Source organism: Lathyrus oleraceus, chromosome 3, assembly GCF_024323335.1.
Source record: "Lathyrus oleraceus cultivar Zhongwan6 chromosome 3, CAAS_Psat_ZW6_1.0, whole genome shotgun sequence".
Classification (NCBI taxonomy): domain Eukaryota; kingdom Viridiplantae; phylum Streptophyta; class Magnoliopsida; order Fabales; family Fabaceae; genus Lathyrus; species Lathyrus oleraceus.
In genome coordinates, this window is record NC_066581.1 from 155,355,510 (window position 1) to 155,427,598 (window position 72,089).

The following is a 72,089-nucleotide window of genomic DNA, read 5'->3' on the forward strand; positions in this document are numbered from 1 at the left end:
GACGCGATGTCTTAGCGAGCATGTCTCCCTTTCCCCGAACTACGTTGACTCTGATGTTTGTTTCTGACAAACTACCTAGGCCCAGGATGCGACATCCTGCCGAGTCCCCTTCCTCCGTTTTCTTTCTCTTCCCCACCTGTTTATTATTCCAGTTTGTGAGATTTCTTTGAGCAGTTTTATTAGCAATCTTTTTCTATTCTTTTCCTATTCTTTCGAGCGTGGATCCCGTCGAGTACGGCGGACGTGAGGGGTGCTAATACCTTCCCCTTGCGTAACCGACTCCCGTACCTTGTAATCTCTAGTCGTAAGACCGTTCCTTTCCCTCTCTTAGGTTAGTCCTGCGCTCCCTTTCCGTCATAGGATGAATAGCGTCGGTGGCGGCTCTGTATTTTTTCCGCCGGTTGTTTTTCATGTTGCGACAGCTGGCGACTCTGCTGGGGACTATAGTTGACCTCTTGCTGGTCCATCTTCCCTAAGCGAGTCAATCCTAGCGCTCCTTAGAGTAGTTTTGGTTGCTTTTACTGCTTTATTTATTGCATTTGTGATTATTATACTGTGATTATATTTGCATATATATTTGGATGCATCATATTATCACTGTGTTGGATTCTGGACAGGTGTGGTTCCTATGATTTGGGGTGGGTGTTCTGAGTGGGGCTAAAACCCAAAGCCCGGGTATACACCTAGGATTAGCGTGGTCTCATGTTGCCTCTCATGTTAGGTCAACATGTTTTTGGCGACGTGACATACCACAGCCGGACGGGGTTCTTTTGAGAGAGCCCCTCCTTGTGGAGTTTCCACTATGGTTGGGTTATCTCTTTTGAGCTGTTGACTTCGGGGACCGTTCTTTCCCGGATCTTTGGTTTAGATAATCTTATGAGAGCTGCACGGCACACCCGAAAGGGCAAACCCGTTGAGTATCTTATCCGATTGTCGAGACCATTATCCGCCTTAGGATGACCTTATTAGAATTCACCTGTGAGGGGAGGGTTTGATTCTTACAGATACAGGTTCTGTTGGTGACTCTTTGATGGTGACTTTGGTTCGGTTTGTGATCTGAGTTCTATTTATAAGTCGGATTTATGGATATTTATTTCTGACACGCCGGCGTTCTATCTGTGGTATTTATGGGCGGGTTCCGTTTATTTCGGATCCCCTGAGTTGAATTTGGGGTTGCTCGTCCAGAGGATCTTGTTGCTATTTGGTCAGTGATTTACCTGTGATGATGGTGATGTATCCTCCGGTTCCGTTTATTTTGGAAACTCCCAAGTTGAATTTGTGGTTACTCGGTCCCTCAGATGGTTGTGATCAGTTCTAAGACCGGAATCCATAATAGTTGATGTTCAGATGTCTTGGAGGATGGCACTGTGCATTGCATTCATGCATATGCATCATTCCCATTTTGCATTCATCTGCATCTAACTCATGTTTATCCATATGCGGGGTACATTCTGGTTAAGATCCTGGTTGAGAGGCATCTTCATAACTCTCTGTTCCATATGGTAAAACCAAATGATTGATGTCAGAATGTTACCGTCGGATTATTATCCGTCTCAATGAAACCCGGATCGAAAGACAGAGTGTTCCTCATATGGATAGACATTGCATTCATGCATGAATCATAATAACTTGTCTTCTATTTTGCAGGTGTCGGTTTCTAACGTGTTGATTATTTTAGGAATCATTGCTCGCGCACGCAGAATCATTCCTTTGCACGTAGCTCGTCCGCACAGATACCCTACCAGACGCAACAAACCCAAACTGATGGATCCATCCAACGCTGACATTCTCGAGCTGAAAGAGAAGATGAGTGAGTTTATCAACGTTATGCAAGGGTTCGCCTTGGGGCAGAAAGCAATCGCTGAGAAGGTGGAGAGGATTGAAAGTTGGCTGAGAATGAGGAAAATACAGGGAAATGCTCCGTCGTCTGGAGTAAAGAAGCCCTTTGGTAATAGTCAGCGCAAGAAGGAGGGTGAATCGAGTGATGTGTATGCCCAAAGGGGACACGGTAGGGATCGTTACCACCCGTATGCTGCTGAAGTAACAATTCCTGATGGTAATCAATCTGTACAACATCAACAACAACCACCTCAACAGAGGACACAGAGAGTTGGGTACCAAGTGAGAGGAAGGATGGAAGTTCGTCAGTTTGATAGGTCACCCGTGACGTATGCCTTTCTGTTTAAGAGGTTGAAGGATCTTGGGTTGGTTCAGCTGAGGACGTTGGCTCCGGTAGGACCAGATCAGAGGCATGCAAGTAATGATGAGAACGTCAAGTGTGAGTTCCATTCTGGTGCACCCGGGCATAACATTGAGGGTTGTAAAGCTTTTAAGCATGTCGTTCAAGATTTGGTGGATTCTAAAGCCATCAATTTTGCACCGACGCCGAATGTTAATGCTAATCCCATGCCGATGCATGGTCATATGGGGGTGAGTGTGATTTCAGAGGATAAGAGAAAAATAGAGATGACGGATGTGGATCAGTTGAGGACTCCAATGTCTGTGGTCAAGAGACATCTGATGAAGAGTGGAGTTTTCCCTGGTTGTGATAATTGTTGTGCTGCTTGCACTGTCACTACAAATGGATGTGTAATGTTGAAGGAGACGATTTAGAGAATGATGGATGAGGGAAGCCTCCGGTTTGAGAAAGTTGCTTCGAAGAAGGAGGATGTTTCAACAATAACCATTTATTTCGATCCTATCCACTTCTCAGTACCGGCAGATGCGGCTCCAGTTACCATCACGGTGCCTGGACCCATTCCATATGAAAATGATGATGTGGTGCCGTGGGACTATGGTGGGGAGGTGTATTGTAATGGGGAAAAGATAGAAGATCAAGCTGCAAGTGATACCACCATCTCAAAGGTGGATAATGCCGGACTTAGTGGTTTCACTCGCAGCGGGAGGTTGTTTGTGCCTGACACGTTAAGGAGTGGGGATGCAGAAAAAGAAAAGAGAGATAAAGCCGAGGCTTTAGCCAGGGCAAAAGGTAAACAAGTGGTGAATGAGGGTACTCCTAAAGCGGCATCGGCGCCTGTTGGGCCGGAGAATGAGCTTGATGCTGAAGCCGAGGAGTTTTTAAGGATTATCAAGAAGTCTGAGTACAAACTTGTTGATCATTTGCAGCAGACTCCGTCCAAGATTTCAATCTTATCTTTGCTGTTAAGCTCAGAAGGGCATAGAGATGCTTTGTTAAAAATCTTGAAGAGGGCCTATGTCCCGCAGGAGATTACGGTCAATCAATTGGAGACAAGGGTGTCACATGTCAATGCCAGCCATGGATTGGGTTTCACTGATCTCGATCTTACTGTGGATGGACGTAATCGCAATAAGGCATTACACATTTCGATGGAGTGTAAAGGAGCCGTGCTTTCGCATGGTCTGGTTGATACAGGCTCGTCACTCAATGTGTTGCCTAAGAAGGCCCTAGCTAAGTTGGATTGCAAAGGAGTGGTTTTGAGGCCTACTGATCTGGTGGTTAGAGCGTTTGATGGCTCTAAGAGGGCTGTGTTTGGGGAAGTTGAGCTCCCTGTGAAGATTGGTCCCGAGGTGTTCAAGTCTGTGTTTTATGTCATGGACATTCAGCCGGCATACAGTTGCTTGTTGGGTCGACCATGGATACACGTTGCTGGGGCAGTAACTTCGACTTTGCACCAGAAGTTAAAGTATATCTGGGACGAAAAGGTCGTAACAGTTTGTGGGGAGGAGGATATTTTTGTCAGCCAATTGTCATCGTTCAAATATGTGGAAATGGACGGTGAAATATTTGAAACATCTTGTCAGGCGTTTGAGACCGTTAAGGTGGAGAATGCCATTTTTGCTGAGAAAGAGAAGAAGCCGTCCATTGCTTCTTATAAACAGGTTGTAGAAGTGGTGAAGAGTGGAGAGGCCCCAGGTTGGGGAAGAATGATAGACATTACGGTGAAAGGAGATAGGTTTGGGGTCGGTTATCAGTCGGGCCAAGGCTCGTCTGGACAAAATAGAGGACGTCGTCAGCCGTTCACGTTCACCGGTGCTGGAATGCTAGATCCAGATCGCATCTGTGCGGTGGGTGAAGAGATTGACAATGACTGCGAGCTCGGCTCGTGGATAAAACCGTGTTCGCAATAAGGCATTACACATTTCGATGGAGTGTAAAGGAGCCGTGCTTTCGCATGGTCTGGTTGATACAGGCTCGTCACTCAATGTGTTGCCTAAGAAGGCCCTAGCTAAGTTGGATTGCAAAGGAGTGGTTTTGAGGCCTACTGATCTGGTGGTTAGAGCGTTTGATGGCTCTAAGAGGGCTGTGTTTGGGGAAGTTGAGCTCCCTGTGAAGATTGGTCCCGAGGTGTTCAAGTCTGTGTTTTATGTCATGGACATTCAGCCGGCATACAGTTGCTTGTTGGGTCGACCATGGATACACGTTGCTGGGGCAGTAACTTCGACTTTGCACCAGAAGTTAAAGTATATCTGGGACGAAAAGGTCGTAACAGTTTGTGGGGAGGAGGATATTTTTGTCAGCCAATTGTCATCGTTCAAATATGTGGAAATGGACGGTGAAATATTTGAAACATCTTGTCAGGCGTTTGAGACCGTTAAGGTGGAGAATGCCATTTTTGCTGAGAAAGAGAAGAAGCCGTCCATTGCTTCTTATAAACAGGTTGTAGAAGTGGTGAAGAGTGGAGAGGCCCCAGGTTGGGGAAGAATGATAGACATTACGGTGAAAGGAGATAGGTTTGGGGTCGGTTATCAGTCGGGCCAAGGCTCGTCTGGACAAAATAGAGGACGTCGTCAGCCGTTCACGTTCACCGGTGCTGGAATGCTAGATCCAGATCGCATCTGTGCGGTGGGTGAAGAGATTGACAATGACTGCGAGCTCGGCTCGTGGATAAAACCGTGTGTACCAGGGATGGAGATCCAGAACTGGAAGGCCGAAAAGATCATCACTGTCACTCTGCGTGAAGAGTAATATTTCTGTTTTTCAATTTTGTTTGCATGAAAGCCATACGTTTTGCCCAAAACGTAATGGTCCATTGTAAGGGCCACCTCATGTGTTTCATTTTGCAACATTTGCATCATTAATGAAAGGATGTTTTTCACATTAAAAGCGGTGTTCCCTGTTTTTCATTTATTTTTGCAGTTTAATAAAAAACAAAATAAAAGTGGCAATGGTTATTTTCATTTTTCTTCCTTTTAATGTGTCTCGTTCCGACTCTGAAGTAATGCATGAATCAACATTCATGCAGATGCGATTATTCTCCGGATCTCATTGATAACAATCCTGTTACACCCCTATATGACTTCGACAATCCGATCTATCATGCCGAAGAAGAAGGCGAAGAAGATTGTGAACTGCCGGAGGAGTTAGCCAGGTTGTTGAAACAAGAGGAGAAGGTGATTCAACCGCACGAAGAGCAAGTCGAGATTGTTAATTTTGGCTCCGAGGAAGTCAGAAAGGAAGTGAAAATTGGGGCCGCTTTGGAGGTGGATGTCAAGAGCAGAATGGTAGCATTGTTGAAAGAGTATGTTGATATCTTTGCCTGGTCTTATCAGGATATGCCAGGGTTGGATACCGATATCGTTGTACATAAGTTGCCATTGAGAGAAGATTGTCCTCCAGTGAAGCAGAAGTTGCACAAAACTCGACCCGAGATGGCCATGAAAATCAAAGAGGAGGTGCAGAAGCAGTTGGATGCTGGTTTCCTAGCTGTCACTAATTATCCGCCTAGGGTCGCGAACATTGTGTCGGTGCCAAAGAAGGATGGAAAGGTGAGGATGTATGTGGACTACCGGGATTTGAACAGATCTAGCCCGAAAGATGATTTCCCATTACCTCACATCGATGTGTTGGTAGATAATACAGCTCAATTCTCGGTGTTTTCCTTCATGGATGGCTTTTCTGGCTATAACCAAATTAAAATGTCGCCAGATGATATGGAGAAAACAACGTTCATCACACCATGGGGCACTTTTTGTTATAAGGTGATGCCATTTGGTCTCAAGAACGTCGGTGCCACGTATCAAAGAGCTATGGTGACTTTGTTTCATGATATGATTCATCATGAGATTGAATGCTATGTTGATGACATGATAGCGAAGTCCCAAACGAAAGAGGGGCATTTGGTAGACTTGGCCAAGTTGTTTGATCGATTGAGACAATTCAAATTGAGGTTGAATCCGAATAAGTGCACTTTTGGAGTGTGGTCCAGTAAGTTGTTGGGGTTTATTGTAAGTGAAAAGGGAATCGAGGTTGATCCTACTAAAGTAAAAGCGATACAAGAAATGCCTGAACCGAGAACAGAAAAGGAGGTTCGTGGTTTCTTAGGTAGATTGAACTACATTTCACGGTTCATATCTCATCTAACAGCCACGTGTGAACCCATTCTCAAGTTGTTGAGAAAAGATCAAACGGTCAGGTGGAATGATGATTGCCAAGCGGCATTTGAAAAGATAAAAGAATATTTGCAGGAGCCTCCGATTCTGATGCCTCCTGTGGAGGGACGACCGTTAATTCTATACTTGACAGTCCTCGAGGGGTCTATGGGGTGTGTACTGGGGCAGCATGACGAGTCTGGTCGAAAAGAGCATGCAATTTACTACCTTAGCAAAAATTTTACCGACTGTGAAACAAGATATTCACTACTCGAGAAAACTTGCTGCGTTTTGGCATGGGCTACTCGCCGACTGAGACAGTATATGTTGGTTCATACCACTTTATTGATTTCCAAGATGGATCCGATCAAGTATATATTTGAGAAGCCAGCATTGACCGGACGGGTTGCGAGATGGCAAATGATTTTGACTGAGTACGATATCCAGTACACTTCTCAGAAAGCAATAAAGGGGAGTGTATTGTCTGATTACCTCGCCCAACAACCCATTGAGGATTATCAACCGATGAAGTTTGAGTTCCCTGATGAGGACATCATGTTTCTCAAATCGAAAGATTGTGAGGAACCAATCCCGGAGGAGGGGCCTGACCCTGAGTCCGAATGGATTCTGATGTTTGATGGGGCCGTTAATGTGAATGGTCGTGACCTATAAGTATTGGCACGAGATGTTGCCATTCGCATTGCACGGGTATCGAACCTCAGTGCGTACATCTACTGGGGCAACGCCTTTCTCGCTTGTGTATGGGATGGAAGTTGTGCTACTGGTTGAGATCCAGATTCCGTTATTGAGAGTCCTGATGGATGTGAAATTGGAAGAGGCTGAGTGGATAAGGACTCGGTATGAAGAGTTGAGCCTGATTGAGGAAAAGAGGCTGGCGGCCATTTGTCATGGGCAGTTGTACCAGCAGCGAATGAAGCGTGCTTTTGACCGAAAGGTGCGACCTCGTGTGTTCCATATGGGAGATATGGTGTTGAAAAGGATCCTTCCTCCTCAGAACGATTGTCGGGGCAAGTGGACACCCAATTATGAGGGTCCATTCGTGGTCAAGAAGGTTTTCTCTGGCGGAGCCTTGTTGTTGACGACCATGAATGGTGAGGATTTTCCATCCCCTGTAAATGCGGACGCAGTTAAAAAATACTTCGTATAAGAGACCCGCTGGACGAAAAGAATAAAATAGTCCTGGCAAAAATGGGCATCCCGGCGAACCAAAAAAATGAAAATGAAAAGGTTCGGGCAAAAATTAGGGATAAAAAGAGAAAAACTGTACACCCGGCAAGTCGAAAACCCTACAAGGGCGGCTTGGGCAAAAAAGGGTATCCCGGTGGACTGAAAACCCGAAAGGGCGGTCCAGGCAAAAGAGGGAATGAAACGAACAACTGCGTCTAACATGATCGTCTGTACTTTAGTTGAGACACATGAATAATCCCCGGTAGAGATCGGTCGAAAGCGTCTTGTTTCGGAAGGCAGAAAGCGCGGAGAGTCTTGAGGACATATGGGTTGTAACCGGGTTGGAACTCGATGAGATCACGGGTTCACATTGCCATTAGGATAGATTTTCCTTTTGTGCGCAATTACCTCTTTTCAGGGATTGCTTCTTGTGTATTGCTCAGTTACGAGCCACCTTTTTCAATCAATAAAATGCATATTCAGTCAAATAATTTTGTTTTTGTTTTCATTACCGCTTTGATTGCAAAAACATTCGTTTATTTTGATAAAGAATCTTTGCATTTTGAGACAAAGGGGTCCCTTTCAATGCATGTTTATAGCATTGAAAACCTGAAATCTTATTCGGAAGGTTGGGTGACCTTGGTGTTGAAATTTTGGCATGCCTGGGGCACGTTTTATGTAACGATCTCTTTTGCAGGTCCTGTTGGTTTATTTTCACTCACTTGCAGGTTGTGACGTGAAGCGTTTTTGACAAAAGATTCCTTTGAAGTCCAATCAGGGACAAGGAGTTGAGGAATGGTGTAAAGACGGCGAAAGAATTGCGACGATCATGGAGGGTTAATCAAGAAGACTCTTCAAAGTCTGTAAAAATGGAAAGTTGACACTGTGGTTAGAGGGTGGATACCAGTATTCGACGAGTCGACAGGTGTTCCGTGTCAAATATCCCGTATCTCCCCAGCGGGTTCGAGATCGGTGTTTCCTCGGCAGCCAGGCCTGAAGTTGGTTGTTTCCCCTAGCAGGGTGGAGATTGTTGTTTCCCCTAGCAGGGTTGAGATTATTATTTCCCCAGAAGTTCGGAAGGTTGTTGTTCCCCCGGCAGGGGTGTGCGTTGGTGGTTTTTCCCCAGTGAAGTCCCCAAGCGGATCGAGTTCAGTGAAGGTCATCCCTATTAAGGATTGTCCTCTCCCCAGCAGCAGTGTTATCCCTAGCAGGGTTGGAGATTGGAGAGATATCGAATTCCTCAGCAGAGTTGCTCATGCCGTCCCCTTAGGGGGATACTTTTTATGCATTCATCATTTAGAGAAGCATAACATATTGCATAATTAATTGCGTAGCATTTCCATGGTTATGGAGCATTACGTTGTAAAACTCATGCATCAGCATTGCAAGCATAAGCTAGTCTCGAGCCGTGGTTACCGTTTGAGAATTGGTTTAGCTGGTTGGTGAAGATGTTACTCTGAGGAGTTTAGCATCGTGACGTTGGATCAGCAATATTCCCCAGTAGCGCGATATTGGAGGAAGAATTTCCGTCGGGCGGAGATGGAAATGAAAATCGGAGAATGTTATGCGATCATCGCGAAAATTGGGGTTCAAATGGAGAAAAGGAAGTGCTGGGCATTTTCTGGAGAACGGGGTCAACTGGAGATTGGAGTTGAAGATTGTATCCGGGATAAGGTCCTTAGGATTGTCTTCTGATCATGTGTCACCTTAGACTTTGGCAAGGCCAAGAGAAGTCGTTATGGGTGTCTTCAAGGGAAGAAATGCACATGATACCTTCCTGTTGTGAAGGTGTACCCTCTGATATGTCGCCATCAGAGTGGTGGTTGGTGTTATTTCCGGCGTTGCCAACGGAATTAGCACGGGAAAATGGAGAACGGGGTTCAAATGGAGAAAAGGAGACACGGGGTGTTTTCTGGAGAATGGGGTTCACAACGGCGATCGAGAGTTATCGTCAGGCGACTGGGATTCAAATGGAGAACGGGGTTCATTGTTTGGCAGCAAGAGTGACACGAAGTTGTCGGTGTTCAAATGCGGCGATTAGGGATCATCCGCGCGAAAGAAAAATATTTGTTTTGGGGTTCAAGAAAAGCAAAAAAATCAAAGAAGTTTTGGGGTTCAAGAAAAGCAAAAAAAAAAAAAAAAAAATTCCTAGCGGAGCGCAAATTGTTCGTCTGTTCTTGGTATTCAACCACTCTTCACCCTGATCATCTGAAACCCGAGGCTGTTCATATCGACAGGTTCACAGTGAATTGAATAGGGGCAGTTGTAACACCTCAAAATTTGCCCTCCTCTTCTTGAGACTAGTTTGACACATTGCATTTCATGCTTAGAGCATTAGGCATTGCATTTTGCATCTCATATGAAAATAAGAAGGTCATCCTCCAAAGTCTTTTCAAAAGATGGAGAAGTTAAGTGATTCAAGCCTAAGGGTCTCTATGAATTGATGATCAACCATCTGAGGGCATGGGCTTCAATCAGGGTTTCTTGATTCTTCAAAGGTCTTGAGAATCATCTTGTTTGCAAGGATATATTACCATCATCATGGTTCTATCATCATCAAGGGTTTCATTGTTTATCCTCAAGTTCCTCTGAATTAGGGTTGTGACCTCTGGTCAACCCTAATCAATGCCTTTCTTCCAACTAGGGTTTCTCAAAGATATGAGGTGTTTTATTGGGATGAGGATCACATGGTTATCATAAGGGGCTTACATGAGCTAGGGTTTCATTTTTGAGCAATTTCCTCAAGTGGTGGAGGCTTAAGCTGATCAGGGCATTTCAAGGTCATCTAAGGACCAAAAAGTCAACTGTGCAGTCAACTGAGGGCTATGAGGTGGGGAAATGAGTTGAGACACCTCAATCATGTTCAAAAGAGGTTCATTCATCATTTTAAACATTCATCTTGAAGAATCAAAGGTCATGGCAAAAGTTACTAAAAATGGAAAGTGACCTGTAATTCAAAGTTTCCAAATTTGGCAAGTTTTTAGTCAACTTTCAACTTGAATTATCAACATCAAAGAAGTTTCAAATGGATTTTTGGTGAACATGAAAGTTGTAGATCTTTGTCTCCCCTTTCCAAAAAGTCCTAATTCATTCCCATATGATGAGTGTTTGAGGAGTTATGGTCATTTGATCACAAGGTGGGCATGGAAGTTCAAAGTGACATAACTTTTGGTACAAAGCTCCAATTTGGTCCATTATTTTTTGCAAAATGCTCCTCATGACCAATACTTATCAAAACAAGCCTTGCCATGCATGAGAGAGGTTTGTATGCCCATTATTTCACATGTGTTCATTTTGGAGGGAATTTCCACAATTTAAAATTGGCTTATGATACAAGCAAAATACCAATTCCATCATGACCATTGGATAATTTGGAGTGAATTTCAGTCCTTGCATGGTACTGTACACGTGTAGCATGGCTTCATGAGCTTAATTTTCAATTTTGCAATTTACTTCACATCTCTTTAATCATGATTAGTACAAGCCTAATTTGGATTTCAGTGTGATTAATAGGCCATATAAAAGCCAAACCCTAATCCATAACCTCCATAACAGAATTTTCAGATCCAAGTTCAAGAGTTTCCCTCCAATTTTCTCTCACTTCGAATTTCTTTTTTCTCCACACAAACACCAAATCTCTTTGCATATTCCTGATCATGGAGCTTCACAGAGCAAGATCCATCATTCATTTGTGGCAATTCATCAAGAAATCGTGCAGATCAAAAGCTTCATCAAGTGGATCGAATTTTGCAATTGAGGAAGATTAAGGAGTTTTCAACGGTTGATCTTTGCATAAAGCTTCAAGGCAATAAAAGTAGAGTAGATCTGGAGCTTTTGGACACTTGAGAGCTGGATTTCAGAGAACTGCAATTCCAAGTAGGTTGAAATCGATCATCTCCTTTTGCTATTTTCTTGATATGAATGTGTAGATCATGTTGCATAGGTTATGATGATATGATTAGTTTTGAAAATGGTTAGGAATTGAGCTTGTATGATGAACTGGAACTTTAGATCTGAAAAATGTTTTCGCTCGATCTGGAAAATTCATGAGGAACTAGGTTGAATGAACATGATATTTGGATTCTATGTTGAATGTTGGTTCGAATGATATATAATTTGCTCATTTCTGGACAAATTTCCGTTGAACCCCGCCGGAGCTAGCCGGGGAAGACGACCGGAGCTACAGCTCCGGCGTCTGGTTCATTACCTAGGGTTTGTCCATTGTGGCTGCTGACTGTGCGCTTGCATGTCCATTCCATTGGCTGTGTTTTTTTTTACTCGCTTGCGTGTGTGTTGACTTGCTGAATGTGCTGATGATGTAGATAAATGAAATGCATCGTTTCATTTAGTCCTATGTGTATGCCATGTATGCTGCTAGCGTGTGTGTTCCATTGGTAGAAATTGCTTTGACTTGCCATGTGTGTGTGTTGACTGATGATGTGTGCTGCCAACGCATTAATGATGTTGTGCATTTTGGCTTTCAAATGTGGAGCGTTTGATCAGATTTTTGCGCTTCATCGTGTGGCTGTGATTAATTCTGAGTTTAATTCAAATATTATTTTCCCTCCATTTCTTTTAATATGTCAATTATTTTGCTCATCTTTAAAAATTCATTAAAAATTGAAAAATGCTCCAAATTAACTCCAATTTTTTTTCATAGATTGGTATTGATGTCTAGTTTTTTATGGTATTAATTTCATGATTTGTGGATGTCTGATTTTTTAATTGTGAATTTTTGTTTGAACCTTGTGTTAATTTGACATGTTGTGTTCATTGCTTTGTGAAATGCTATGTGTTGATCCATTTGATCTGAATTTTTATGTAATTAATGATCATACATGATGTGAATTTTTTAGCACTGGTTTGGATTTTTTCTCATATGCTATCATTGTCTTAGACACATGGAGATGAATGTGACAATTTGTGTCACATTTTTGACCTTGCATTGGTGCATTTTTGTTCATCTATCATTTGAACTCTTATGGATTTGATTTTTTGCACATTGTTTGTTCATGACATGAGTAACTTGCATAAAAAATCTCAAGGCGATTAGATGCATTTCTGTTTTGATTTAGATTTTCTAATTTGGATGTCCATTTTATGCTCATTTGTTGGCTTTTGCTTTACATTGACCATTTGAGCTACTTGCCTTGTGAATTGATGTTGGTCCTTTTGAGGACATTTTGTTGATTGTTTGAATGTGCAATATGTGAAAGATTGACTTCTGTTTTGATCATTTGGTTTGGTTTTGAACTTAGTCTTTGTACTAGTGTTTTGTACATGAACTAACCTTGACTTGTGTTTCAGGTTTGGACACTTAGCATTAATGGTTGAGTTGCTCACCTTTTGAGATGCAAATTGGATTGTATTCTGACTTCTTTGTGTTTTGTATGGATTTAAGTTGATGTGTTGAGCTCATTGCTTCATGAGTGCTTGAGCATTGTTCATTGAGTTGTGTGCAGTTGGATGGTTTCACTGTTTGTTTTCTGATTGGTTGTCTGAGATACTAACTGTTTAGCTTTTGTACAGGTACATTAGTTGCTTGCTTTTAGCTCTTGCTTGAGCTTTGGATTGTGGTTGATACACCACTTAGGTAGCTACCTTATTACTCCATGTAGTCTGGAAGTCCTGTCACCTTTTTGGCAGGCATTTTGCTGGCAAGTCCTCCTTAAGAGGCTCTGTTTATGTTTGTTTACATTTGTGCCAAAGACCTCCAAGATGAGGCATGTGATACTTGATAAGTCCTCCTAAGTGAAGAGGCAATTGACGGATAAAAGGGATTAGTAGCCAATCCCCCGTTATTCAGTGAGTCGTTCTTTATGCTCGCACTACGTGCTGATGCTTTTGAACATGTACCCAAGATCTTTGTCCAGTGTCTGTCAAGTGGAATAGGGTCCCTCTTTCTGGATCCCCACACTTTCTTTGTCATGAGCTCACCCAGGCCGGGGTTAAGAGCATGAGGTCTCATCCTCATTTCCATTTTAATCAGTTTCACCCTAACTCTCAATGTTTGTGGTTAAGAGCTACAGATTACCCCTTACAGTTTGGCTTGTTTGTCGAGGTTGACATGACCCCTCTTGACTAAAGTCTACCCATTGTTTGGGCCTCTTGTATGGATATAGTGTGTGATGTTTGTTCACTTATCTTGGTGTGTTTATCTGCTTTCCTCTTCTCATCTCCATTTCTGTAGGAGTTGTATGTTTGAATTCTGAGGAAGTAGGGTTTTTGTTAGAGATCTCAACTTAGGGATATTTGATAGCATGACAACTATTAGGCTCGAGTCAGTCTCCCTATTAGTTTATTGTTTCCCTGGTCTCTGGTTAGGAGAGTGTTGTACCCCTGTTAAGGGGAACTACGTCGCCCTGATTCTCATACCAGATGAGATACGTAGGCAGGAGGTTGCGAGCAATCTCTCCGGGCACCCTTTTTCTTTTTCACCCTTTTTCTTTTTTGCTGTGTTGTCTTGTGTGTGTTCACCCTCTTCTTTGTTTTGGTGTGAGTACCCGTTTGTCCAGCGTGGGCGTGTGTGGTATGTTTATACCTTATGGGGTTCATCTTTGATATTCATTGGGGTTCATCCTTGAGATTCTTTGGGGTTCATTTGTGATGATGGTTATCATCTTTGGGGTTCATTTGTGACGGTTGTCACTCATTTGGGGTTCATTTGTGATGATGGTTATCATCTTTGGGGTTCATTTGTGACGGTTGTCACTCACTTGGGGTTCATTTGTGAGGATGGTTATCATCTTTGGGGTTCATTTGTGATGATGGTTATCATCTTTGGGGTTCATTTGTGACGGTTGTCACTCACTTGGGGTTCATTTGTGATGATGGTTATCATCTTTGGGGTTCATTTGTGATGGTTGTCACTCACTTAAGGTTCATTTGTGATGATGGTTATCATCTTTGGGGTTCATTTGTGACGGTTGTCACTCACTTGGGGTTCATTTGTGATGATTGTTATTCATATTGGGGTTCATCTTTGGGGTTCATTTATGGTGACTGGCTGGATAGTTAGTTACTTTGGTGGGGTTCATTCTGATAACCTTTTTCTTTGGTGTTCTCTGATTAGCGTTTACTATTGTTTGGAGTCGGATGTAAGTCCATGTATTGGCATTCTGTTTCCTTGTTTGTTATTGTTTGGAGTCGGATGTAAGTCCATGTATTGGCATTCTGTTTCTTTTTGTTTGTTATTGTTTGGAGTCGGATGTAAGTCCATGTATTGGCATTTTGTTTCCTTTTTGGTTGATGTTAGGAGTCGGGTGTAAGTCCATGTATTGGCATTCTATTTCCTGTTGAGTGTTTCTGTTGACGTCTCAGCGTCTCTTTTTGGTGTTTTATTTCGGCGTGCGTTAGCCGAGCTACGAGTGCTCTGATTCTTGTCTGGATAGAGAAGATACGTAGGCGTAGGACGCGATGTCTTAGCTAGCATGTCTCCCTTTCCCCGAACTACGTTGACTCTGATGTTTGTTTCTGACAAACTACGTAGGCCCAGGATGCGACATCCTGCCGAGTCCCCTTCCTCCGTTTTCTTTCTCTTCCCCAACTGTTTATTATTCCAGTTTGTGCGATTTCTTTGAGCAGTTTTATTAGCAACCTTTTTCTATTCTTTTCCTATTCTTTCGAGCGTGGATCCCGTCGAGTACCGCAGACGTGAGGGGTGCTAATACCTTCCCCTTGCGTAACCGACTCACGTACCTTGTAATCTCTGGTGGTAAGACCGTTCCTTTCCCTTTCTTAGGTTAGTCCTGCGCTCCCTTTCCGTCATAGGATAAATAACGTCGGTGGCGGCTCTGTATTTTTTCCGCCGGTTGTTTTTCGTGTTACGACATGTGTCAGCTTATCTTTTACGAAGATGAAGGAAAACAAATGAGACTCTAACAAACACTTGCATAAAGCAACACCCAATGATGCTTGAAATGCAATGTGAAAATGATTGTTTTTAAGGAACTAAGGAATTAAAAATAGGTTGCAAACATCATAAGTAATAACACATTAAAAGAAAAGCTCGAACTTTCATTTCATTGAAATATTTGGAAGGATTACAATTTTAGTACATGATTTCAAAGATATCATAACCAAAAGACATAAACTAAAGCCTAGGATCCGAGGGAACCACAACTAAAGAAGATCCTCCTTCACGCTGCAACTTCCTCTTGAGCTTCTTGACTTGAGCTTCAAAATCAGTCTTCATGTCAGCTTTTTCTTTCAAGATTGTGTCAACAACACCTTTCTAGGCATCAGACCTAGCCTCTATATCCCTCTTCATTTTTTGTCCATGTTGTTCAATCAAGTCGTCCTTCTAGTGAAGCAGATCATCTTTCTCCTTCAATTTCCTTTGCAGTTCTAACCTCTCTGCATTTGAAACATGAAACTTGCTTTCCTAAGCATCACTTTCTTGCTTCATCTGAGCTAAAACAACTTGGAGTCCTTTCAGATCTTCAACTGGAATAGGAATAGGTCCCATGACTTTAAGGAACATAGGTTCTTCGGGAGGATAAGGCATCCTGATCTTAGCAGCTCTTGCTTGCACCCATTGAGTGTAAGGCTCCAAGGCAGCACAATCTTTGTTTCCTAATTCATCCTTTCCTTTTCGGTCAACGTTACGCCAAGCATGGATTATTTTCTCCTTTAATCCTTTTCTATCAACACATTCTTGAATGAAGAACCCTTTCAAAAGAATATTGCTTGGTTTATCCTTCATAACGTACCCAAGTTGATGTCGAGCCAAAATCAGATTGTAGTTGATACCTTCTTTTGCACCAAGAAGAGATACATTAGGGAATTCACCACAACTGTCAATGATCTTCACATCATCATAAAATCTAGGATACCAAGTCACATCTGCATTGGTGAGAGACATGATCCCCTGAGACCACCTCAAACACTTCTTGTTATCCTGAATAAGTTGGATTGCGGAAAGTGCGAAATAAACTACTTGTATAGTAAAGGTTCACAACACATAATAGTTCCTTCGTTCTTCTTCGTTATGTGATGGATTGAATAGTAGGTATCTACAAGCAAAGTAGGAACTGGATTCCGAATCAGAAAGATACAGATAGCATTGACGTTCATAAAGTTGTCAACATTGGGGAACAAGACTATGCCATAGATAAGCAAAGGGAGAACAGCTTCGAAAGCAGTCATGCTCCCAACACTAGAAAAAGTAGCAGCCGTCTCCATCAAGAACATATCAGGTAGACCAAGAATACCTCATTTAGTTACAAGATTAGCATCAATCTACCTTTTTCTCAAATGCACAGACTCTCCAATGACATGATACTTAGGAATCTCCTATAAACCACTGAATGGTATCTGATATGGTACATGCTAGCCTATGTAATAAGAATGCATGAATGCATGATTATGCCACAATAACAAACATGGGGGGTTTAAAAGGTTTAACATCATGAACATGGAGTCATGTGGACAGGGTGACAATTATCCCACAAGGTATGCTCTATAGCTTTGAATGTCTCGAATAGTAATCGGGTTCTAAAAAAAGTTCCTAAAGTCATAAATCCATCTTTCGGATATTACCGGTTTAACAACTTGCTCGTAGACCAATAATATTCTCAAGAAAACCTCTTCTAAGTGTAGTATCATGTATCAACCATACCAGGCCTACGCCGGAAAGGTCACCACACTACATCCTAAAAGACCAAGATGGGTTAAAGTGTTCTAAGGTCTCTCAGAATCTCAGACTCCCAGGTCGAAAACCTCTTCTAAGTGTAGTATCATGTATCAACCATACCAGGCCTACACCGGAAAGGTCACCACACTACATCCTAAAAGACCAAGATGGGTTAAAGTGTTCTAAGGTCTCTCAGAATCTCAGACTCCCAGGTCAAAAATAATAATACCATTACAACTACTCGTAACACATTAGTACCTTCAAAGGGGTCTCATCTGAGTGGGGTTCTCATGCCAACCTAACAAGGCTAATGATCGGTCACCATTTCCATTGAATTCCCAACGTTAATCCGACATATTTTCATCACTTTGGTAAGATTTATGTTTGTTTATAGTTGCTTCAGAGTCATTTATCATGTTTTGTTGGTTTGGTATCGCATTGCATTTGATTACAAGTTTATGTCAAAAAGATCTCTTTTACGCTTAGTTTGGTAGTGTTATTGTTACAGGCCATTGCACAGGTTTAAAAGCATTAATAGTGAAGTTATGGATACTCAGAAAGGCAAAAATATGAAAATACAGCAGTTCAACACGGGCACCCGTGTGCCACAAATCTGCCCGTGTTGTTGGTCAGGCAAAAAAACAGAGAGTTAACATGGGCACCCGTGCGTAGGAACACGGCCCGTGTTGATGCCCCTGTAACTTAATCTGAAAATAATCATGTTGGAAAGCACACACGGCCACCCGTGTGTACACACACGGCTCGTGTTGTTGGGCGCGGCTTGGAAACCTCAACTTTTGCTTTGTGAACCTATTCTGCTCATTAAGGGTAGTTTGGACCTTTTGCTTGGAAGAAATTCATCTGAAGCTATTAGAAGGCTTGGAAGAGAAAGGAGAAATCACTTTTTGACGTCGAAAGAAAACACGGCATTGGGAAGATAGCTACTACGGAGGATTCGAAGACGGCGAGATTCAAAAGTTCCGACCATTGAAGATCCAAATCTCCCTGTCCTTTGTAATGTCTAATTTTCATACTATGATTGTGTTTACTACTATGAGAGGCTAAACCCCCTATGCTAGAGGGGTGGTCCTGATTTGATCGTATGTTATGAATTTGAACAAATGATTTCCGTATTACTATGTTACTTATTTCAATTCAATTGTGTGATGTTATTATGCATTTGTATCGGACAAATACAAATTGATCTATGGCTATCAATAACAGGATTGTGATTGTTAAGGTTTTCACACAATTAGGTTTATGATTGCATCATCTAGGACTAGTAACTTTTGTAAACCACCGCAAACCTTGATATTGTTTATGATTAAAACCAATGATTACTTGAATGGACATTTGAGTAAGAATTGGTAGTTTAATGGTTTCTTCCTTACGGACTTAAGGAAGAACATTCTGAGGTTAGGTAATTGAATGTTTCATATGTATTAAGGAAATCTTGACTGAATTCATAACTGGTTAAATCAACCACTTCCCCTAGCATGCTTTAACTTGATAAATTACATTTTTACTGTCTTTTGTTTTTATTGCTGAAACTCCTAAAACAACCAAACCATTATATTTTTGTTCTGATAGAATCAAAGTTAAATAAGTATTTCCTACGCAATCCCTGAGATCGATACTTGGAAATAAAACTCCTTATTACTACATCGGTAAAAATAGTACAATTGCTATTTTTCCGATCAAGTTTTTGGCGCCATTGCCGGGGATTGCCAAAATACCTATTTTAATTTTTATTCTATTGAAATTTTGTTGCTCGTCAACCAAAAATTTTATCTGTGACAATCTTGTTATTCAAGTATAATATTTGTCTAACTAGTTTATGCGAGGTAAGGCCTCAGCGGATTTTTCTTTTGACGCAAATCCAGAAAGAACTCTTCGCGCTAGACTGAGACAAGCTAAGCGAGAAAAACTGGAATTAGCAGAGAAAGCAGAGGAGGAAATTGTTTCAGTGCACTCAGAGAATTCAGATTCAGACGCGGAAATAGTTCCTGAAATCATGGCTGCAAACCCACCACCACCACCACCACCAGAGAGACTTCTCGGTGACTATGGTGGAAACAACATTGCGGGTGGTCGTATGACAATTGTCAACCAACCGGTTAATGTGGAACAATTTTAGCTGCATCCCAGCACCATTAATCAACTCGAAAGGCGGTCCTTTTCTGGAAGAGTGAATGAAGATGCCAACAAGCATCTCCAAAGGTTTTTGACTATGAGCACAACGCTGAAAATGCCTGGACATAACGAAGAAGCAATGAGGCTTCGTATGTTCCCATTCAGGTTAGCAGATGAAGCCGAAGAGTGGTTCTATTCCTTACCTGCTGGCAGTATCACTACATGGGAGCAGATAGAAACAGCATTCTTGCAGGAGTATTTTCCCGCATCTGTGTCATTGCGAAAAAGATATGAGATCCTAAACTTCAAGCAGAAGAAGGGTGAGTCACTAGGAGATGCCTATAAAAGATTCAAGAGAATCCTAGTGGCTTGTCCTACTCACAACATGGATGAAACTGAGCAGATGTAAATGTTTGTTAATGGTCTTCGAATTCAAACGAGACAAATCCTTGATTCAGCAGCTGGTGGCTCAGCTAACTTTGCAACAGCCACCAGTATGAAGAAGATAATTGAAGCAATTACCTCAAATGAGCATCTGGAGTTGTATGATAGGGTGTCAAGCAAATCTGCAGTAATTGATTTAAAGCTTGAAACAAACAAACAGGTAAAAATTGAAGAAGCAGTTGCTGCAGAGGTGGAGAAAAGGTTGAAGGCACTAAACATAGGTGCTCAGAAAGTGGCTCAAGTACAACAAGAATAGACTAATATCCAATCTTTCAAAAAAGGCTTTTGAAAGTGAAAATGCACAAAGGCACCAAAAGAAGTTTGATGAGGTTTGTCTTTTTTAGAAGTTTGAAAACAAAGGAGTTTAAATATGCTTAAGTGTTTTAGCATGTATTGAGAAAAAGGTTTTCTGGATCACTTGAAAAAGTCAAGGTCTATTAAGAAAAAGAGTGAAGTTTGAAAACAAGAGGTTTTTTGAAATAGAGAGAGAGGTTTTGAAAATTTAAGAAGTGGGAGGGAGAATAAGAGACTACCCTAAAGCATAAAGTAAATAACTTGAAATAAAAGGTCTCATTGTAAGATAGCTCAAGAGAAAGCCTTTGTGTGTGCAAGTGTACTAACCACAAGATGGAGCAAGCATTTGACATTGGTCAAAATAAGCATTCATTTCCCTTGGATTGAGCCATAATATGAAAAAAAGCACATAAGCATATGAATATCAAAAGATCCAGATGAACAACATAGCCACAAAGCCACAAAGAAATATCCAAGTCTTTAATTGAAGATCAAAAGGACTACAGGGATCACAAGGTCTTAGATGAATCATAGTGTCAGATAAACTCCAAGCAAGGGGAAATCACTAAGTCCTAAGGTCCAAAGTCCAAGATACTACCCAAACAAGGGATAGTAACAAAAATTCCATAATATCAGATTAAAGTTTTTAGGGTTTCAACCATTTCATAATGTTTTTGTTCTTTTGAGATAAGAAAGCAACAAAAACATAAAGTAAAAGGAAGGAATATAAATGACATGAATGAAAAATGACATAAATGTAAGGAGCATAACTTTAAATGTTAGGAGGTTATATGTAACAAGTTAGTGATCATGAGGCAAGCAATGTATGTGAAAATCATGTTAGAATGTTGATACAAAGTCAAACTCTCAAGGCATGAAGCACAACTGTTCAAAACTCAAAGAGGAAAGAGGAAAACAAGAGGCAAGGTGAAAGAACACTCAAGTATTTGACTTAGGATCCACTATCAAACAAGTCAAGGGACCCAAACATATGGCACAACCTAGGGATGATCTATCACTAACTCAAAGTGTCAAAAATATGATCAAATGATCATTTATCAACATATTGAATTAGAGAAGATTGAATCAACCTAAGAGTCCATCTATGAATGACTTGAAATGTAGAAGCATTGATCAACCAAGTCAATAAGTCAAGCTCAAACATTAAGTTGTACAAAAATTAATCAAAAAAGATTTTTAAATTAATTAAAAAGGGAAATTAAAGAGAAAATTCAAATTAAGCGCCAAAACATAAAAGAAATGGTTGAAATAAATAGAGAAAGTCAAGAAAAATACAAGTAAATAAGTCTCAAAAGTTGGATCTCAAAATGTTTGAAAATGATCAAAAATAAAATTAAAAATGAAAATTAAAAAGCATAAGGTTAGAAAAGTTAGAATGCAAGCAAGCAAAAAGGTATAAAGAAAACACAAAGGGTGCTTGATGATCTCCCATAAAGGCAAACTCAAAGAGACGAAGGTTAGGAGGATACCATACTTGTGATCTTAGTTGAAATATAAATGATATGATAGATGGAAGCTTAGGGGTTAAAATTAGAGTATACCACTTTTTAATATTATTTAAATGTGAATTGTACCTAACAATGACACTTTTTATTGATTTATTAAAACAAAATTAAAACGCGCACATAGGCTTTTCAGTAATTTCATGTTTGTAACATTGCTGAAACTTTCTAACAAATTTTTTTTTTCTTTTTTTTCTTCTTTTTGATATGTTATTTTGCAAATTAATTTTTAAAAAGTATTGTTGAAGAAATACAATTTATACACAATATTGTTAATCAATTACTTAAACTTAACTTTTTTACATCAATTAAATAATATATATATATAATATATATATATATATATATATATATATATATATATATATATATATATATATATAATATATATATATATATATATATATATATATTTTGTGCGCACGCGCGGGGTTGTGTGTTTGTGTCGCTGAAATCCCAAAAGCCTTTTACAGAATCTGAAATCCCTAATTTCGATAATTGAACTTCATTAATATGCCAACGGCTCCATCGACTCTGATTCACTTCCATCATCCTTGTCTTCACTTCCATCGTGAATCGCTGACATAAGGGTTGAAAGTCGAGAATGTAACACCCCGATAAAATATGATAATTATTTAATTTAAATTTAATAGTATATTATGATGATAATATGAATGAGAGGGTATTATTTTTCAAAATAAAAGATAAACCATTCATATATATTATTATTAGTATATTTATTAATTTAATTAAATAATTGGAATATTATTGGATTATTATTATTGAAATATTAAAGTTGGAATTGGAACGATTTTTGGAATCAGTAAAGAGTCTCATTTAGTAAAAAGGTTTTTACACGTGAAAACAGAGAAGCGACTAAAAAGTGGAAAAAGGGAAAAAAGGAAGAGCAAGAGAAAAAGGGTTGAAGAAGGGAAAAGCTTGAAGTTAAAGGATTTGCCGGATTAACTCAGGTAAGGGGGGAAATCCTTATTATTATGGGTTAGTATGATTGGGTCAATGGGTAGGAACATGTTTTAGGTTGAAATCCTTAATTGGCTTGAATTGGAATTATTAGGTTTTGATAATACCCTTGAATTGTGATGAATAAATTACGTTAAAACTGTGAATGAATCTATATTTGGATGAGTCGTAATTTTCTGGACGTGTAGCTTTTTACGGAATCGAAATCGGAGGTCCGGAAGTCCTCCAACGGCGAAAAATGCGGGTAATTATGCATTCTGTTCGTTGTTAGCGCAGGAACAACTTTCTGTCTTGCGTTAACCGGTTAACCCAGGGCGTTAACCGGTTAACACTGTTATGATAATTAAAAAAATTAATTTCTGTCTTGCGTTAACAGGTTAACCCAGGGCGTTAACCGGTTAACACTGTTGAAATACTGTAAAATTTGTATTCTGTCTTGCGTTAACAGGTTAACCAATTGCGTTAACAGGTTAACACTGTTTGAAAAGTGAAAAATTGATATTTAAATATTGTGTACGTTTTGGAATGGAATTATGTATACATATTGTATGGGCTTGGCTAGGAAATGTGCCATACGCGTATGGGCATGAGGCATACGTGTATGGGCAGAAGTTTGATTTTCTGAGCTGTTGTTGTGCAGTTTTGGTCGTTTCAGCTGAGTGATGTAATTTAGCTGATGTATGATATAGTAGGGATCATTTCCCGTTGTTTTGAGCAGTATAGGTATTAGTAGAGTGTGCTAATACTGTGATTTATATTGGCATGACATGATATGATTCTGTGATAAATATGCTGATGATGTATGATGGTATGCATAATGCTGTGAATATATCTATTATGTATGCAATTGTGGATGGACTGTTTATGGCTTAGAGTGTGAGCATATGTCCATTGTGGATTGTTGTTGATGTTTGCATGCTAGGTGATTTAGCGTGCATAGCATAGCCTTTATGGTGGTAGCTAATTCCCATGGTGAGGAATTAGTGAGGGAGTCACTAGGTCTCAAATGAGTGAGACTAGTGAGCTTGGTAGCCGTATCTGGGTTTGATCGGTGAGGTTGAATTATGTGTTCACGAATAGTCGATACCGCATGCATGGAGTCTCATTTCATAATGTATGTATGGCGTATAATATGAATGGATGTATTCCAATATTATACGTGTGTTTTGTGTTTGTGTTGAGTATGATTATGAGTTGATGTTGCCGTTGCTGAATGTGTGATATGATTAGGGTGATGAATGTGTTAATTTACTTAGCATTACATGATATTTTATAATGCTTATTATATCGATTGAGGAACTCACCCTTACAACTATGTTTCAGGTAACGAGCAGTGATTGAGTAGAAGCTAGTGCTTGGAGTCTAGTGTAGTTCCTTAGTGGGTCATGCTCTGGTATATGTAACATCGGGACGGGATGTTTTACTTTGTTTTCATTTTTGGTTGTTGAACAATTTTACATGAAATGTGTTACATGGTTTGCATGTTGTTAGATTTCTATCCGCTGCGAATTGTGCAATGTTTTATTTTGATTAATAAATGAGCATGACAAGTTATTTTGGTGAATGGTGTGAAGTGTCAAGTGTGACACCCTGAAATTGCATATCTACTCTGATTCATATTTTGTTGTTTTAATTAATTATTGGGGTATTTTAGAAGGGTGTTACATTAGTGGTATCAGAGCATAGTCGGTCGAGTCGATTCGTAATTATTCTGTTTCCCTGTATGTGATAGGTGTTGTATAACCCTATCAGTACTTATTGTTTTAGCTTGTTGGGTTTTCAGAATAGAGATGGCTGGAAGAGGTAGAGACGATGTTGCGATTGCTGAGGCTCTGGGTATGCTAGCTGGAGTACTTGGAGGGAATCCGAATGTTGTGGGATTGGGAGCTGCTCGTCAACTGAGTGAGTTCCAGAAGAACGATCCTCCAATATTCAAGGGAGCATACGATCCAGATGGTGCTCTGAAGTGGTTGAAGGAGATCGAGAGGATCTTCCGAGTGACTGAGTGTGCCGATAACCAGAAGGTCATGTTCGGTACGCATATGCTGTCAGAGGAAGCAGATGATTGGTGGGTTGCTGCCCGCACTGAGTTGGAAGCTGCTGGGAGTGCTGAGATCACTTGGGCGGTGTTCAGAGAGAGATTCCTGAGGAAGTACTTTCCAGAGGATGTCAGAGGAAAGAAAGAGATAGAGTTCTTAGAATTGAAGCAGGGCAACCGGTCTGTTACTGAGTATGCTGCTAAGTTCACAGAGCTGTCGAAGTATTACACTCCCTATGATGAGGCTACTGGGGAATTTTCAAAATGTGTGAAGTTTGAGAACGGGTTACGTCCCGAGATCAAGCAGGCTATTGGGTATCAACGGATTAGAGTGTTTTCTGACTTGGTTGACTGTTGCAGGATTTTTGAACAGGATACCAAGGCCAGAGCGGAGAGCTATCAGCAGAGGGTTGATAGGAAAGGCAAGAATCAGAATGATCGTGGGAAGCCGTATGCAGCTGGCAAAGGTTTCCAGAGACAGAGTGGGATGAAGAGACCTAGTGGGGGAGACTCCAGTGCCCCTGCTAAGTGTTACAGATATGGTCAGGCTGGACATCGTATCCATGAGTGTACCAGTACTGAGAAGAAGTGTTTCAAGTGTGGCAAAGGTGGTCACTTGGCTGCAGAGTGCCGGTTGAAGACTATGACTTGTTTCAACTGTGGAGAGGTGGGTCATATCAGTCCACAGTATCCTAAGCTGAAGAAAGAGAACCAGTCGGGAGGCAAGGTCTTTGCTTTATCGGGTTCTGAGACTTCTGCAGATGATCGTTTGATCCGAGGTACGTGTTATATTAATGGCTTTCCTCTTGTAGCTATTATTGACACAGGTGCGACTCATTCCTTTATATCTTTGGATTGTGCTGTGAAACTTAAATTAGAGATATCTGAGATGCATGGGAGTATGGTGATTGATACTCCTGCGAAGGGTTCAGTGACTACTACTTCAGTTTGTTTAAATTGCCCTTTGAGTATTTTTGGTAGAGACTTTGGGATGGACCTCGTGTGTCTTCCACTAGTGCAGATTGATGTTATCCTGGGTATGAACTGGTTGGTGTTTAACCGAGTTTATATCAACTGTTTTGATAAGACTGTGATCTTTCCTGAGATTGAGGAAGGAAAGAGTTTTTTTCTATCAGCAAGGCAGGTGAATGAGGCAGTAGCAGATGGGGCAGAGTTGTTTATGCTGTTAGCGACTTTGGAGGCTAAAGATAAACTGGTGATTTGCGATCTAGCCGTGGTGTGTGATTTTCCTGATGTGTTTCCTGAAGAAGTGAATGAATTACCGCCAGAGCGTGAAGTTGAGTTCTCGATTGATTTGGTACCTGGTACTAGGCCGATATCGATGGCTCCGTACCGTATGTCTGCTGTTGAGTTAACTGAATTGAAGAGTCAGCTGGAAGATCTGTTGGATAAGAAATTTATTCGTCCGAGTGTGTCACCGTGGGGCGCACCAGTGTTATTGGTTAAGAAGAAAGAAGGTACTATGAGGTTGTGTGTGGACTACAGGCAACTGAATAAAGTGACGATCAAGAATCGGTATCCTTTGCCGAGGATTGATGATTTGATGGATCAGTTGGTTGGTGCGAGTGTGTTCAGCAAAATAGATTTGAGATCGGGGTATCATCAGATACGTGTGAAAATTGAGGATATTCAGAAGACTGCTTTCAGAACAAGGTATGGACATTATGAGTATTCTGTAATGCCTTTTGGTGTGACTAATGCGCCTGGGGTATTTATGGAGTATATGAATAGGATTTTCCATCCGTACCTAGACAAGTTTGTTGTGGTGTTTATTGACGATATTTTGGTGTATTCGAAATCTGAAGAAGAGCATGCTGAACATTTGAGAGTGGTTTTAGGAGTTCTACGAGAAAAAAAGTTATTTGCTAAACTGTCCAAGTGTGAATTTTGGTTAGAAGAGGTTAGTTTTCTTGGTCATGTGGTTTCAAGAGGTGGTGTTGCTGTTGATCCTTCTAAGATAGAAGCGGTATCTAAGTGGGAAGCTCCGAAGTCAGTTTCTGAGATAAGGAGTTTTCTTGGACTTGCAGGTTATTATAGGAAATTCATTGAGGGATTTTCTAAGTTGGCGTTACCGTTGACGATGTTGACTAGAAAGGGGCAAGCGTTTGTTTGGGACTCAAAATGTGAAGAAGGTTTCCAAGAGTTAAAGAGAAGGTTAACTACTGCTCCTATTCTGATATTACCAAGTCCGTCGGAACCATTTGAGGTTTACTGTGATGCTTCATTGTTGGGTTTGGGTGGTGTTTTGATGCAGAATAAGCAGGTTGTAGCTTATGCTTCGAGACAACTGAAGGTTCATGAGAGGAACTATCCGACACACGATTTAGAGTTGGCAGCTGTGGTATTTGTTCTGAAGTTATGGAGGCATTACTTGTACGGGTCAAAATTTGAGGTTTTTAGTGACCATAAAAGTTTAAAGTATTTGTTTGATCAGAAAGAGCTGAATATGAGACAGAGGAGATGGTTAGAGTTTCTGAAGGATTATGACTTTGGTTTGAATTACCATCCGGGTAAAGCAAACGTAGTGGCTGATGCATTGAGTCGGAAATCATTGCATATGTCTATGTTAATGGTTAAGGAATTGGATTTAATTGAGCAGTTTAGAGACTTGAGTTTGGTGTGTGAGAGTACTCACAATAGTGTTAAATTGGGAATGTTGAAGTTAACGAGTAGTATTATGGATGAGATTAGAGAGGGTCAGAAATCCGATGTGCTTTTGGTTGATAAGTTGACTCTAGTGAATCAAGGTCAAGGTGGTGAATTCAGAGTTGATGAGAATGGTGTTTTGAAATTTGGTAATCGGGTGTGTATTCCGGATGTTACCGAACTTAAGAAGAGTATTCTTGAGGAAGGACATCGTAGTGGCCTGAGTATTCATCTTGGGGCTACGAAGATGTATCATGATTTGAAAAAGTTATTTTGGTGGCCGGGAATGAAAAGAGAAATTGCGAGTTTTGTTTATTCTTGTTTGACTTGTCAGAAGTCAAAGATTGAGCATCAGAAGCCGTCTGGGCTAATGCAACCGTTGGCTATTCCAGAGTCGAAGTGGGATAGTATCAGTATGGATTTTGTTTCTGGTTTACCGAGGACAATTAAGAATTTTGAAGCTATTTGGGTGATTGTTGACAGATTGACAAAATCGGCTCATTTCATTCCGATCAGAATGGATTATCCGTTAGAGAGATTAGCTGAGTTGTATATTGAGAAAATTGTAAGTTTGCATGGTATTCCGTCGAGTATTGTTTCGGACAGAGATCCTAGATTTACATCGAAGTTCTGGGAAGGTTTGCAGAGGGCTTTGGGAACTAAGCTGAGATTGAGTTCTGCATATCATCCGCAGACTGATGGTCAGACTGAGAGGACGATTCAGTCACTGGAGGATCTTTTGAGGGCTTGTGTTTTGGAAAAGGGAGGTGCTTGGGATTGTTATTTACCTTTGATTGAGTTTACCTACAACAATAGTTTTCATTCGAGCATTGGTATGGCACCGTTTGAAGCTTTGTATGGTAGGAGATGTCGGACACCTTTATGTTGGTATGAGTCCGGTGAGAGTGTTGTGGTTGGACCGGAGATTGTTCAACAAACTACGGAAAAGATTAAGATGATTCAGGAGAAGATGAGGATTGCTCAGAGTCGTCAGAAGAGTTATCACGACAAGAGGAGGAAGTCACTTGAGTTTCAAGAGGGAGATCATGTGTTTCTTCGTGTTACTCCGATAACTGGGGTTGGTCGAGCTTTGAAGTCGAAGAAGTTGACACCTCGATTTATTGGTCCTTATCAGATTTTGGAGAGGATGGGGGAGGTAGCCTATCGTATCGCTTTACCGCCGTCACTTGCGAATTTGCATGAGGTTTTTCATGTGTCTCAGTTGAGGAGGTACATTCCTGATCCGTCGCATGTGGTCCAAGTAGATGATGTACAGGTGAGAGATAACCTGACTGTTGAAACATCACCTATGAGGATCGAGGATCGAGAGTTGAAGCAGTTGCGGGGTAAAGAGATTGCTTTGGTAAAGGTAGCTTGGGGAGGACCAGCAGGTGGCAATGTGACTTGGGAACTTGAGAGTCAGATGAAGGAGTCTTATCCAGAGTTATTCGCTTGAGGTATGTTTTCGAGGACGAAAACTCTTTTAGTGGGGGAGAGTTGTAACACCCCGATAAAATATGATAATTATTTAATTTAAGTTTAATAGTATATTATGATGATAATATGAATGAGAGGGTATTATTTTTCAAAATAAAAGATAAACCATTCATATATATTATTATTAGTATATTTATTAATTTAATTAAATAATGGAATATTATTGGATTATTATTATTGGAATAATAAAGTTGGAATTGGAACGATTTTTGGAATCAGTAAAGAGTCCCATTTAGTAAAAAGGTTTTTACACGTGAAAACAGAGAAGCGACTAAAAAGTGGAAAAAGGGCAAAAAGGAAGAGCAAGAGAAAAAGGGTTGAAGAAGGGAAAAGCTTGAAGTTAAAGGATTTGCCGGATTAACTCAGGTAAGGGGGGAAATCCTTATTATTATGGGTTAGTATGATTGGGTCAATGGGTAGGAACTTGTTTTAGGTTGAAATCCTTAATTGGCTTGAATTAGAATTATTAGGTTTTGATAAATACCCTTGAATTGTGATGAATAAATTACGTTAAAACTGTGAATGAATCTATATTTGGATGAGTCTTAATTTTCTGGACGTGTAGCTTTTTACGGAATCGAAATCGGAGGTCCGGAAGTCCTCCAATGGCGAAAAATGCGGGTAATTCTGCATTCTGTTCGTTGTTAGCGCAGGAACAGCTTTCTGTCTTGCGTTAACCGGTTAACCCAGGGCATTAACCGGTTAACACTGTTATGATAATTAAAAAAATTAATTTCTGTCTTGCGTTAACAGGTTAACCAATTGCGTTAACAGGTTAACACTGTTTGAAAAGTGAAAAATTGATATTTAAATATTGTGTACGTTTTGGAATGGAATTATGTGTACATATTGTATGGGCTTGGCTAGGAAATGTGTCATACGCGTATGGGCATGAGGCATACGTGTATGGGCAGAAGTTTGATTTTCTGAGCTGTTGTTGTGCAGTTTTGGTCGTTTCAACTGAGTGATGTAATTTAGCTGATGTATGATATAGTAGGGATCATTTCCCGTTGTTTTGAGCAGTATAGGTATTAGTAGAGTGTGCTAATACTGTGATTTATTATTTGGCACGACATGATATGATTCTGTGATAAATATGCTGATGATGTATGATGGTATGCATAATGCTGTGAATATATCTATTATGTATGCAATTGTGGATGGACTGTTTATGGCTTAGAGTGTGAGCATATGTCCATTGTGGATTGTTGTTGATGTTTGCATGCTAGGTGATTTAGCGTGCATAGCATAGCCTTTATGGTGGTAGCTAATTCCCATGGTGAGGAATTAGTGAGGGAGTCACTAGGTCTCAAATGAGTGGGACTAGTGAGCTTGGTAGCCGTATCTGGGTTTGATCGGTGAGGTTGAACTATGTGTTCACGAATAGTCGGTACCGCATGCATGGAGTCTCATTTCATAATGTATGTATGGCGTATAATATGAATGGATGTATTCCAATATTATACGTGTGTTTGTGTTTGTGTTGAGTATGATTATGAGTTGATGTTGCCGTTGCTGAATGTGTGATATGATTAGGGTGATGAATGTGTTAATTTACTTAGCATTACATGATATTTTATAATGCTTATTATATCGATTGAGGAACTCACCCTTACAACTATGTTTCAGGTAACGAGCAGTGATTGAGTAGAAGCTAGTGCTTGGAGTCTAGTGTAGTTCCTTAGTGGGTCATGCTCTGGTATATGTAACATCGGGACGGGATGTTTTACTTTGTTTTCATTTTTGGTTGTTGAACAATTTTACATGAAATGTGTTACATGGTTTGCATGTTGTTAGATTTCTATCCGCTGCGAATTGTGCAATGTTTTATTTTGATTAATAAATGAGCATGACAAGTTATTTTGGTGAATGGTGTGAAGTGTCAAGTGTGACACCCTGAAATTGCATATCTACTCTGATTCATATTTTGTTGTTTTAATTAATTATTGGGGTATTTTAGAAGGGTGTTACAGAGAACTTCGTAACAATGCATATCAGCCAATCAATAGGAAAAAGATGACAATAATGCAGAAAACAACCGAAAACACTCATTCTCCATAGGTGTTGATGTACGGATTGTTTGAGAAATAGTTGTAGTGGGTTTTTGGTGGGACAACCGGGGAGAAAAAGACATAAAGTATCTCTTGGAATTACTGAAGATGAAGAAAGAAATCCAGAACTGCAAAATGAAAATGAAAAATAGTAAAATATCTATTAATACTTTCAATTTTAATGAAAAAATAATTCTTCAGTTTTAATTTAAATGAAAAATTTACTCTTTCACTTTCAATTTCCCAAATATATATTACTTTCTAAATTAATTTCATTTAATTAGATAAAATATGAGTTTTGCCTTTTGTGATTTGCTTTATAAGTCATTTTTTCCCAAATCATTTTTTGGAAGTCATCAGAGACACTTTCAATATGATCTTTCTTTATTCAACTAATCCAAAGTCTTTTAATGTAACTTCATTAGCTAGAACAATTTGTATGATTTTTGTTTCCTACACTAGATCAACCTTAACGATTAGGAATGATTCTCTAATGGTAGTCTTTATTTTCCCATCTAATTAGTTGAGAAATATGTCTTAGACTCTTTAAAAATCGGAATCCTAATGACTAAATATATATTTTTATTTATAGATAAAATTATGAAATCAAAGAATCATGTCGTGCCCTAACTTAACTTTGTTGTGAGAAAATGTTCCTTTTGATTTGAAACTCTAGTAGGTTTTTAAGAATATGAAATCCCTATATTCAACTGTTGAACCTCGTTAATATGCTGTAGAAAAATTTCCAAACATTAAAGAATAAAAAATACTTACTTTCTTAAACTATTTCCCAATGGCTCCATCAAAAACGATCATTTCCTTTGGATTCACTTCCATCATCCTCGCCTTCGCTTCCATCTCGAATCACTCACATATGGGTTGAAAGTCGAGAACCTCGTAACAATGCATATCGGCTAATCAATATGAAAACGAAAACAACAATGTAGAAAACAATCGGAAACACCCATTTTACATGGGTGTTTATGTCCGGGTTGTTTGGGAAATAGTTATAGTGGATTTTTGGTGGGACAACCAAGGGAGAAAAGTCATGCTTACCAAGGATTAAACTTTCTCTAATCTCTCTCTTGAATTCTGATTTTGCAAACAAGGAAATGAGAAAATGTGAGTTTTCTCATCAAAAGAATCTTATATATCCTTGAAAATTTTATATTTATTGATAAAAAATTTATCTAATTTTTTGTTAAAAGTATTTAATGATAAATATATATTTTTCTCGTATTTTTTTCATGTATTAGTGACTCTACGTGTCTAATTTTTCATATAAGTCAATCGCAAATATTTGTTAGTATTTTTTATATATCAATAAAAATTATCTCTCTCAATCCTGTTAAAATAACTCATTTGATAGTTGTGCAAGAGTATCAGATGCAAGATAATGAATTTGAACCTATAACATCTCACTTATTCATTTTTATATTAATTTATATTAACGGTGACAAATATATATTGATGATTTTTTATAATGAATACTACACTTTAAATGTTCAAATTGATTAATGAATGATTTCGATAATAAAAAGTTGAGTATGATTTATGAATTGTATCCTTTAACATTTTACAAAGTGATAAAAAAAAATACTAATTTAAGTTAACTCTTTATTGACAAATATTTTGCGTGTGTATTATTTTTTATAATAAATTATAATTACTGTTAATTTTTATTTTTAACATAAACAAATTAATTAAAACATACTAAATATATAAAAATTATATATGGGTCAAACATGCTTGATCAATTATAATTATGTTTATAAATTATTATTATACTTAATCAGTTATAACTATTTTTTAATAAATTAGATTTAATCAATTATAAATTTTTTAGATTTATATAAGAAATATGATAAAAACTTATTAATATTAACTAATTATTTAAATATGAATTGTACCTAAGAATGACATTTTTTATTGATTTATTAAAAAAATTAAAACACGTACATACCCTTTTCAGTAATTTCATGTTTGTAATATTGCTGTAATTTTCTATCAAATATTTTTTTTTCTTTTTTTCCTTTTTGATATGCCATTTTACAAATTAAAAAGTATTATTGAAGAAGTACAATTTATATAGACATCTACCCGTGGGATGCACGGGTTAATTTTATAGGATAGTCTTTATTAATTATATTATTTAAATGCTTATAATATATGCATAAAAATTATAATAAATTATAATCAGACATATATTTGAGATATAATTCAGTATGAAAATTCGATTTGTGACTCTACAAATATAAAATTTAAATCCTTTTATTATTATTAACTATTTCCAATTATTTTATTATTATTAACTTTAATTTAATATTTTTACTAAGTAAATGTTTAAAAGTTCTTAAGCATTTAGCAAAGAACAAATTAAAGCTTGATTGATGTAGCAAAATGTGCATCAGAATAAATATTTAAAGCATTGCATGAGTTACTTATTATTTATTATTATTATTACTAATTTAGTTATTTTTGAACAAAATATGTACCTACAAAAAAAATTGAAAATTGAAATAAAATTATAAATATAAAAAAATAGGAATAAAAACTAACAGGAAAATACAATATCAAAAGAGAGAAAAACAATATATATATATATATATATATATATATATATATATATATATATATATATATATATATATATATATATATATATATATATATATATATATATATATATATATATATATATATATATATATATATATATATATATATATATATATATATATATATATATATATTTTTTTTTTTTATTTTTTTTAATTCCAAGGATTATACCATTAAAAAAGCATAATCATCACACTTTTATAAAAATTACGTAGAACTTTTTCAACAATATAAATACCTAAAAAAAATAAACATGATAAAGAATTAGAAAACAAATAATAAATATAAAAAAGATGGAAAATAAAAAGCAAAAATCAATTTTTTTATCACCTTAATTTAATTTTGGCATCTTAAGATAAAATTAAGACACAATTGAAACATCACTCATTTATAAAAATTACATAAAACTTTATCAATAATATCTATACCACACACAAAAAAACATGACAAAGAATTAGAAAACGAATAAAATTAAGAATACAATAAAATATGAATTAAAAATAAAAATGAATTAAAAATAAAAATGAATTAAGAATTTTGAAGAGAAAAAAAATCCTTAAAATTTTTAATTTTCAACAATACATTTACCCATAAAATATATTCCGTGATGCCAAAGTTCTTAAACAAATAGAATAAAAATAAAAACAAACTATAAAATAAGTACCTTACCAAATGGGAAGGGAAGTAAAAGTTCTTAAACATTTATCGAGAGAACAAATTAAAGCTTGGCTGGTATAGCAAAATGAGCATCAGAATAAGTATTTAAAGCATTGCATGAGTTATTTATTATTTACGTATTCATTAATAAAAATGAGTATTTTTTTAAATATTAGTTTTTTTAGATTTATTTAATTATTATTTTATTATAAAATTAGTGGAACTAATTATTTTAAATTTTCATTAATAATTATTATTTTTTGGTTTATTTAATAATTAATATTTTTTAAGGTTATTTTAAGTTTTGGTTAAAGATCTCAAAATTAAGAACGTGGTTTTATGTTGGGAAGCTGTTTTTCATTGGGAACTTGGGCTTATGCTTTGGTTTATGGTTAAACATGTTTTTTTAAGGTTTGATAACTTTCCTTCATAATAGAAAACAGGGGTTCGAAAATTAGAAAAAAAATAAAAAAGAAGTTAATAGGAAAAGACAGTTTTAAGATGTTTTAAATTATTTAATTAATTAAAGATATAATATTATTTTTAAATTATTTAGTTAATTAAAGATAGAAATTTATATTATTTTGAAGGGTTATGAAAAAATAGTGAACGGAATTGTGGGAATGAAGAGGGAATGAGATTATTAAATAAATATTTTGTTATTTAATTAATTAATAAGTTATTATAGTTTATTTAACTAAATAAAATAAATAATAAAGAAGTAAGTAAAAAATAGGTAGTTAACTTACTTTCATAATAAAACACATGGGTTTGAAATTTTTTTAAAAATAAAATAAGAAGTTAAAGGATAAAGATAGTTTTAAGAAAAACTAATAATTCAAAAGGAAAATATAATTAAATAAATAAAACAAATAATAAAAAAAATAAGTAAAAAATATAATTATAAAATTATCCTCAATTTTGCTTCCAAAAATTGATAAGAGACTTAACAACTTAAAGAAAATATAATTAAATAAATAAAAAAAATAATAGAGAAATAAGTAAAAAATATAATTGCAAAATTATCCTCAATTTTAGCTCAAACATTTGTTAAGAGACTTAACAACTTTTATATATGAGATTAACAAATAAATATTTTGTTATTTACTTAATTAATAAATTATTATAGTTTATTTAACTAAATAAATTAAATAATAAAGAAATAAGTAGTTAACTTACCTTCATAATAAAAAATGTGGGTTTGAAAATTTTAAAAAAATAAAATAAGAAGTTAATAGGATAAAGATAGTTTTAAGATAAACTAATAATTCAAAAGGAAAATATAATTAAATAAATAAAACAAATAATAAAAAAATAAGTAAAGAATATAATTAAAAAATTATCCTAAATTTTGCTTCCAAAAATTGCTAAGAGACTTAACAACTTAAAAAAATATAATTAAATAAATAAAACAAATAATAGAGAAATAAGTAAAGAATATAATTACAAAATTATCCTCAATTTGGCTCCAAAAAATGATAAGAGACTTAACAATTTATCCTCACGCACACAAACACACGCACACAAAATTATTTGAAATAGAAAATACACACACATACAAATACACACACACACACAAAATTATCCTCAATTTTCAAACATAAAAGAATAGAAAATACTTACTTTCTTAAACTATCTTGCCAACGACTCCATCGAAAACAGAAATGAAACTTAATCATTTCCCTTTGATTCACTTTCATCATCCTCGTCTTCACTTCCACCACAAATTGCTGACATAAGGGTTGAAATTCAAGAACCTCGTAACAATGCATATCGGCCAATCAATATGAAAAAGAAGACAACAATGCAGAAAACAATCGAAAACACTCATTCTCCATGGGTGTTGATGTACGGGTTGTCTGAGAAATAGTTGTAATGGGTTTTGGGTGGGACAACCGGAAGAAAATGCCATAAGGTCTCTCTTGGAAATATTGAAGATGAAGAAACAAATCCAGATCTGGAAAATGAAAATGAAAATTAATAAAATATTTATTAATACTTTCAATTTCGATGAAAAATTAATTCTTCACTTTTAATTTAAATGAAAAATTAACTCTTCCCTATCAATCTCTCCAAGTATATATTACTTTCTAAATTAATTTCATTTAGTTGGATTAAGAATGAGTTTTTTCCTTTTGTGATTTGCTTTGGAAGTCAATTTTCGGATACGGTTAAGCGATCCTCGTCGGATACTTCGTCCAACCCAAAAACAACTATCATGTCCTGAAGTTCTTTGTAACACTATAATGTTTGTTTAACTATTTATGCAGTTTCATAATGTTCTTCATAGACGATATGAGGTTGGAGCATGGTTGACGTTGAAGGTAAAGGATCTACTGTTGGATAGATACCTTTGGTAGCTAATCCTCTTGACAGTACAATAGTTGAATCCAAATATGCAAATGGCATGGTAGGAGCAGGATTGGTCAAATCATCTGTAGGTACATAAACCGATTCAATGGAAGTTATAGACCCTTCTTTGGTATAAGTCATTATTTCTTGTAGAGTACCCATTTCAGTACCCAGGGTGGGTTGATAACCCACAGCGGGAGGCATTCGGTCCAATAAGCCGAATCCAAAAAGAAAAAGAATTAGAGAGAGAAAAAAGTGAGAAAGTGAGTGAAAATCCTGTTAGGGGAAGTACATTTGGCAAGCTCATTGGTAAAAATTCACCCTTGAGGAGAACCTGGAAGCAAATTCTTAATAAACTAAATTATGAACTCCCATATTATGTCAAGTCTCCTTACCCAATTTTGAAGAAGAAGCCTAAGAAAGATATGGAAGTGGGATAGTTTACAAAGTTCATGGAAATGTTTATAAAGCTACAAGTCAGTATTCCATTTTGTGAAGCTTTAGAACAGATGTTGATGTATGCTAAATTCATGAAGGGCCTAATCACTGGAAAGCGTAAATCGAAGTATGATGAGAACATATCATTGAATGAAAAATGTAGTGCTATCATGCAAAGGAAGCTTCCACCATATCTCAAAGATTCATGATTATTCACTATCTAGTGTACCATTGGCAAATAAAACATTGGGAATGCACTTTGTGATTTTGGGGAAAATATCAACCTGATGCCTCTATCCATGATGAAAAAGCTTGAGTGTTTGGAACTAGAGCCTACTCAAATGATCCTGAGTTTAGTATATAGATATATCACTTACCTATATGAAGTTTTAGAATATGTGTTGGTCCGAGCCGACGATTTATTATTTCCTGCATATTTTGTGATCTTAGACATGGTAGAAGACACATAGACACCCTTATTGCTTGGAAGACATTTTTATTGCAATAGGCATAGCTTTGATAAATGTTGAGATTAGAGAGTTAATCTTGCGCTTCAACAATGAGAAAATGGTATTCAATGTGTTTGAAGCTATGAAGCATCATAATGAAAATTCCCAATGCCCCATAATTGATATAGTTGAAGAAACAGTTGGGGAAACATATAAAGGCAAGTCATCATTATCACCGTTAGATAATTTTATTGTGAATTCCATTGAGAATATTGAATAAGATCAAGATCAATAAGTTATGGAATGTGTGAGACAGTTGTATGCAGCCTAAGTAGAGAAGACATCTAGAAAATTTAAAGAATTAGGGGGAACTTGTAAAAGAGTATGAATCAAGATGAAATCAAGAATTCTAATCCCCCTGAACTGAAAGATAGTCCCTCACATTTGAAGTATGTTTTCTTGGGTGAAGATCCAACATAATCAAATATCGTCAGTAGAGCCTTATCAAAAGTGGAAGAAGAAAATATTATGTGAGTTTTGAGAGAAAATAAAGAGGCTCTTTGATGGAATGTCACTGGTTTGAAAGGAATAAGTCCATCTTATTGTATGCATAAAATCAAATTGGAGGGAGAATTCAAACTAGTCGTTTAACCTCAACGAAAACTTGATCCTACAAATAAAGAGATTGTGAAAAAGGAGGTGATTAATTTACTTTAAGTATGTATAGTTTATCCTATTTCTAATATCTCTTGGGTTAGTCTGGATCACATGGTCCCAATGATGGGAGGAATGATAGTCATAAAAAACGAGAGAAATAAGTTAATTCTAACTCGCACAGTTATTGGCTAGAGAATATGCATTGGTTACTGGAGGATAAGCCAAGCAATAATAAAATATCATTTTCCTCTACCATTCATGGATCAGATGTAGGAGAGGCTAGTAGGAGAATCGTATTATTGTTTTCTAGATGGATACTCAGCGTACAACCAAATTGTTGTGAACCTGAATGACCAGGAAAAGATTGCTTTCACATATCCATTTAGACATTTTGTGTATTGGATGATATCTTTCAGATTATGCAACACTCCATATACTTTCTCAAAGTGCATGCTTTCTGATTTTGTTGATATGATTGAAATCTCAATTGAGGTATTTATGGATATCTTTTATTTTAGTTTTAGTAATAACTTTGATAATTGACTTGATAACCTAAATGTCGTTCTTAAGAACAACATTAAAACAAACGTTATTTTAAATTGAGAAAAATATCACTTAATGGTAATTAAAGGAATTGTTTATGGGCATGAAATATCTTCAAAAGGTATTGAGGTTGATCAAGAAAAGATAAAAGTGATTGAAACATTACCGTCTCCTGCTAATATGAAAGGAATGAGAATTTTCTTAGGACATGTAGGTTTTTAACGTCGTTTCATAAAAGATTTCTCTAAGATTCCAAAACCTTTACACAAACTTTTTGTGAAAGAGAAATATTTTGTTTTGATAATGATTTTTTAAATTTTTTTATGTTATTAAATAAAAGTTGGTCACCACGCCCATAATAGTTACTCCTAATTGGGAACTCCCCTTTGAACTTATGTGTGATGCAAGTGATTATGCGGTTGGAACGACTTTAGGTCAATGATCTGAGAAAAGTTTACATGTTATTTAATATGCTATTAATGTCCTGAATGAAGACCAAGTGAATTATATAACTATAGAAAATGAGTAGTTATTTGTTAAGGTGGATATTGTTGCTACAAGGTTGTTATTTTTCTAGAAATTGCAACACTCAAATACCTATTCACCAAGGGAGAATCTAAACCCTATTTACTAAGGTGGATATTGTTGCTACAAGAGTTAAACTTTGAGATCAAGAACAAGAAGGGAGTTATGAATGTAGTAGTTGATTATCTGTGAAGGTTTGACAATGCAGTGGTGACTCAAAAAGAAAGAACATCACTAAAGATTTCTCGGATGATCATTTGTTAGAAATAAGTGAAAAACCATAGTTTGCAGTTATGGTTAACTACAGAGAAACAAAGAGTATCCTGGAAGGGTACACTTGGCAATAAAAGAAGATATTTACAAGGAAGCAAACTTCTGTATTTTGGATGATCCATATTTGTTTAAGGCAAGTATTGACAGTTTAATTAGAAGATATGTTTCAATTGAGGAACTATTAGTATCATGTAGCACTTCTATAACTCAACTTATGTAGGCCATCATAGTGGTGAGAGTATTGCTGCAAAACTACTACAATATGGTTTTTGGTGGCCTATATTGTTCAAGGATTCTAAGAAATATGTTTAAACTTTAAGAATAAGATTTGGTTATGCATATGACCTTTAGTTTTGATGATACCAATACATTGTTTCTTAGAGAACAACTTTGTACCCTAATGGTTTTTGTCTAGTGTGTAAATTTTACTAACATGTTCTGACTCTGAAGAATTGACGTGTGACATCATCAGATTTTGGAATCAACACACTCTGACTCTGAAGAGATAGAAAGTGTTTTACAAGATGTTGTCAAGTTCTAGAATGCACTTAGACAATGGTTCTGATGAAGTTTTGTGCTAAAGCTTCTGATTGTGACTCTGATTGAAGAGCCTCTAAAGGATTATCAAGCCTTAAATATTTTGAGCTCTCAAGTTATGAAGACTCTGAAGAACAAGATTTGAAGACTCTAAAGACCAGGTTCTGAGGAACTATGTCAAGACTATGAAGACCGAGGTTCTGACGATTCTCTCAACTAGAAATAAATAAGACTTGGAAGTTGACTGAGCTTCCAAAGAACAAGAAAGCCATCAACCTTAGATGGGGTTTCAAGGTGAAACTAAATCCAGATGGATCAATTGGAAAATACAAAGCAAGGTAAGTAGCAAGAGGTTTCCTACAAAAACCTGGGTTGGATTACTTTCGAAGTGTTTGCTCCTGTAGTGAGACATAAGACAATCAGGTTGGTGATTGTGATAGTTGCTAACAGGAATTGGCCTTTGATGAATTTAGATATGAAATCTGCATTTCTGAATGGCCCATTGCAAGAAGAGGTATACGTGTCACAACCTCCTGAATGTTTTTTAAAATAAACAGGAAGGGAAGATATCCAAGTTGCATAAAACCTTGTATGGGCTGAAACAAGCTCCTAGAGCTTGGAATCTAAAAAATGATTCATTTTCAAGCTCCAAGTATTCAAAAAGTGTGAGATGGAGTATGGCGTTTATGTTCAACATACTTCTGAAGGAAATGTTATTCTGGTGTGTCTTTGTGTTGATGACATATTGCTAACAGGGAGTTGTGAACATGAGATAGCTAAGTTCAAGAAGGTGTTGGTGAATGAATTTTAGATAACTGGTCTATAAAAGATGACTTATTTCTTAGGGATGGAGTTTATGTACTCTAAGAAGTGTAATACCCCAAAATGTATCCTTCATTTTTCCTGGAAGCATGGGATTATGTTTTACACTTCATTAGCATCATATTAGGTCATACTCATTGCATACTGCATTAGTGACATGGAGATCAGGTTTTGATCGATCACTCCTTAACAGAAGGAGCCCACACAAAAAAAGATTGAGAATTGGACTTCATTTTCTAAGTATACAAGTCTCAAGGGTCTCAGGGGGGTCCAAGTATCTTATTATGGTCCTCAGTTCATCAGTGAAGGATTCAAAGCTATCAGAGTGTTCATCTGGATTTAATCAGAAATTAGGGTTTCATGGCTACCTACAACAGGCAATGTTTGGTTGGAAGTAGAGGAGCTCATCCATGTCATGATTAGAGAGGCATCTTGGCCTAGGAAGATTCATAATTATCTCTGAAAGATCCATTGGCAATCAGTGCAATCAGTTCCTGATCATTTTGCCCTAAAACTAGGCTTTGGTATAAAATCAGTTTATTTCTGATTCTTTGGGTGAAACTCTTTTCCATGGCCCTCCATATGTCCACAAGGGTCTACATACAAAAAAAATCAGCTCTTTATTTGAGCTAGAAGTGCTTCAATTGATCAATGGAATCGGGAACCAGACAGTTTGGGAAAAGTCAACTATGGGGCCAGAAAAGTCAACTCCTGACATTTTGAGAGTGGAATCTCAAAATCCATGCCTAGGGGATCTTACATGTGAAATTTGATCAAGGTTGGATCATGGATTCATCATTTAATCGGGAATTGGAAAAGTTACTTAATTTGGAAATGGTTGACTTTCCATTTATGGCAAGTTTTCATGATCGTTGCACTCACTTTAAGCCCATTTTGCATCAAGATAAAAGCTCCATTTGAAAATTTCTCCAACATGAAAGTTGTTCCTCTTGTTCCAAGCTTTCTAGAGATATAAAGTTTTCTCCATTTGGATTATAATTGATAAAGTTATGCTTAGTCAAAGTGAGACATTTTTTTAGGACATTTAGAAAAATTTCTAAGTCCAAAATCTTCAAAATTTGTCAAGACGTCTTGGCCAGTTTTCTTGCACTTCAAGGCATTATTTGAAAATAATTTATTCACAACAATTGTACCTTGCCATTTCCTCTTTCACATCCTTTTAGAATCATCTCATTTGGATCAATGGTTTGAGAGATACATTCATTTAAAGTGGGCACCATGACTTGATTTTCTAGGCAGATTTTGGGTCTGACTGGCCCAATCAGATTTTCTAAGCATGCTGCACAAACCAATCACATTTTTTTTTACCTCTTTTGGCCATGCATTGGACATCCATTCACTTAAGTTTGGCCCAAAATAACAACATTTTACACCTCACTTCACACTTTTATTCTTATGGATAAATCACTTATTAAAAAGCCCATGAGAACACCTAATCCACCCTATTTAAGAATCTGAAACCCTAACCCTAGAGGAGCATTGGAATTTCGTGGCAAGGAGGCAAAGCTTCATCACATATCAGATTCTATTCCACTTCTATTTTCCATTAGGTAATCATCTCTTCAATGACCATGTTTTGATATATCTGCGCTTGCTTACCATGTTCATCACCATTAATCCTTCCATTTTCATATTTCTTTTTCTTATTTAAAATATTTTCTTCGTCCATAAAATTACCCAAAAATATTTTTCACTTTTCTTAACATTTTATTTAATTTTATATAATTTTTATTTTCGTATTTTTTTAATATTAATATTTTATTTTAATTATTTATTCTAACTGGTCCATTTTAACACATTTTTTTTATTGATTTTATTTTTATGACTTAATATTATTGTTAGCATTTGATTTTTAGGATGAAGGTTTACCAAGGTCTCACGGTCAACCTGACCTTTTCTTGGAATTTTATTTCACATTTTCAATTTATTTTGGATTTATTTTTGACCTAGTTTGGTTGGTTGACTTTTAATTTGACTTCTGTTTTGTTTTAATTAATTCACATACCAATTTTTATTATTTTTAAAATATTTTTGGGGAATGATGATGTCCTGACCCCACCTTATTTAGTTTAATTTTTCATAATTTTCTTGATTAATTTACTATTTATTCTTGATTTATTTCTAACCTAGTCTCATTAATTGACTTTTGGTTTGACCTATGTTTTGTTTTAATTAATTCACGTGTCAATTTTCATTATTTTAAAAATCTTTTTGGGGGATGATGATATCCTGACCCCACCTTATTTAGTTTATTTTTCATAATTTTATTGATTAATTTACTATTTATTCTTGATTTATTTCTAACCTAGTCTTATTAATTGACTTTTAATTTGACTTCTGTTTTATTTTAATTAATTCACGTACCAATTTTCATTATTTTTAAAATCGTTTTGGGGGATGATGATGTCCTGACCCCCACATTATTTATTTTAATTTTTTATAATTTTCTTGATTAATTTGCTATTTATTTATTTATTATTTTTTAAGTTGACTTGAATTTTTTGTTGACTTCTTTATGATCGATGTTTGACTTAGGGATTTCTTATGGCAATTGAAGAGATCTTTTGATCCTCCCTCGTTCATCTCATATGCCATGTATTAGAGGCCTTTCACCTTGATTTTATTTTGTCCTTACCTCATTTCCTGATTAAATTATTCAGTGGACCCTTCGTGTGTATATTTTCATCTGTTTGATTCATCTGTTATCTTTTATACTTGTTTCTCTCATTCATGCATTCTATTGCTTGATTATTTAACATGTTCATACTCCCATGCATTGTTTAAATGCTCCATTATTTGATTCTTTGGTTTTATTATATATTGTTTATTTATCCGATCTGATTGATAACTGTTGCCTACTTGTATGATGTATGAGGCATATACTCTTATTGTTTGTTTGTCATGAACAATCCCCATTCATAACAAATGTACCCCTCTCCCATAAAGTGTATAATATTTATTTCTTTATTTATTTAGTCACCTGTTAATACAAGAATTAAAATGAACATCCGATAACCATTTCAAAATAAGATCAAAAGCTCGATCCAACGTCGAGTAATCATTTTCAAAACTTAACAGAACCAGCACACATTCATCCATCCTCTTGTAAGTCGATTGCCTCAGGTATCACCATCTACCTGTAAGTCGATTGCCTCCGACATCACCATCTACCCTTATCCGTAACTCCTCTCCGCGCTCCATCCGTCGACTCTTGTTCCGTTTAGGTAGCACCCATTAGGTAGAACCCTTTGTATGATAACATAGGTAGAATTCCCTTATTCTTTGCATGCTAACACTAGGTAGACGTTCCCCTTTGTAAATCCTAACACACAGGTCCATATTGCATGACAATTCTAGAGCAGAGCTTCCCCACTTTTAGACCTTCTGTGCGTCTCCGATCTTGTGGCATGTCAGTCCGTTCTATTGCAAAGAGGTAACTGCCTAAGACTCGATTCAGCCAACTGCAACACCTACTGCTAGGATGTTGAACACATTTCCCACTTTCCTTTGACACAACTGGTGTCCTCTTTTGTAAGTCCATGTTCAGATGGCAATTGTTAACCCCTAGTTAGCCTAACTACGTTTTGCTCTGATTCTCATTCCAGATGAGATACATAGGCATAAGACGCGACGTCTTACCGAGCACACTTCTTTTTAACCCATAGGTAGTCGAGCTACGAAGACTCTGATTCTCATACTCAGATGAGATACGTAGGCAGTGGATGCGACATCCTTGCGAGTCATTTTCTTTTAACCTTGCTTTCAGTAAATAGTACTTTAGATATACCTACACCCTTTAGACTAGAACAACACTTATGAAAAGGGCTCCCTAGGAGTACCTAGGATGTTTTGGGTGCTTAAAACCTTCCCATTGCATAAACAACCCCCTTACCCAGATCTCTGACATTTTTACTAGTTTTTGATTTGATAAAACTTTTAGGTTTTTGTTCGCTTTCTAACCATTCCTTTGGATAAATAGAAGTGCGGTGGCGACTCGACTTGTATGGTTTACCTTGGATTTAGTCAATATCTCTAATGGTAACGAATACCCCGCTAAAAGAAGGGTATCATTTTGTATCATCTGAAATATGAACTTGAGTTTCTAAAGAGATTCGAGTTGCCGAATTATATGGTTATTGTCGCATCGTCAGAAACAAATCACAAGTTGGATTCTGATTCTGAAGGTGATGATGTAGATTCCACAACTTTCAAGCAGTTGGTTGGATCTTTGAGGTATTTGTGTAATAACATACCTGGCATTTTTTATGTCGTACGAATGGTTAGTAAGTTCATGAGTAAACCGAAATGGTCTCATTACCAAGCTGCTGTCAGGATTCTGAGGTATATTAAGGGAACTCTGAAGTATGAAGTTTTGTTCCCTTCTAGAGAAATACTAATTCAGAGATGATGTGTTACTCAAATTCTGATTATTGTGGAGACAGAGTTGACACAAGAAGTACTTCTGGATATTTGTTTAAGTATATGGGAGGTCCTATTTCTAGGTGTTCCAAGAAGCAACCAGTTGTTGCTTTGTCAACCTGTGAAGCTGAATATATTACAGGTGTTGTAGTTGCATGTCAAGTTGTTTGGCTTCTGAATTACTGCAAGATCTGAAGATCAAGGTAAACAAGTCTCTAAAGCTGATGATTGCTAACAAGTTTTCAATCAATCTTGCCATGAACCCAATACTGCATGGGAGAAGCAAGCATATTGAGATAAGTATCATTTTCTGAGAAGTCAGGTTCAAGTGGAATGCTAGAAGATATGCAATGTAGCACTCAGGAGCAGTTGGCAGATGTTCAGACGAAAGTGGTCAAGACTGATCAATTTCTCCACTTGAGGGATGGAATTGGTGTTATTAGATTTAACTAGTTAAATCCTGAATTAAGGGATGGTGTTGAAGGGTAATTCAATATTTTAGTATTTCTCCTATGTGGAATTATTGTTTGTGTATATAAGTGAGTAATATGCTTAGCCATTAAGTAATGTAACATATTATATGCAAAAGTTATGGATTAATCATTCTCTATGTAACCGTTAGTGGAATAGTAGTAGAAATTTGTTAGAGTTTGCTACTCTCTCTCTCTCTCTCTCTCTCTCTCTCTCTCTCTCTCTCTCTCTCTCTCTCTCTCTCTCTCTCTCTCTCTCTCTCTCTCTCTCTCTCTCTCTCTCTCTCTCTCTCTCTCTCTCTCTCTCTCTCTCTCTCTCTCTCTCTCTCATTCATCTTCATCTTGTGCATCAAAAAATTCTTTTGAAGTGTTGAATTTTATTTGTGATTTGAATGAAGATTCAAGGACATTATTTATAGAAAAATTAAAGGGATTTTAGAATTATTTTAAAATCATTTTTTTATTAGTGATTTTATTACTTTTTTCGTAGCATCTAAGCTTAGTATACATTGTACATAAAATATTGTATTTTATAGCTATTTATTATATAATTTTTTTAATAATATAATAAGTCAATAAGAAATATTAAAATTTATAGTTGAGTTAATATTAAAAGAGTATTATGATGACATGACATTTCTAGAAACTTGTCACCTACTTTTTTTCTATAACTCTTAATTTAATTTTCATAACTTATATATCAATTAATGTCCAAATTTCGATGCCTCAGTGCGAATTCATTGGAGTATACGATCACGAGACTCAAACTCTTGTCCATTTGTAAATTAGTTACGAATATCTACCTCATTCACATCAACATATTTTGCATCTGTCGTCACAATAGGTTAGGGGAAAACATCAGGGTGCGACATATCTAATGTAAACAATAACAGAAAATATTCAAAAATTGATTCAAATGAACATTGAATTATTCGGGAAATGCACTTCGGTAGAAATTCATCTAGAATTCAGAAATGAATTTTCGAACGTAACTTTTTAGCTCAAAAACCATATTAATGTGAGCAATGAAGAATGAACTAAATGATCTTTAACTTGAATTTCAGTATTTTATGCTCCCTTCGATGTGATGAAACACAAGAATGAAGTTTTGGAGTGCTGATCTTGATTGAGAATGGAAGGACTTTTGCAAGAGTTTTGAGACAAATTGGTGTTTGATTATGAGGAAGAAGAGAATAAGGGTTATGTTTTATTAAAAACCACGTTTAAGAGTTTCATAAATGTACTTCTGGAATTGATTGACATGTAGAGGTGGTAGGTTTTCAAATTCCCACTTCACAAATTCAGAAATGTACTTCCGAATTTGTCACTGAGTTTATAAATTAAAAACATATTGATAGGATGAGTCCGAAGATGCATATTCGAAATAAATTTTAAAAAAAATATGGGGTGAGACTCAAGTGGATGTAATTTGGTGAGACTCGGGGTGCATCCAGAATTACATTTTCAGAATCAGCGGGGATTTTTTAGATTTTCATATGGTGTTTTTTCATCACTTAGAGTGGGATAAACAATTCCCTTAGACTTTGTTTGGGAGTTTGTAAGAGAGGGAAAATGAGGGTTTCGTAAATTATATATTTTTTTTTAAATATTGAAAAATCTTTAACACTTTTTGAAAAAAAATCATGTTTAGAATGATAAAATAATGCTTACTCTTAATATATTTTTAATTTTTGAAATACTATAATAAAAAAAATATATTTAAAAATTTGTCTAAATCCTAAAAAAAAAACCAAAACTCTAGTCAAATTCAAATTTTGAGTTTTCCAAATTTTAGAATTTTTGGTCTTAAATAAACACAAACCCTCCAAAACTCTCTCAACTAAGTTTTTTCTATTATTTTCACTGAATACTTTCTATTTTTCAAAGTCCTTCCCTCCCACTCACTTCCAAGTTTTCAAACAAAATCTTACAAATTTAAGAATTTAATTCTCTGACGCAACGAAAATAAGTGGCTCAACGCCACAAGCAAGTGCATCTTTTAGATATTGACATTTTTCACCATCAATATTTAGGAGACTAATATTATGTATGAGATTGAGAAGTGCTAAAAACAAAACATCCAATAGAATATTATAAAAGTGTGAAAACTTACACCGATCAATGATTTGTAATCATCCTATTGGTAATAATAACATTATTGCGCCAGAGAATACAAATTTACATTATATATAATAGAATTAAATATTATATATAATGATTGATACACATTGTTGGTAACTAATATAATAGAAATTGCCTTTATTATTTGAAAATGCTATATTGTGTTAACATACAGGGCCTGCAGGGACCTTTCGTCCGCATACATTAAGTAAAACTTTTAGAGGAATATTAATGTCTATTCCCAAAATATCACCTTTGATTGCTGTGCAAAGGCACGCATGGGCTTCAACATCAACAAGACCAGCGATGAAGGGGCAACATGGCTTGCATTGCGGAGCGCCAATTCCAATGGACACTAAATCTTTTAACACATTGACACAAACACGCAAATCAGGACATTGCTTCAATTTTGAAGTACCTGCCACTGGCACATGGGCAGAGCTAAGACTAGCCGAGAAAAGGACGTTAACAAAAAAGATGACGATGATAATGGATGCAACATTCTTTGAACCCATGTTAAAATTAGATGTTTTTATATGCTTTATGAATTCTTTTGAAATATTGAATTTTATTTGTGATTTGAATGAAGATTCAAGGACATTATTTATAAGCAAATTAAAGGGATTTTAAAATCATATTTTTTTTATCAGTGATTTTATTAATTTTTCCTTAGCTTCTAAGCTTATTATACATTGCATATAAAATATTGTATTTTATAGCTATTTATTATACAATTTTTTTAATAATATATTAAGTCAATAAAAAATAATAAAATCTATACTTGAGTTAATATTAAAATAGTATTATAACGACATGATGTATCTAGAAACTTGTCACCTGCTCTTTTTCAATATCTTTTAATTTAACTAGACAAATACCCGTGCGAAAAGCTTTTCGCCCGCGATTTCTTATAAGTATCAATATTAAAATAATTGTTACTAAAATATATAATAAACACTGTATATAAAGAAAATAACTTTAAAACAATATAATTGATAAAATTAATATTAAATAACAAAAGGGGTAAATGACATACTTTTATTGAATAATCTAAACTTTTAATATAGTTGAATAAAATTATAATAGTTATTGTGATTTAATTTTTAATAGATATCCTAAATTGTTATGATTATTTTTATGCAAATTAGTGTAAGATTTGATTTAGCGGTGAAATATTGTCTCATGTTTTATTTATATTTATTAATTTTGTTGTGTTTTATTACATAAATCAATAAAAACATGTGTCTATTATTTTTTATATATTAATAAAAGATATCGGTGAAATATTGTCTCATGTTTTATTTATATTTATTAATTTTGTTGTGTTTTATTACATAAATCAATAAAAACATGTGTCTATTATTTTTTATATATTAATAAAAGATATGCGTCTCGTATTTTTCTGTATGTTTTTTGGGACTTTTTAAGTATATTAGATATGTCACATATTTTTTATAATGATAAATAAATAATTGACTCATAATTTTTTATGTATCAATGATAAACATATGTCTTGTGGTAACTTATTCATTGCATAAGTTGTACACTACAACACATTTTTAACCGATTTATTTTTAATAATTTTAATAGATTTGAATAAAATTGAAGTGTAAAAATAATTATATATATTGTATTATAATTTTTTTATTTTAATTTTATAACTTTAATAAAAAAATATAATTATAATAAAAAATTTAATAAATATTATTTATTCTAATAAGCTCAATTTAATATTTTATAATTATTTTTAGATAAAAAACATAATTTTGAATAATTTTTTAGTCAAAATACTACTCTTTGTTTGATCTCACCGTTTGGAACATTAAGAATTTATTTTCGAAGTATAAAATAAACGTTTATTATATTTCCTCTGGAATTAATTTTAACTTGAAGGTTGAATTTATAAATTTTGATTTAAACGTTATTAAAAATTATTGATCAAGTTACCTTTAGATAAACATATTTAAAAATAAACAATTTTTTTACATTCAACTCACTATTAAGTAATATTAGTTTGATAAATAAAATATATCAAAAATAATTTTTATCACAATTGAATTTTACTTGGTTAAATTTATATAATTGATTGATAACAAATAATTATTTTATGTATATGAACTATATGTATCAATGACTTTTTTAATGATATATTTTTGAATCTATTTTAAAAATAAATTACTAAAAAGATTGTTAGCGCGTACAATTCTTTAAGGGGTATAAATTTCTTTTTTCATTAATCATTAATCAATTAAATACTTCTTTAATATCTATTAAGTAAAAATAAAATTATGATATATTAATTTTTCTTTATTATGAAAAGCATAAACATAAAACATATAATTTGTTTATATTAATACAATTATAAAATACTAACTATAATTTTTCCGCAGTTACACAACATTGTAAACTCGAAGTACTAATTTTAAAGTTTATTGAATAGTATTATAAAATGATCATTAGTGCCAATTTTAATAAATAAAAATGTCCATATCCTCCAAATATAATTTAAAAGATAATTTTGTTACATTTCATTTTTTAACATTTTTTTGTTGTTGGCTAAGACAATTCATACACACACTATGTATTTTTTTCTCACTAATCGATTAGCAAAATTTAATTTTTTATTCACTACTAAATAAAATTAAATTAAATATAATATATTGATTCATATTTATCATAAAAAGCAATACATTAGATATGTATTTATGATTAAAAAACTAGTTAAATTAGTTTTTTCTAAATATTGTTGAAAAAAAGGAGAAAAATAAGATTAAGAAGTAAAATGAATGTATAGATACATGATGTGACTATTTGTTACTAGTTAATTAGTTATTTTTATATCTTTTAAATAAATAAAAAATTGTTATATATTAATTTAAACTTTTTATAAAGATCATACACATGCCAAATATATTTATCTAAAGAGTAACTTAAAATAAATATTTTTTTAAATATTTAACATAAAAAAAGAGAACAATGTTGATACATCAATTATAACCTTTGCAAACTTTTTTTTTATGATTCACTAAGGAGTATCGTTAAAGTGTACCGTTAATATACCGAACAATTATTTTTATTAATTAATTAGCTTAATTCATTATATGTAAATGAAAATTTATATATATATATATATATATATATATTATATATTATATATATATATATATATATATATAATATATATATATATATATATATATATATATATATATATATATATATATATATATAATATATATATATATATATATATATATATATATATATATATATATATATATAAACTAAAAGAATTCATTTCAATTTTTTAACATTTGCCCATAAGAGTTATTAATGTCATTGGCACATTTCATTCATATGCAAGGAACTTATTTTTATACTCTGTTTAGTGTTAGGGTTGAATCTCTCGCATCTTATTTTTATACTTTTTTTCTAGTGTTGTCAACATAAAAATAAGAATAATCATAATATGCTAATTATAAAAAATTTACATTTCAATATTTTAAACATATTTTCTTTTTAAAATAAATTATTTAAAAAGTTGTAACATATAAATTGTATCACTAAACAAATAGTTGTTTATCATGGAATAGTTAATTAAATTTAGTATTTTATATATCTTCTAAATAAAAATAATCAATATACTAAACTGAATTTATTATAAAATCATACACTTGACAAATATTTTTAAATATAGAACTAATTAATATTACTTTTCTTAAATATATGAAAATACAAATAAGAAAAATTATAACACACTAACTAAATTAATTCAATTTTGTTCAAGTCACTTAAAAAGTTATTGAAGGAGAAAATTCATACACAAATGTTTTAACAAAAATAAAAAATTACTCATCATGCAATCATTACATAATAAAAAAACATACATTTGTTATTTACTTTTTAAACATGGTTAACATACAATTTATCTTCATAAAAACATTGTCTTGATTAATACAAAATAGATGCAGGACAATTACTCTTAATCTATAATTATAAATAGACTTTGGAACAAATATTCTTCATAAATATATATATATATATATATATATATATATATATATATATTATATATATATAATATATATATATAATATATATTATATATATATATATATATATATATATATATATATATATATATATATATATATATATATATATATCATACATTTTTCACTACCAATATTCGAGCCACTGAATCGATTAATCCAGTTTGGAGTTCTGTTCTGATATCAAGTGATTCAATTTGCTTCCTGATCACATGATCACAGTTACAGAGGATCAAACTATGATCCTCTCTACCAAGTTTAGGGTCGATCACCACTAGATCAATTAATTGGTAATAAAATACAAAATATTAGTATTACAATCAATCTTATAGCATAATAAGTAAGTCATTTAATTTTAATTATATCAATTAAAATTTATTTATTTTATTTAATTAGTAAAATATATTATATATTTTATATATCAAAACATCTTCTCACAAAATATAAATCATGTTCCTTATGCATTCACATTTTACTCATTCATAATCACCCTTCAATATGACACTAACCAAATCATTCAAAAATAAAACATTAATTGCTAATAGCATATATAAGAAACATCATAAAACATATTAATTAATCCAAACATCCGCAGAGTTTCAATCCAAATACAACTTGTCAATAAAACAAATAATGGTAAAATTACTTTTCTTAAATATATCAAAATAAAAAAAAGAAAAATTATAATACACTAACTAAATTTGTTTTACAATTCAAATTTGTTCAAGTCACATAAAAATTCATTGAAGGATAAAATACACAATTATTTTTACAATAAAAAAATTACCCATGATGCAATAAATATTGAGAAGGTAATTCAAGGTGTCAAAGCATCTTGCTGTGAAATACCTAGGTGTCGCAGTGTTGAAGTGTTGAGGAGTTAGTCTCAACATGAATTTTTATTTAGGACAAATTCTATAGTGTTAGAAGAATTAGGTATTTTGGTCTTTACTTGAGGAGCAAGCAAACCCAACTCTATAAATATGGAGTAACTCCTATCATTGTAACACAATACATACTTGTAGTTGTAACGAATAAAATTCTCAGTTTGAGAGCAGGGAGAAATTTTGTAGAAATTTCTTCTTCTTCTTCCTTGTTTGAAAAACCATGACCTCTCTTTCTTCCCCAATTCAATTTTGTTTCTTTTCATTACCATTGTGCACCGAAACTTTGCAACCAAGGTTGGTTGGTCCACTCAAGTGAAGAGTAAAGAACAAGAGGAGTAACCAATTAGAAGTATTGATTCTTGTTCATCAAGATTCGGTTCTTAATTCTCCATAGGTTTTGGTGAATTTCTTAAAGGAAAATTGGTGAATTTCTAACATATGATATCAGATCACTGGCTGAGCGATTTGCAGGAAGCAAAACACAATGGTGACGAATCATCCGAACGAGCATTTTCCAGCAAGTCTCCCAATTCTGAAGAATCACAATTATGAGAATTGGTGCAAGTAGATAAATTTTGTCTTTTACTATCAAGATCTTTGGGATCTTGTGAAGGAAGGAGTGACATCACTTGCAGCAAACGCAAAGAATGAAGAAAAAGTTGCACACAAAGAATTGAAGAAGAAAGATTATAAAGCCCTCTTTATAATCTACCAATATGTTGATGCAGACAATTTCGAAAATGTTAGTGATGTTGAATCAGCGAAAGAAGTATGAGAAAATCTGGAAAAAATATTTGGAGGCGTAGAAAAGGTGAAATAAGTGAGGTTACAAACTTACAAAAGAACATATAAATTGCTTCAGATGGAAGACAATGAAAGCATGACTGATTTTTTCACTAGGGTTACAAAACTAGTGAATCAAATCAATGTATATGGAGAAGTGTTGACATCAAGATCGTTTTCACAAAGATGTTGAAATCATTGGCTCCAAAGTTCGACCATGTGGTATTAGCCATAGAAGACTCGAAAGATTTGTCAACATTTACAAAGGAAGAGCTTCAAGGGATGCTTGAATCTCATGAGCAAAGTGTGACTGAAAGAGCTACAGGAAAGTCGAAGAGTGATATGTGTAAGAACAATAATAGTTCTACAATAGATTCCATGATTTTGATGATAACAAAGGATGAAACCAAAAATGGCACCCTAACGAAAAGTTTCTAAGTGTGCAGGGTTCTAAAGAAAGAAGAAATAAATCTGATGATGTCATCAGATGCACAACAAGATCAGATGCAAAATCTCAAGTATCAGAAGCATCTAAAGTGGAATCTCATTCAAGAAGCTCTGACTCTGGACAAAACTGCAAGTATCAGAAGCATCTGAACATGAAGTAAAGTCTAGAAGCTCTGACTCTGAACAAATGCCTTCTGTAAATTCTGAAGTTATCAGCGCCATCTGAACATTCAAGAAATAACATCAGAGGCCAGTTTCTCCAGATACACAAAGACTCTAATCAGAATCGTTAATCATGATGAAGTAACGTTTAAGCCAAGTTAAAGTTCTGCAAATGGATTTCCTCAATTAGAAAGAGACGTTAATCTCCACTTCCAAGAGAGAAGATACTAATTGTGGTAAGTAGTCACTTCTAAGTGAAAAAGTCTACTGCAGAAGCTATTAATGGAATGGCGTAATTACATCTCAATATCCAACAGATTCAACGCTACTTCAACTCTACTTCAACTCCTATAAATAGAGAAGAAATCTCATTCAGTACACACAAAGAAATCACTAGCCAAAACTATACTGAAATCATATCACGCTCAAGAAAAACATCTTTGTTCTTCAAAGATTTTCACTAAGCTTTTGCTTATCAAGTGAAAAATTTGTTCTTAAGTTTGTAATATCTGCTTTCTTAGAAGCACTCTAGATTACACATCTTGTATCTAATTTTTATTTGATTTCCTCAAGTGACTCTTTGTAGTCTGTAGACTTGAGAGGACTAAGAGATTTTCTTCTCTCTTAGGGGTTGTTTGTAATCTTTCAAGATTAGTGGATTAAGTCCTTGTTGAAGGCGAAATCACCTTGGCCGGGTGGACTGGAGTAGCTTTGTGTTATAAGCGAACCAGTATAAAATCATTGTGTGATTTCATTTTGCAAAAGCGCTTATTTTTCAAACAATTCAAACCCCCCTTTCTTGTTTTTCTCACCTTTAATTGGTATCAGAGCTCCGGCTCTGTTATTGATTTTCAAATCAAACACTTAACCGTGTAGAGAGATCCAGTGCGAGAAAAACAAATGGCCCACTCAAATGAGAAAGATTCTTACAATGCCAAGCCTCCTGTTTTTGATGGAGAAAAGTTTGATTACTGGAAAGATAGAATCGAAAGTTTCTTTCTTGGTTATGATGCTGACCTCTGGGACATTGTCACAGATGGATACAAACCTCCAACCTTAAATGGAGCTGAAGTTCCCAGAAGCAAAATGTCAGAAGATCAGAAACGTGAGTTCAAAAATCATCACAAGGCCAGAACAATACTTCTAAATGCTATATCATACAACGAATACGAAAAGATCACCAACAGAGAGACGGCTAAAGATATACTTGACTCTCTGAAGATGACCCATGAAGGAAACTCCCAAGTCAAGGAGACGAAGGCTCTGGCGTTGATCCAGAAATATGAAGCCTTCAAGATGGAAGATGACGAAGCTATAGAAGCTATGTTTTCCAGATTCCAAACTCTTATTGCAGGTCTTAAAGTGCTAGACAAAGGATACACTACTGCAGATCATGTTAAGAAGATAGTCAGAAGTCTGCCAAAGAAATGGAGACCAATGGTTACTGCTCTGAAGCTATCAAAGGATCTGAACAATATCAGCCTTGAAGAACTTGTTAGTTCTCTCAGAAGCCATGAGATAGAACTAGAGGAGGATGAGCCTCAGAAAAGGAACAAGTCAGTGGCGCTGAAGTCCAGACCTGAAAGACGGAAGTCAGACAGAACCAAGGCTCTTCAAGCAGAAACTGCAGACACTGATGACTCTGAACCTGAAGACTCTGATGATGAAGAAGAACTGTCCTTACTAACCAGAAGAGTTAAGCAACTCTGGAAAAGAAGGAACAACAACTTCAGAAGATCAAGACCCAGAGGGGATAGATCAGAGTCAACTTCAAAAGGTAAACCTAATAAAGATATTACCTGTTTTGAATGTAAAGAAACAGGTCATTATAGAAATGAATGCCCCAAGCTGAAGAAAGATAACTCTAAGAAAGAAAGCTTCAAGAAAAATGCCTTCAGAACAAAGAAGGGATTAATGGCCACCTGGGACGATAGTGAATCAGGATCATCAGAATCTGACTCTGATGAACAAGCCAACGTAGCATTTATGGCTACCACATCCAGCAGCTCAGATGAAGAATCTGAAGAGGTATTTTCTGAACTTTCTAGATCTGACTTAGAATCATGTTTATCAGAAACTCTTACCTCTCTTCAGAAATTAAAACAAAAAGTTAAAAGCATTAAAGGCCTTCTTAAAGCAAAATCTGAAGAATGTAGTGAACTTGAGACAACAATTCTAGCACATGAAGATACAATCAAATCTTTAACGTTAGAAAGAGATGGAGCTAAAACAAAAAGCTTAAAATTAGAAGAAGCGTTGTCTCAAGCACCACAAACTTCAAATGAAATTATTTATAAATATGAAGAAGCCTTTCAGAAGTTTCTGAAGAGTGGAATAGATAGGAGTATTATGGCATCCATGATTTATGGAGTAAGTCAGAATAATAAAAGGGGAATTGGGTATGATTCTGATTCTGATAAAACTTCTACCAGTAACCAGCTTAAATCTCCTTTTTCATATCATTACACACACACACAAGAACAAAAATTTAAGAATGCTAGAAGACCCAAAGTTGTAAGAAACTCTGGGAAAACTAATCTAAAAGGACCCAAGAGATTCTGGGTACCGAAAGATAAGATTATCTATGTTGCAGATATCCTATGCAGCAAAGTTCAGACACCAGTCATGGTACCTGGACTCTGGATGCTCGCGACATATGACGGGAAGAAAGTCTATGTTCCAAAGCCTGGAACTTAAAGACGCTGGCTTCGTAGGCTTCGGAGGAGATCAGAAAGGAAGGATCAGAGGCTCCGGAACTATTGGTAATGGTACTCTTCCCTCTATATCTGATGTTCTTTATGTAGAAGGATTAATGCATAACCTGTTATCCATAAGTCAATTAAGTGATAACGGTTATGATGTAATCTTTAATCAAAAAACGTGTAAAGCCATTAATCAGAACGATGGCTCTGTCCTTTTCACAGGCAAGAGGAAAAACAACATTTATAAAATAAATCTTTCTGATTTAAAAGATCAAAATGTTAAATGTTTAATGTCAGTTCACGAAGAGCAATGGGTATGGCATAGACGCTTAGGCCACATTAGCATGAGGAAACTTTCTCAGCTAACTAAACTTGAGTTAGTCAGAGGCCTACCTAAACTGAAGTTTTCTTCAGATGCTCTGTGTGAAGCTTGTCAGAAAGGAAAGTTTTCAAAAACATCTTTTAAAAAGAAAAATGTTGTTTCTACCTCCAAGCCTCTGGAGCTTCTTCACATTGACTTATTTGGTCCTGTGAAAACAGCATCAGTCAATGGAAAGAAGTATGGACTAGTAATCGTTGATGATTACAGCCGCTGGACATGGGTAAAATTCCTAAAGCACAAGAGTGAGTCTCACTCTGTATTCACCAGTTTCTGTTCTAAAGTGCAAAAAGAATTTGACTCTAAAATTGTTAGAGTCAGAAGTGATCATGGTGGAGAATTTGAAAATAAAGATTTTGAAGAACTATTTGATTCTAATGGAATATCCCATGATTTCTCCTGCCCTAGAACTCCACAACAAAATGGAGTTGTAGAGAGGAAGAATAGGACACTCCAAGAAATGGCCAGAACCATGATCAATGAAACAAATGTAGCAAAGCACTTTTGGGCAGAAGCTGTAAATACAGCGTGTTACATTCAGAATAGAATCTCTATTAGACCTATTCTGGAAAAGACTCCCTATGAACTGTGTAAGGGAAGAAAACCCAACATTTCATATTTTCATCCTTTTGGATGCATTTGTTTTATATTAAATACTAAAGAACATCTGAACAAGTTTGATTCCAAAGCACAGAAAGGTATTATGTTAGGATACTCAGAACGCTCTAAAGGCTACAGAGTATACAACACAGAAACCAAAATTGTGGAGGAATCAATTCATGTTAGATTTGATGATAAGCTTGACCCTGAAAAGTCAAAGCTAGTTGAAAAGTTTGCAGATTTAGAGATCACTCTGGTAGAATCTGAGAAAACTCCAGAAGCAACTGTCACTCCAGACTCTGAAGAAATTAAATCTCCAGAAATTCCAAGGAAAGTCAAGAGTCGTAGCAACGTATCTGAAGATTTGATTTTGGGAAACAAAGATGAACCTGTTAGAACCAGATCTACCTTCAGAACTTCTGAAGATATTCCTCTGGGACTAGTGTCTCTGATTGAGCCTACGTCCTGTGATGAAGCTCTTCAAGATAACGATTGGGTGGCAGCTATGCAAGAAGAGTTAGATCAATTCTCCAAGAATGATGTCTGGGATCTCGTTCCTAAACCCAGAGGCACTCATGTCATTGGAACCAGATGGGTTTTCAGAAACAAACTGAACGAGAAAGGAGAAGTTGTCAGAAACAAAGCACGACTGGTAGCTCAAGGTTATAGTCAACAAGAAGGTATTGATTATAATGAAACTTTTGCTCCAGTCGCAAGGTTAGAGTCTATTCGTCTTCTTGTATCATTTGCTATTAATCACTCTATAAAATTATACCAAATGGATGTCAAGAGTGCATTTCTTAATGGTTATATTTCAGAAGAAGTGTATGTAAATCAACCTCCTGGTTTTGAAAACTCAAATTTTCCAGAACATGTTTTCAAACTTAAGAAATCCTTATATGGACTTAAACAAGCTCCCAGAGCTTGGTATGAACGCTTAAGTAATTTTCTTCTGGAACAAAATTTTATCAGAGGGAAAGTTGATTCTACACTCTTCTGTAAAAATCATGAAAATGATCTCATGATATGCCAAATTTATGTTGATGACATTATTTTTGGTTCTGCTAATATCTCTGTTTGCCAAGAATTTTCTAAGTTAATGCAGGCAGAATTTGAAATGAGTCTAATGCAAGAACTAAAGTTCTTTCTGGGAATTCAAATCAATCAAACTCCAGAAGTCACGTACATTCATCAAAGCAAGTACATTAAAGACGTTCTGAAGAAGTTTGACATGACTGAATGCAATTCTGCAAAGACTCCCATGCATCCAACTTGCATTCTGGAGAAGGAAGAGGTAAGCAACAAGGTTTGTCAGAAGCTCTATCGAGGTATGATAGGCTCTCTTCTCTATCTGACTGCTACTCGTCCTGATATTCTCTTTAGCGTCTGTCTTTGTGCCAGATTCCAATCAGATCCTAGAGAATCTCATTTAACAGCTGTTAAGAGAATTCTTAAGTATCTGAAAGGAACTCCTAACCTGGGCCTGATGTATGAGAAAACATCAGAGTATAGGCTTTCTGGTTATTGTGATGCAGATTATGCAGGAGATAGAATAGAACGAAAAAGTACATCTGGAAATTGCCAGCTTCTGGGAAACAACTTAATCTCCTGGGCTAGCAAAAGACAGTCAACAATTGCTCTATCAACTGCAGAAGCAGAATACATCTCAGCATCACTGTGCACAACTCAGATGCTCTGGATGAAGCATCAGCTAGAAGATCTCCAGATATTTGAGAGTAACATTCCTATCCTTTGTGATAATACTGCTGCTATTTGTTTAAGTAAGAATCCCATTCTACATTCCAGAGCCAAACACATAGAAATTAAACATCATTTTATTAGAGACTATGTTCAGAAAGGGATAGTAACGCTGAAGTTCATTGATACAGAACATCAATGGGCAGATATCTTTACTAAGCCTCTAGCTGAAGATAGATTTCGTTTCATCTTAGAAAATCTGAACATTAAAAATTGTCCTGAGTAAAATTTGGCTCTGAACATGTAAAATGAGACTCTGATAAAAACAAATATACTTCTGCCTCTGACTCTGATACTTCTACCAAGTTAAGAAGATATCTGAGTTAGAAATCTTCAGAAATCCTTTGGTATTCCTGAAGATCAGAAACATCAACACGTGGGGAACATGCGTCTAACCCTAGAACTTCTAGACAGCTGTCAAAAGAAATCAAAGGTCAGAACGCTTGAAATCTCCTTGAGCAGTGTGCTTACTGTTGGGATTAGACATTCATTAATGAGCTGTAATCATTTTTCCCCCAAACGTGCTATTTTGGTTTTTGTGCTAACGCTTGTATGTGTGTCGTTTTGCATGTGTTTTTACCCTTAGTATATAAACACTTTTCTCACATTTCACACACTTATCACTCTCACTCACTCTTAAACCCTAAACCCTCTCTCGAAGTTTTCTCTGCAACTCCTTCAGTTCTTCATCTTCTTCATCAATCTTCGTCATGAATCCTCAAGAACAAGCAGTTTTTAACTTCTCCCAACAAATGGAAGCTGCTTCTAACCCCCAAACCTCAAACACTCAAACACCCATGGTTGTAGATGTTACCACGACCCCAGTTTACAAAGAACCTCACATTTTGGAACGTGAACAACACATTCATCTTTCTACTCCCTTTGAAGGTTTGGATGTACTGTGTGAATCGCTGGTGGATTTTGAGAATTTGAAAAGAAATGGCGTTGATTTAACTGAAGATCTTCGCAAGCAAGGTTGGGAAACCTACTTCAACAGATTGTATGGTCCAATCTATCCTCTTCTGGTGAAAGAATTCTGGAGATGTGCAGATGCTGATGATGAGTTCATCGTTTCTTTTGTTCTGGGAGTGAAGATCATTATCACAGAAGCGTCTATTGCTTCTTTGCTGAATATGGAAAAAGCTGGAGGTAAAAGGATTTACAACATTCCTCCAAGGTCCAAGCGCATCACAGAAGTCATTAACCCCACAATCTTCAAAGCAAATGTTGAAGGAAACCCATCTAAGAACAAGGAGCTTCATCAGAACCTCCGAGTTTGGCTGAAGATTATTCTGGGAACAATCCATCATCGTCCAGCCTCCAACTCTTCAGATTATATAAATGCTGATCAAAAGTGCATCCTCTACTGTATTCAGAAGGGTATTCCAATCAACCTCCCTGTTCTTCTCTTCAGATATCTGAGGGATTCAGTCAGAGAAACAAGGAATAATATGAAGCCCAGATCCTACATTCCTCTGGGTAGATTGCTCTCTGACATCTTCATTGAGCATGGGCTGGTAGATGCTCTGGAGAAGACCAGATGTATGGATGATCTGGCAATTGACGTTGGAAAGCCTCTGAATGCCAAAAATCTGAGGAGTATGGGAATCATCAAGGACATCAGAGTCAAGCCCACTATGAATGTGACCTGGGAAGCTCTGAAGGATCAGAGGAAGATGCCTCATGGCCTTGAAAGGTTCTTCAAGAATGAACCCAGAGATGCCATTGCTATCTACCTTCAGGATCGTCTGGATGAAGGCATTGATATCTCTGATTTCCGCCTTGAAGACTGTCTGGATTCTGTAGAAGATCTGGTCAGATACAAAAGAGGTCTTTCTGAGAAGAAGATAGCTGAGGAAGCAAGGAAGGCAAAGAAAGCCAGACTTGGAGAAACCTCTGGCACCAAAGCTTCAGCACCTCTGAATGTCTCTTCTGGTAAGTCCCTTCCTCCTGTTACTTTTGTACCTGTAATGGCTTCTTCTACTCCTCTTCCAACACCTCCCATATATACCACCTCTGAAATACCACCTTCAATCACCAGAACCTCTCAACCTCCACCTGTTCTAAAAATTGCTCGTACTTTTACAACAACCTCTGACCCTAATCAACTATATCACCACAGTTCTTCATCATCCTCTGATTATGAATCACCCCCTTACCTTTCCCCTTCTTCTGACCAAGAGTTCTCTGATCATGAGTCCTCTGATCAAGAACACTCTGACCCAAACTCCCCAACAATAGCTGAAATCTATGCTAAAAATTTCGCCCCACAAACTCAAACACAATCTGAAGTAACCTCTCCCCTCCGAACTTCTCTTCCACAACAAACAACCACCATCTCCTCTGAAAATCAAACCTCACTTCCACAACAAACAACCACCATCTCCTCTGAAAATCAAACCTCACTTCCACCACAAACAACCACCACACCCTCTGAAACCCAACCACCTGTGATTCAACCATCTGAACCTTATATCACTCCACCACTTATTCCCGCTGTACCTGGACCAGACTCTGACCCTTTAGACCTAAATCCATTATATGCTTCTTCTCCTAGTCTTCAACCAGACGCAGATTCTGAACTTCAAGCAGAATCTGAACCTCAACAAACTGAACCTCAACCTCTAAATCTCAGCCCTCAAAACTCTCCACCTCATTCACCTGAACCTGAACCTAAAATTATCATACCTACCCTTGAGGAGGCCATTATACAGGTTGCAGAATCCTCAGTCCAGAAGATCAAGTCTCTGGCTAAAAATTCTGAAGTCAGTGATGATCCTAAATCTGTTAGGACACACTGGAACAGAGTTATTAGTTGGATGACCTCTGAGTCTTATAGGCTGAAGAGTATCTCTGAACAAGTCAGAAATGGCTACATCAGAGACTCTGAGGAAAGACTCCAAGAGAGACTGGCTAGAGAAGCTGAGGCCAGAAGGTTAGAGGAAGAGAGACTGGCTAGAGAAGCTGAGGCCAAGAGATTAGAAGAAGAAAGATTGGCTAGGGAAGCTGAAGAAGAAGCTAAGAGATTGGAAGAAGAACGCCTGGCAAAGGAAGCAGAACTTCTGAGGATTCAGGAAGCTGAAGCCAAGGCTAAGGCAGATGCAGAAGCCCAAGCTGCTGCTGAAGCTGAAGCTCAGCAGGCTCTGATTCAGGGGGAGTCTTCCTCTGCGATCCCTCTGATTCTTAACACTCTGAAGGAGATCAAGCAAGATCAGAAAGAGATCAAGCAAGATCAGAGTGAGCTCCGGGCAAGGATGGACAAGCAAGACGCTCTGAATGAAAACCTCCAGAATATGTTTGCTATGCTACTACAGAGACTTCCTCCTCCTCCAAACCCTTAGGCACTTAGGATTTCTTTTGTTTGCCTAGTGTTTTTGCTTCTGTCTTTTCTTTTTTAGCTCTGATATTCTCTTGAATCTGATGTTTTTGACTTCTGCTTGCCTTTGTGCTTTTGTTTAATGAAGTATTTTTCTCTCTATTATTTTTTTTATGTTTTATGCCTTTTTGATTATGCCAAAAAGGGGGAGAAATTATTAAATAGCTCTGATGAAAATTATGTCTAAAACCTTAAGCATTCTGCAACAATTATAGAATTAGTTCTGATATAAATAGCTCTGATTAAATAATAGCTCTGATTAAATAATTCTAACATTAAATTAAGAAATTGCAGAAAGTTTTCAGAAATCTTATTGCTTGGAAAGCTCTGGTAAGAACTTCTGAACTCCCTAGTACTAACTCAGGGGGAGTTTTTGTTTATCTGATCTAATATTTTTCATGTTTCATCTGATAATTTTATTTGTTTTGTCATCATCAAAAAGGGGGAGATTGTAAGAACAATAATAGTTCTACAATAGATTCCATGATTTTGATGATAACAAAGGATGAAACCAAAAATGGCACCCTAACGAAAAGTTTCTAAGTGTGCAGGGTTCTAAAGAAAGAAGAAATAAATCTGATGATGTCATCAGATGCACAACAAGATCAGATGCAAAATCTCAAGTATCAGAAGCATCTAAAGTGGAATCTCATTCAAGAAGCTCTGACTCTGGACAAAACTGCAAGTATCAGAAGCATCTGAACATGAAGTAAAGTCTAGAAGCTCTGTCTCTGAACAAATGCCTTCTGTAAATTCTGAAGTTATCAGCGCCATCTGAACATTCAAGAAATAACATCAGAGGCCAGTTTCTCCAGATACACAAAGACTCTAATCAGAATCGTTAATCATGATGAAGTAACGTTTAAGCCAAGTTAAAGTTCTGCAAATGGATTTCCTCAATTAGAAAGAGACGTTAATCTCCACTTCCAAGAGAGAAGATACTAATTGTGGTAAGTAGTCACTTCTAAGTGAAAAAGTCTACTGCAGAAGCTATTAATGGAATGGCGTAATTACATCTCAATATCCAACAGATTCAACGCTACTTCAACTCTACTTCAACTCCTATAAATAGAGAAGAAATCTCATTCAGTACACACAAAGAAATCACTAGCCAAAACTATACTGAAATCATATCACGCTCAAGAAAAACATCTTTGTTCTTCAAAGATTTTCACTAAGCTTTTGCTTATCAAGTGAAAAATTTGTTCTTAAGTTTGTAATATCTGCTTTCTTAGAAGCACTCTAGATTACACATCTTGTATCTAATTTTTATTTGATTTCCTCAAGTGACTCTTTGTAGTCTGTAGACTTGAGAGGACTAAGAGATTTTCTTCTCTCTTAGGGGTTGTTTGTAATCTTTCAAGATTAGTGGATTAAGTCCTTGTTGAAGGCGAAATCACCTTGGCCGGGTGGACTGGAGTAGCTTTGTGTTATAAGCGAACCAGTATAAAATCATTGTGTGATTTCATTTTGCAAAAGCGCTTATTTTTCAAACAATTCAAACCCCCCTTTCTTGTTTTTCTCACCTTCAATATGGCTTTGCATACGCAATCAACAAGAGAAAAGAAAGGTAAAGGGAAGTGGTTCGACAACAAAGATAGATGAGTCTACAACAATTCGACTGGTCGAAATCAACAAGAAGGAGGTCGGTCGAATTAGAGAAATCCATCATACCAAAGCAACCAAAGAGGTGGTGGTGCAGGTAGAGGAATATGTGGTGGTCGAAAATTTGACAAAAGTCACATTCAGTGTTTCAGCTGTTAGAAGTATGGTCACTACTTTAGTGATTATCCTGAAAAATAAAAGAATCAAGATAATGATGCAAATTTTGCCAAGCGTGAAGAAGAAGAGATGTTGCTGATGGTCGCAACAAGAGATAAAGAAAGATTTCAGGACCAATGGTACTTCGACTCAGGATGCTTATCACACATGACTGGTAGGAAAGATTGGTTTGTCAACATGAAACCCTCAATAAAGAACATGGTAAAATTTGCAAACGACAATACTCTAGCAGTTGAAGGTATTGGTGATATTCTGATTATGAGGAAAGATGGAAAGAGGTTAGTAATTTCTAATGTATTGTATATACCAGGCATGAAAAGTAATTTGCTCAGCATATGGCAGCTGGTCGAAAAGAACTACAAAGTTTCAATCAAAGATAAGATGATGAGAGTTCTCGACTCAGGTGGAAGGTTAATCTTGAAGGCACCTATGTCTCGGAATAGAACCTTCATGATTGAACTTAATATGATGGAGCACAGGTGTCTTGCAACTGCAACTAGCAGGGATAAATGGATATGGAACTATATGCTTGGTCATCTTAACTTCAAAGACATCGGAGATATCAAGAGAAGAAATATGATTTCAGGGTTACTAGAAATTCACATTCCAAATGAAATGTGTGAGGAATGTGTGCACGCGAAGCAACACAAGAACAACTTCAACAAGGATACAGGAAGCAAGTCGAAGACAGTCATTGAAGTTATATATTCTGATGTATGTGGTCATATCCAGGTGGATTGGATTGGAGGTAACAAATACTTTGTCACATTCATAGATGATTTCAGTCGAAAATTATGGACTTACCCGATCAAGAAGATATGAAAATATGAAAGTTTGATATCGGCTGAAGAATGGGAAGCTTTCAAATCCAAAAGACAAGACCCGACTTTTCAAAGAATAAGTGCTACAAATCGGGAAAGAGCATCAAGTCCCGCATATCCGTACCGAAAAGGACGTGTCGGATATGGACGCTTAGAACAATCCATGGTAAGTATTTATAAATTGCGAAAACAAATTTGTTCATCATATATTAGTTTTATCTGATCAAATTGTATGACTTAATGTGTAGCTGCAGAAGGAGGAAAGTTCAGAAACATCTCTTCCTGCACATGTTTTGTGGAAGGAAGCCCGTGTGGGCAAATCTGGAGTTCCTCAAGAAGACGTTTTAAACGTATACCAGAAATGTGTAAGTATAACATTTTTTCATTAATTGAATAACATTTTTATACACAAATATTTGACAAGTATACGGTATTCATCTGATTTTTCAGGAGGAGCTATCTCAGACTCTATCTCCCGATGATACTAAGAACATACTTAGTCGGGCATTAGATGTCCCTGAGTATTCTGGTCGGGTGAGGGGTAAGGGATTTGGAGTCACTCCGACCTCCCTCAGTGTTAAAAAAGGAAAGGCTCCTAGTAATCGGGAGCTTCATGCAAGATTGGAAGCCATGCAAGCTGAGCTTGATGCATTGAGGAGAGAAAGAGAGGCTAGCGCCTCAACGGTATACAGAGATGCTTCGGACAAAAACAGTATCAACTGTACCTTTCAACCGAACATTCCAGAGGTAATTACATATAATTGTCTTAAATTGAACTATTTGCTTAAATTATGTATTTGACATATATACACATTAACGATTTCTTGTTATTATTGGTTTTAGGGCATTTCCCATTGTCAGCTGTATTTGTCGTCACCACACTATCGGATGGTTGGCAAGGGAAAAGTGCATAACGTTAGCGGAGTATTACTCCACACTAGAGAGCTCCCTGCTGGATGTTTGAAGGTATCAGTTGATATTGCAGTTGACCCGAATGCATTATTACCATATCCTAGCGATGAATCGGATGCAACAACGGTGCACGAAGCAGTAGGTTCGTTTGTTGCATGGCCGACAAACCTCATATGCGTAGGATATGAGGTATGCTTAAAACTTATGTTAACTTTAATGTGTATATTCAAAGTTTAAAATTTATGCTTAAAATTTTACTTACATATTTTCCTTGATTATGTTAAATAGACTCCCACAAAATCCAAATCAAGAAAAGAGGTAATATACAATTATATGACATATATTCATGGAAGTTGTTACATTCTTAATTTGATCTAACTATTTATATGACATGTAGGTTCAAGAAAATGAGGTTAGCAATGCCTCCGCACAACAAATAAAGGAGGTTAGGAACGCCTCCGCACGGTAAAAAGTTCTGGTGCTAAGAAGACCGTAGCTAGGAAAAAACCTACCACCAAGTATAGGTCGTGCCTCAGGACATTTATAGAGATGACCGATATACCGACCGGAGGTGTTCGGACTATACATATGGAGGAAGGGATTTTCGGCTTTGCTCACGACCAAATGATTGGTAATGAAGACTTCATGCAAGTTTTTGGTCATGAAGAAATCGGCGTCAACGTTGTCAATACATATATTAGGTAAATCCGGTCTACTTTGTTTTATTAATTAAACAACTTATGTTAATGATGTTTACTTTATGTTAATCCGGTTTACTTTATGTTTCAAAAGAGGTGTTAATGATGTTTTTATATTAGGTTTTTGTATGACAAAATGATGCGCCCTAATGATTTGGACGAGTCATTCGGATTCTTAGCACCCGCGAGCATCAACTTAGGTTTAATCTTAAATAGACCGGATACCGTGACGGAGTACGTTCTTCGGATCCTCAATGACAATAAAGATGCGGAGAAGTTGTTTTTTATACCGTTTAATACCGGGTATGCATTTCATTCTAAATTCATCTATTATAATTATTTTCCAAGTTACCATCTAACATTTGCCTAATCATTACAGTGGACATTGGTTGTTGCTCGCAATCAATCCTATCCGAGAAATTGTGTATTATCTTGACTCGTTAGGAAATGATTGGGCAACATACCCGGATATGAAGTTCCTAATTGACACGTAAGTGAGAATGTTCAAAATTTTTCTTAGTTTATGTGAATTGTTCTAATTGCTTCATTTTTATTTTATTAGCATCCTACAAGCTTTTCGGGCCCAACGAGATATCCAAACCTCAAGGAGGGGCGCCAACCGCATTACATGGATTAAAGTGGCGGTATATTTTTAATTACCATATTTTTTATTATATTAGTGATGATACTTGATAAAACTTAGGATTTATAATCCATATTTTTTTTTCATGTAGTGTCCTCAACAACGTAATCAAATAGATTGCGGGTATTTCGTGTTGAGGTTTATGCGGGATACTCTTGCTTTGGGCCGATTAGTGATTCCCACCGATGTATGTATTTCTAACTTATGACTTATTTTTATATTTACACATATCTCATTTAATTAAATAGTTGGAATTAATTCAAAATATGTTATATTATTATGTAGTACTTTGAGGAATTCAAGTGTGCATTTTATACAAAGGATCAAGTGGACGAAATCAAAGAGGAGTGGTGTCAATTCATGATAGAGCTCAAAGTTTTTTCATAAATTTGTGTAATTAATGTGTACATTTGTAGTATATGTAATGACTTGTAAATGTGTACATTTGTAGTATATGTAATGACTTGTAAATGTGTACATAAATTTGTATATATTTTGATACATTTAAGTCAAAATTGGTTTGAATTGGTATATATATATTTGTTAGCCAAAAATTGGTAGAAAAAAGGCCAAAATGGCATGTATAAAATGTGATAACTGTCTGTCAAAATCTGGTTGAAAACAGGTAGAAATTCTGGTTTATAAACCTGGAAAAAATATGGTTTAAAACAAAAGCTACAAAAATTTTCGTATACATTAGACAGCGCTTTTGGAAAAAGCGCTGTCTAAGGGGGGTCTTAGAAAGCGCTTTAGGCAAAAGCGCTGTCTAAGGGGGGGGGCTTAGACAGCGCTTTATGAAAAGCGCTGTCTAAGCCCCCCCTTAGACAGCGCTTTTGCCTAAAGCGCTGTCTAAGGTATACCTAAAAAAATTAAAATAGGGGGGGCTTAGACAGCGCTTTTCATAAAGCGCTGTCTAAGCCCCCCCTATTTTAATTTTTTTAGGTATACCTTAGACAGCGCTTTTGCCAAAAGCGCTGTCTAAGGTATACCTAAAAAAATTAAAATAGGAGGGTCTTAGAAAGCGCTTTAGGCCAAAGCGCTGTCTAAGGGGGGGAGCTTAGACAGCGCTTTTAAGATTTCAAAAAGCGCTGTCTAAACCTTTAGCAGCGGAGGTTTAGACAGCGCTTTAAAGCGCTGTCTAAGGCTAAAAAAAGCGCCGTCTAAGGTCTTGTTTGGCGTAGTGTGATCGAGGTATTTGCCAAGTCTAAACATATGGTCAAAAGACAAAGTGGTCGAAAGCTCAAGATTTTAAGGACTGATGGTGGTGGAGAATATGTGTCAAAATATTTTGACATGTTATGTGAGAAAGAAGGAATTATGCATAAGGTGGTGTCACCCTACACTCCATGGAAAAATGGATTTGCATAAAGGAAGAATAGAACCATCATGAATATTGTGAGAAGTATGTTGAAAGGAAGACATATATTCAAATAATTATAGGAAGAAGCTGTGTCGATAGCAATATATATTTTAAACAGATGTCCGACGAAGAAGCTAGAAGGAATTACGCCAAAAGAATATTGATATGGTGTCAAGCCTAGCTTTAGTCATCTAAAATTATTTGGATCTATATCACATAGACATGTGCCAGATTAGTTAAGAACAAAACTTGATGACAAGTCGAGCCATATGATCCTATTAGGATATCATTCGGCTGGAGGTTACAAGTTGTTCGACCCAATGAATAAGCAAGTAGTGATCAACAGGGACGTGATTATAGATGAGCTTAAGGGATGGGATTGGACTGAAAATCTCAAGAAGGATTCAGTGAGAATCTTATATGAAGAACCAGCATGTGAAGTCGAAAGAGAAGTTCGACAAGAAGAAGTCAGAGGTCAAGCAAGCACAAGCAGACCTCAAAGGACAAGATACACGTCTACAAGGTTTCAAGAGTGTGTAATTACATTGGATGATATGGTCGATGATGAAGGTGATCTGATACACTATGCTTTCTATGCAGATGTCACACTAGTCAATGCAGCTGAAGCATTGAAGGATTCGAAGTGGGTGAAAGCAATGAATGAGGAACTAGAGTCTATTTAAGTCAATAACACCTGGTCTCTTTTCGAATTGCCTTAAGGAAATAAGGAAATCGATGTGAAATGGGTATACAAGGTGAAGTTGAATCCCAAAAGTGAAGAAACTTGACACAAGTAATGCTTGTGGCGAAAGGATTTCTTCAGAAGGAAGGAATCGACTTCGATGAAGTTTTTGCACCTCTTGCTAGGATCGAAACAATCAGGTTGGTTGTTGGTCCAGCAAACATGAACAACTGGCGCATATGCCAGATGGATGTGAAATGTGCATTCATGAATAGTCCCTTAGATGAAGAAGTGTATGTTGCACAACCAGTTGGGTTTTTGAAACATGGCGAAGAAAGCAAGGTATACAGGCTGCATAAAGCCCTGGATGGACTTAAGTAAGCTCCAAGAGCTTGGAATAAGGAGATAGATAGTTTCATAAGGGAGAAGGAATTTGTGAAGTGCACAAATGAGCATGGAGTATATGTAAGAAGAGGCAATAGTGAGTTGCTTATATTATGTCTCTATGTCGATGATCTATTGATAACATGAAGTTGCAAGAAGGAGACCAAAGATTTCAAACATGACCTAAGTGAGGAGTTTGAAATGTCAGACTTGAGAAATCTCTCATATTTACTTGGCATAGACTTCTACAAGAGTAGTAGAGGCTTGATGATGTACCAAAGAAGATATGCAGGTGAAATACTTAAGAAATTTGAGATACAAGATTGTAACCCAACTTCAACTCCACCTGAGTCCATATTGCAACTGTCGAAATACACAGATGAAGATGCTGTTGGTCCAATGCAGTCCAACATCTAAAAAATATGATTTGTATTACGTGTTTTAATGTGTTTAACATGTGATATCTAGATTATCAGTATAACCCACCTATGAACAGAATATAAACGGAAGGAGTTGTTTTTAATCTAAGAATAAATTTAATGAGGGTGTGTTTATTAACTATATCATTACTTGATAAGTTCAGGCATGACCATGTTTGGGACAATCATATGGTTATGATTTTTGTCAATGTTAACTTATGCATTTACTTAAGGAGATGAAGTAATATACAATAAACTAAATACATCTACATAGTGAATAACCGAGGTATATGCAAATTCTCATTCTTCATTTTAACTTCATATCTATTATTCATGTAGATTATGTTAATGGGTGATGTTTACATGACATGGTCTTTCTTTAAGGCTAAAATTATCGACACAATGGTGATCAGAAGGTGATAAGGATAGAAGGTTAGCACATAATATTTTCCTAATTTTAACATTCATTATTAGGATAAAAAGGTATCTTCTCACAACTCATGCCAATATAAAATAACATTTACTTAACCGCGGGCAATTTTGTGAGCTTAGTACATCCATTGTATAACGGTGTCTCATGATTACTCACCAATCTTTTAGAAATTTTAGAAAAATCACAAAAATATTCTTCAATTATATTTATAAATTTTGGTGGTTTGGGCATGTAGAACGAAGACTTGTAGATATTGTAGTAAAGAGAGTAGACCAGATGTAGAGAAGATAAACAATTTGAGGAAGAGGAATACCTAGAAACACTATAAGAGAAGTTATTAAGAAATATCTCGAGATTAATGATTTGGATAAAAACACGGTCCTTCATAAAATATTATAGCAAAAATTTATCCATGTAGCCGGACCCTCCTAGTGGGATAAGGTTTAATCGTTGTTGTTATTATTGTTGTACATTCACAAACTCTTCAACATGGTCAGATTCATACATGTCTTTTTCAAAATCAACAAATCTATCTCCCGTGTATCTACTTGAATTGGTGTACTCATATTTTTCTTCCTCATGGTATATTCAACATGTATAGTTTTTGTAAATTCTATTACAAATTGAATGTCGTTCAAAACATCTACACTCACATTTGTATAAAAAAAACTTTAAACAATGGAATATGATTTTTTTTCGGTAGAACTTGTTTTCTCTCCATTAATAACATCAACCCTAATAAACTCATTCACTCCATCTTCATATTCTTTTGACAATCGATAAGAAGATATCCATTTTTGATCCATACATGAATTATTCATTTAACCACTTTTCCAATAAATATGGTGCCATCAAACCGATTTAAACGAAATCGTAATGAATAATAAAACAAACACAAATGTAAATTTTTCTCACTGCTAACTCGGTGCTAAAATTATTATTATTTGAAACCCACAAACTATTAATGGTCATATATCCTAAAGATAAATTTTACAATCACTAAAATAAATATTCATACTATATATATTCATAATATATATATATATATATATATATATATATATATATATATATATATATATATATATATATATATATATATATA